Here is a 72,089-nt window from a genome sequence, read left to right on the forward strand (position 1 = left end):
TGAGATGGCACTTGAGGATTATGATGTTGAAAGGATGAAGAACCTAAAACTGCAAGATGAATTGAATTCTGCTAATGAATTCATTCTTGTTCTGCAAGAAAGGTCATCATATTATCAAGCTAAGAGAAAAGAACTTTTGCAAAATCAGGATGATGAAGAGAAAAATGCACTTAAGGAACAATGTCAGAAATTGAGTCAAGCAAACATGCTCATGAAGAATGAAATACAAGACCTGACTATGAGGATGTCAAAAGATATTGAGGACAGAAAGAAGAAGGAAGAAAATATTGCTATATCTCTGAAAAACAAATTTGAAGAATGTGGCAGATTGACTCATGAGAATAATATGTTGAGAACTGATTTGGTACAATCCCAAAATAATGAACAAGGGATAGAGAGACAAATAATGACTCTGAGAGATGATCTAACCACTGCAAGTGAGTATAAAGAAAAATTCAGGATTAGTGCTGCACAGTTGGATGATTTATTGAAAAGACAAAGGCAGAGTGAAGATTCTAGAGGATTTGGATTTTTACAAGGTGAAAGATTTGGTACTGCAAATGAAGATCAGACAACCAGTATGCAAAACTCATCAGACCAAAGGAAACTGATAAGGCAATCTAATGCTTACAAATTCAATGATAGATGTTTTGTTTGTAATAAATTTGGGCATATGGCTAGACAATGTAGAAATAGAGTAAATCAAAACTACAATTTAGTTCCCAGTCAATGCACAAATTTGATAGAAATATGGTCATAAGTCAGAAGAATGCAGAATGAATGTTAAGTGTCATGCATGTGGAAAGTTTGGACATTTGGCTAATCAATATAGGTCAAGAAATGACACTAGATATGTCAAAGCAATTCAAAAGAACAATGTTACATGTTATGCATGTAAAAAAATAGGTCATATTGCTAAGTACTGTAGAAGCAAGACTACACCGGTTAGCAATGAAAAAGAAAATGAGAAAGGAAAGCATAAGGTAGATGAAATTCAACAAGATCACACCAAGAGATGGGTTAGAAAGTCTGAAGAACCAAGTGGAGATGCAACTACATCGGTAACTGCACCATTAACTCCCCTGGTAGAACAAAGGATTCCTGCACCGATAAGAAATTCAATTGGTAACTAAGGAATATGCCTTAGGGGTTGTCAAATTCATTGAAAATCTTGCATATTCACTGGAAGAGATCTGGAAAGAGATCTAGAGAGTGGTATTGATCATTGATGGAGGTTTATTTGGCATAAAACTGTGAAACCGACATCTAGTAGGGCATATCACTAAGCATTTATGACAATGATGAATTAGGGTTTACTCACTGATAAAATGGGGAGAATGGACTCATTTTTCACTCACCCAGCACTCGAGAAAACTAGAGCGAAGCAAAGGCAAATCATAGGTGATCAAGAGCGAGCAAAGGTATTCCAAAGAATTTCCAACAGTTATTTGAGAAGTAATCAAAATCTTTCAACCGACGATTGTTATCCAGGTATTTCTTGGAAATGGCATCCAGATCATCATATGCTCCTACTTTCATTGCAAATCCCACTATTGTTGAGGTTAAGGATAGGCTTAGACCTGTTTTCAAGGAAGTTCCCCAAATTTATATAAAGGAAGACTCTATTGGCACATTTTTTAGGGTTCCCGATGGCGTGGTTTATGTGGAAGATGTTAGGGCCTATATTCACTACACCTTGGAGGATTTAGGCACTGAGGAAATCAAGGGAATGTATCAATCTGAGATACTAGGAAGCTCCGAAACAATCAAGTTGGAATATAAAATCATTGAAGACTTAGGGTTAACCAAAATCCTGTATATGTTGGTATTTTGGTATGGTTTTGTCATTGATGTCAACACCTGCTAACACACCTACTTTGGAGATCCAGCAACATTCACTGGCAATCAGTAAAATGCTCAAACAATCACTGGTATATAGTTAACCGATAGGATATAATGTTCACCGGTACATGCAATGACATGGAAGACACTTGGTAATGTTGAAGACATCATGTGGACACTTTTCCTTGAAGTAATATCATTGGTATATTCTTATTTGCATATTTGCTTTTACCGGCAAATAGGTCCAGGTTATCTAGGGTTACACCGACAGGTTTATCTTTTCCAGATCAGCATGGCACGCTATGGAGATGATTTATTATTGTTGTAAATGCATTAAGCCGACATGTTCAATCGGTTATTGCATTGGATATTGTATTATTTGTAAAATGTTTTATTGTAATATCTTGTAGAGCCGACCTACTAAAATTGGTCTTAGGGTATGGTATAAATGTAAGATCTTATTTGTAAGATCAAATGTGGAATGCGAAAAAGATTTAAGGAAGGGTATATGCGAGATCAAGCAGAGATATACACGAAGACATCATTTGAAAGTGAAGTTAGGCTTTTGGAAAAGCATATCAGCATTACACCGGTACTGAATCTAGCATATGAAGATGCTATTTTGTGCAGTACATTCTCATTGGATTTAACCATCCAACTATAGTCAGTGTGACTCCCATTTGTGTTTGAGCAGTGAGCTCTAGGCTGTTGGCCTTTCTGCATGTGCAGACCCCTCTTTGTACACTTACTATCTGCAGTAGTATCATCTGATTGTGGGTAAGGTTTCCCACCGTGGTTTTTCCCCTTACAGGGTTTCCACATACAAATATTTGTGTCATGTGTTGTGGTTGACTTTGTGCTTATGTTTCATGCATTAATTCTTACCAGTACAACATTTCTTGTTAACATTGTTTACCAGCACAATTAACTATCTTACCGGTATTAAGCAATAAGTTGGTTGATAAGATTTTGGTTTGAATTTATTAGACAATTGATTCAGCCCCCCCCTCTCAGTTGTCCCCGGGACCTACAGTATATACCAAAATTCAAGGATAAAGTGATCAGATATGTTCTGAGTAGGGTCCATAATGAATTTATCTAGCTGGAGCGGCCTAACATGATCACCAAAGAAGCAATTCAGGCGGTCACTGACTTACCCAAAGTTGGACAGGAAATGGGAAAGAAGATCTCTAATACTATGGTTGAGAAGCTCACCGATGCAACCCATGATGGAAGATCAATGAGGGTCAACACCATCAAAGACACATATGTGAAATTTGCCACCATGACCATCGGCTATAAGGTAACTCAATCAAGTCGATTGAACTCTATTGCCAGTTCCTGTGTCCATGTTGCATATCAAATGATAAAGAACAATGAGTATGAATTATGTGAATGGTTAAGGAGTCAATTTATGTTAAATCTTAGAAAGATCAAAGGTGTTAAGAAAGGAAATTTCTGGTTTGGCAATATTATTGTCTACTTAATGTTGTATTTCATGAATGAGCTACCGGGTTTGGGAAAGAAATGTTGGGCTCATGACATACCAATAGGTAGGTAGATCAAAGATGTAATCATCGATCTTGGTATTAACAGGGATGAGAAGCTTTGGGGCTTCTTTAAAACTTTTCAAGAAAATATGAGATTGAGGGAGAGAATCTCCAAACACATTATGGAGAAATACTCCACTGATATTTGCTTCATGGTAAAAACAGATGAGACACTGATGGAAGAAGTGGAATCTATAACTATATGGATCACCAAATTTTTGTATGAAGTAGATGACAACATCTTGGAGCTATATGCTAAAATTCTGATTGATGCTCCTTTGGATGAAAAGGCTGAACACTTTGGCACTGTAGAGGAGAAGGCTCTTGAGGTCAAAATTAGCTTCAACAAGAAAAGGAGGGAAAAGAAGATAGACAAAATGTCTTCATTTGTTCAAAATGTAATTCATAGGATAGATACAGAACTAGGTTCTCGATCTAAACCGGTAGATCAACTAACAACGGTTAGTGCTCCTGAGGTAAAGAGGCCTGAGACTTTCATTTCTTCTATCACTTTTGACTCTGATCCAGAGGATAATCAACCTCTTGCATTAAGAAGGGTACAAAGGAAGAAAGCTGACAAGCCTCCGGTAGAAGAGAAGAAGGTGGAACCAAGGAGGAAGCTAGTAAGAAAGGTAATAACTGCATCCACATCTCTTGCAAGGAAACCTACTCAGAAGAGGCAGCCTGCTCCATCTGTTCCTGCAACCCCCAACAAGAAGAGAAAGAGTGATGAAGAAAATGAATCTAGTGATATGACTTGTGCAAATTTAATTGATGAGGTAACTAAAGATGGAATTTTGAAGAATGTGTCAAATTTCTATGAAGATTTAGATGACAATGAGCAAAATGAAATGGAAGAAGTAATTTTGTTACATTTAGACATATATAAGAAGACTTTGGTAGAGATTTTGAAGGAAATTCCTTTATCATTATATAATAATTTAGATGCAAGGAAATTAGATGCAATCAGGAGGGACAAAGAGATCAAAGAAGTTGAACTTTTGAGTATGTGTGGCTCTATAAATAATGAGGAAATGCAAAGGTGTATAGAAGTTGCAAATAGAACAATCTTTAGCAACAAACCCTAGCAAATAAGATTAATGATGGGTAGAGTCAATGAGATAATAAATGAGACCAGAGATGGTTGGGCTAAATTCTTCCAAAAGAATCCCGATTTTCTCACTTCTCAAGAAGAATTTGCTAAGGCAACAACTCCCACCATTCTGGATAGATCTAAAGGGAAAGGAATTTTGGGAAGTTCAGATCAAATTTTGAATGAATCGGTAGTTAAACCTAAAACTGATGAGAGTGTACATACTAAACCAACATAGACTACATTTGTACAATCTGAGCTAGGTAGAATAGATAATGTATAGGTTATAGATAATATTATGGACAATACTCCACTAACAGTAACAGATACTGCACCATGTGGTGAAGCCACTAGTGCAAAAGAGGATGAGAAAAGGGATACACCGGGAGCAGGATTTCAAGCTTCACCCAGATCTCATGTGCAATTTGAAGTTCTATAACATTTGTCATTTCAAGATCAGTCAGGGAACTAAGCAATTCTTCCTTCACTCTGATGTTATATTCATCTTCCTTAACCTCATTAGGAGTGGATGGTCCATTCTGAGGAACAACATAGGCATTCTTAGTAATCTTCTAATAATCTTCTCCAATACATTTCAAATGCACCTCCATCCATCTCTTCCACACAGTATAGTTGCTTCCATCAAACCTCAGACTATCCTTCTTGAAAAGAATACCTTGAGATGCCATCCCGAATCTCCTCAAGAGATTAAGCTTCTAGCAGAGGATCTATCTCTGATACCAATTGTTAGTAGAAATTAAAGAGGAAGACTGAGAGGGGGGGTGAATCGGTATTCACAACATCACAACAGATTAAACTCCAAAACATAAACTAATAAACCACATCAATAAATAGATAAGCAAATTAACAACACAACACACATCACCAAGATTTTAACATGGAAAACTTGGTTAGGGGAAAAACCACAGTGGGAACCTACCCACAATAAGATGATACTCTGTAGTAGTATGTGAAAATACTACAATGGGGAATGCACATGCATTTACGGACACTGCCTAGAGCTCACTACTCAAAAGATATATTCCCAAAAGGTTACAACTCTCAGGGAAGTCTCACTGACTTACAAAATGATTCAGACTATAATTTGGAAGGAATGAACTACAATAATAACATCTACAAATCCCTGATGATAGTTCTGGTTAAGCACATTTTTCTTCTCTACAACACCAAACACACCTCACCACTTCGCTGAATCATAAATCCTTGTACACACATTCATCTCGCTTTGATAATGCAGGCATAATACTAACACCTAAATTACATAAGTATGTCACCTATATATAAAAATCATCAACTTTGATAACAAGGTCGGCTAAACCCTGAACCCTCAACTCATAATTATAAAAATTATATTACATGATACAAAGATCGACCATCAAACCAATATTATGATTTATATTACATAGCATGGACCTAATTAAAATTCCCAAATGATTACATCCACCAGAAATCCTACCAAGATCAACTACAACACGCTATACCACTAGAAATAACGCATAACACACAAATCATCATCGGTTCATAGAAATCATGAAAAACTCACACAAAAATCAATGTGGATCACCAAAAAAAATAGGAAATGACTACGAAACACTAACAAGTACGTTAGAATCATCCAGAACAGTTGCACCAACACCTCTTTTCAAATCTTCATTGATCAATGTCTCAAAGCTCAAGAACATAACCAATTAGCAACTGTCACGAGGAAAGATAACTTGCAGAGCACCAAATCATGAACCATCTGAAATGAAGATACACAAGATCATCCCAAACAATAATCCAAAGTCTCAGCACAAGATCTGATCACACCCAAATATGCCGGAGGAAATACCTAATTCTGCAAAACAGTGATCAGCAAAACCAAACTACAAAACTAGATCAAAAACTCTTCCCAAACTCACAAGAATATATTGACATCAATGAAAACAACATATCCTAGCAGTAGCAATGAACAACCAAATCTAACAATCTCCCTAATAATCCAACAAGGTTCACTCTTCTTTCAATGGATTGGGTTAATTTGGTTAGTTAGTGGTTTATTATCATAATTGAAATCCTAATTCCTAATTTTAACCAATACAATATGTATGGTGAATATTATTACTAAAGAACATCTTTATACTCAACAATTTTATTAAAATACTTATGAAAAATCTAATGTTATGATTAAGGTGCATGATGGCTTTATTTGTCCCACTATATGTTCTAACACTTTTCCCATTGAGGTTGGCACAAAGTGCTTAGATGTCATCTTTGCTATTATCCCTACCTCTAGCCAATTTTATGTGAAGTTGGGGCATCCTTGGCTTTCTTCCATGAAATTTATCCCTTCTACCATCAATAAATGTTTTAAGTTCCCTCATGATGGATGTATTATCATGATTAATCATAGTCTTTATCAGACCTTAGCAAGAAGTGAAAACTTCACCTTAAATTGATGTTTTGTCATTGATGTCAACACTTGTGTTCTTGGTGTTCTACTTTTTTGATTTGACACTATGGTTATATTGGTTTATTGTTGAACCGACATATTGTGTTCACCGACATGGTTAGTGGCTTATGCACAGTCACTGGTATATGTTCACCAACAGGATATATTGTTCACCGACAGTGATGATAACTTGTTATCATCTAGAGATCATTTGGTTATGTCGAAGACATGGATTGGATGTTTGGATTTTGTGTTTTTCTTATTGGTCTAATTGGGTTGATAGATTTTCCTTTACTGGGAGATAGGTCTAGGTTATGGACTGGTACATGATATCTATTCCAGATCAGCACGACACGTTTTGGAAATGGTTTATTGATTGGATAATGTGGTAAATAAATTGAGCCGACATATTGTATCGCATCAAGACTTATTTGTAATTGATTTTATTGTAATATCTTTAGTGAGCCGACCTCATGTATAGGTCTTAGGTTTTGTATAAATGATTGTAAGATCTTATTGAAGATTGATCATGATGAGTGTGTGCGAATATTAAAGAGCGAAAATAAGCAGATCCTTGTGCGAATCACGTAGACATTATCTAAAGGTTGAAGGAAAGGTTATTAAGGTGTTTGACACTCATGGTCAGAGCTTAAATTGGTACTGAATCTAGCATTACAGATGCTATTCCAAAGCAGTACATTGTTATTGGATTTAACCATCCAACTGTAGTCAGTGTGACTCCTATTTTGTGATTGAGCAGTGAGCTCTAGGCAGTTGGCCTTTCTACATGTGCAGGCCCCATTTGTATACACTTACTATCTACAGTAGTATCATTTGATTGTGGGTAATGTTTCCCACCGTGTTTTTTCCCCTTACAGGGTTTCGACATCAAAATCTCTATGCCATGTGTTGTGGATGTTGTTTCTCTTTCTGTTTCATGCATTAACTTAAATCGGTACTTCTATAACTATTAATCTGTCTCACCGACATTTAAGTTTGGTTTACCGACACTAAGTTTCAAGTTGAATAATTTGCATTTGGATTATAAATTATTGACAACTGGTTCACCCCCCCTCTCAGTTGTCCTTCCCAGTTCCTAACAAGAGAAAGATTCAATTCAAGTGATGAAGCAATCAAGTATCTTCAAAAATTAAAGGAGAAGTTAAGCACTCAGATTCAAGCATTCAATATGGCATCCATGATTAAGACTCTATGAAGGAATCCTACATCCTACATGACAACATCAACCTTGTATGAAGACTTCAAAGCAAGACTTATCAAGGTATACCATTTCAATTATAGCATTTCAATTCATATCTAGGTATGATTTATATTTACATTACATTTCAAATTAAATTTCAATTATAGTGTTAATTCCAAACCTGAGGTTTGACTTAGGAAAACCCTTATTTGTAACATCTTTCTCCTCTTTATGTGTGTAGGTGATAGGTTCAAGAGTTGTAAATTTACATTATAGTGTCCAATGAATTTCCCAAGAAACTTATAGGGTAGATTATGAGTGACATTCTAGTTCCATCAGTAAAATTTGCCTGCCTTTGACATTCAAGGGGCATATTCACTCGGAGCTACTTTGTCCCAATTTTTTAGGTCTAAACTCTAGTCACAAATTCCATTCATCTTCCTCATCTATTCTTTGTGATTACAACTTCATATTTGATCTACAACTGCTTGTTCATATTTATGTACGTCAATTTTCCATCTTTAGCCCTAGATCTAGCATTCAACTTTCATATTTTCGCTATCCAATTTAATCCTAAACAAAGAGGAGTGTAACCCAATCAACATTTAGCCATTTTCATAAAAAGGGGGTTGACTCTTTTGATCTCATCTCATCCTTAATGTAATGTTGTAGAAATAGGTCTAGTTTGTATGCCTAAACATATAAACCCTATTTTCCCTTCATCACAGCTTTGCAAGGTGATTTATAATATTTTTCACGATATTTTTGGGTACTCTAGTTTCATTCTATCATGAATCCTCATAAACCCCATATTTCTCCTATTTTAAATTTAAATATAGGTGTTTCTACATTTAGAATCAAAGAGAGATAAAATATAATGGGTGGAAGCCTTCTTAGGGTCAATGCGGTCTCTACCAAAAAAATACAATAATGCCATAGTTTATTTAGGGAGTTAGATGAGATCATTGTTGTGTCCATGAGCCTAAAAATGGAGGGGCTAAAAATACTAAAGGTAACCAAAATTTGCGACCACTAGTTTACAAATGGGCTCCTCAAGAAAGGGGAGAAGGTTTCCAAATATCAAAATGGGTTTTGCAAAGAGGGCCTTCCTAGTCCATGAAAAATATGTTGTATAATTTCTCATGTGATAGTTCACCATAGAAGGAAAGTAAAATCATTTTTATTCCTATCTAGTTCATATGTTGAATCACCTTAGGCACAATAGAAAATGAGTTTTCCTTTCTTTCTATATAGTTTCTTAGAGCACTCAATGCTTAATGTTCTTTTTGGTAAAATTTTCTTTCTACTCCATCAAATCCTCACCTACTATTTATATATAGGTTTGAATTAGCGAAAACCACAGTGCTGACTTTTATTCCAAGAATCACTTACTCAAATTTTTATTGTCTTAAAGTTCAATTGCATTCCTCCTTCCTTCCCTGCTTCCAAAAAATGTCTACCCAAACAAAATCCCTCCTGGACCCCTAAGAATACTAATCCAAATAAACCCCTCATGGCTTTGATGGTCAAGATATCATCCCCCTTTATTAACCCTACAAAGGTTAAAATTCTTGTTCTTGCTTACCCATGTAAAAGATAAAGAAAAATCTATAGTGACAATTTATGAGTCCCCAAAAATCCATTATATATCCATCTCAAGTCTACTTGACAAGCTATAGGTTTCAAAACATCTTAGGTAAATAACCAAGAAATATTGGATTATTGTGTAAGAGAAATTCCAATCTAATGACACAACTTAACTAGTAAACCCCTCTACTAATCTATACACAATTATTCAAATTTCAAAAATAAATTAAAATAACCTCCACAAAAATGTGATGAAGTGGTTTCTTACACAATTGTGCACATTTAACCTAAGACTACAATGCTTGGAGAAACTAATGTTTATTCAAGTAAAAGATCTAAAAATAAAAAATGTGGAAGAGGAGATATTGGTTGAGGTCAATAAATTTGCAACCTCTTTTAATAATTAGGAAAACCTTGAACGTAAATTTCATAAAATTTAGAAGAATTAAAATAATATCAAAAAGAACATATCAAACCATCTTTTCCATGAGTAAAGAAACAATTAAAATGTTGCCACCAAAATTTACATGCTACAGGATTAACTCCATAAAAGAAAAGGTGATAGTTCTCATGAAAGCCCTACCAAATTAACCAAAACTATAACTATAACCAATGATAGAGACCCAAGAACCCAAAAAGGAGAACTTAAGGAGGTCACTTTTGAGGATGGAGTTAATTTTTTATCTAAGGAGTTTTTGATTAAGAAAAAATAGGTTTTAAGGGACCCGAAACCCGCTTACAATATGAAAGATGAGCATGAAAGAAACAAGACAAAACAACTGCAAAAGACCAACACAAAAACCATCAACTAGGACAAAAAGACAGCAAGGAGCCAACAAGAAATTGGCATCCAAAACCCAGTATTACATATCAATTGAACACTTTTATAGACTCCTCAGCATTCTGGACCAATCACATCATTGCTTTGGCTACTTCCCTCAGATCATTGCTCTCTTGTTTCAGCTGAATGTCTTTCATTTTGGTCTCCATCTCAGTGGTGTTCTGCCTAGTCCTTCGTCTGGAAATTTGATGGGTGGAGCTAGAGGTCGGTGTATCTTCAATGATTACCAAGTTCTTATCCTGATTTTTCCTCTCTAAATGATCCACCAAGGCATTCATATTCTGTGACGAAACTTTTAGGAATTTTGATAACATCCTCTAGATGTTTCAAATCCCCTTTAATCAGATCTTTTTCCAACCAGTCCTCCATCTCGATTTCCTCCTCAGCTTCACTGGTTTCCATCTCCTCATTCTTTTTCCCCGAATTTGTTTCCTTAATCAAATTGTTTATCTTATTTTCCAAATCCCTCTGTTTTCTCTAAATGCTAGTAATGTTGTCAATAACCCATTTCTGGAAGTTGAAGGATTCCAAAGTATAGTTACGGGCAACATTCAAAATAGTATTCGCTAAATCCCTACTATGCTCAGTGCCCACAGGAACTGGCAGTGGAAATGATTATATCTGAACTAGTAGCACCTTTATCGGAACAAAGAGTTGAACCATTTACTTTGACAACATTAGAGAATTCTACAGTGACTTAAGAACATGGAAGAGGAACAGAAAGTCAGAAGACCCCTAGGTATGTGAGATTGAATCATTCTGAAGATCAAATCATTGGGGATAAGAGCAATGGAGTAATGACAAGAAGAAGACTAGCAACTAATGAGGTATGTTTAATTTCACAAGTTGAACTGGTATCAGTAATTGAGGCATGTAAAGATGAACATTGGTTGTCTTCCTCCTTAGAATTCAGGGTGACATTCCTGCTATCTGAGCCCATAGGGTTAGAGTAAGGGTTTTTAGAGTTACACCCTTCATCCTCTTCACCAACCTTCTCATCCTTCTCACTCTCCATTTTTGTCTAGAAATGTTTTGTTTCCAATTCTTATTCTTCTTTTGTTCATTTTCTAGAAATGTTTTGAATAGCTTGTTCTATTTCTTTCTTTTTTTATGTTTCATATCCCATGTGACTAGCTTCTCATTCCTTTTGTCTACTACTAAGTAAAAGTGTCTAGGCCATGGTGAAATCTCATTTTTATCAATATCAAAAAACGAAAAAAGAAGTATAGATATATTAGAATGTTGGCATAAATACAAGGTTTTGTTTATGTAATTTTACAAACAACACATGATGTTGTGGCTAGAAATTAATAGCTTACAAGATCAATTAAAAGATCAAACACCCAATGTCTCAGTAGAGATTTTTTTTTTTGTCAATAGTGATGTTCTTTTTTCAAAAAGTTTAACTCAAAACTTTACTTGAAAGGAATCAAGGTATGTTGAAATGCTTCTTGAATTAATATTAAAGGAGCTTTGTGAAAATTTTAGATCTTTATATTATGTAAAGAAGAAATGCATATAAACAATAAACAACATTATACCACAACACAAGTTTACATGGAGAAAACCTTTTCCTAAGAAAAACCCGCACTCCAAAGTAGCTCAATATATTTTGCAATAATTTAAAAATAGCTACAATACACTTGTAGAGTAAACCTTTATAGGAGTAGCAACAACCAGAGATTTGGAGTAATTCCAACAACATAGCAATGCCTAAAAAACTCACCATCAATAACTTTATATGCACAAAAGAGACAAATAGATAAAATGTACAAACAATATTTTAAGCACACAATAAACTCATCATCATTTTAAATATATGAATAGAGGAGAAAAATAGATCAAATATTTGATGCTACATAAATATATGTCATCACATTCATTTTCAACAAAAAATAAATAGAAGCATTTACCAGGTTTACAAACACTCATGAAGGAAGAAGCTGTTGGCATTTGGCATTATAACAGACAATGGGAGATTGTTGGCATTTCAATAAGGATATTGAGAAGGTTGTTGATGATTATGGATATAACTAATTAAGGATGTTTACTGTCTTGATATTATTATTTTATCATTGATGTCAAGAAATTGATTTTCTAATTCAGTATGATGTTGCCATATCTTAAGAAATGTGATATGAAGATTATAAAGAAGTCGGTAAAGACACAGGAAAGAATATGATGAATAAAGGGATAAGTTATTCAATGGGCAACTCTATCGAGTCAGTCAATGATGAGATCTTGATGTTTTAGATTGTTCTAACATCATACATATGCTGTAAAATGTAAAGGTTAATACTATACTATGTTATCAAGCAAAGAACCTAGTCGGTAAACCCTAAGGAACCTAGTCGGTAAACCCTAAGGTTATCGCTATCGGTTAATGAAGACAGAATGTCTACCGAGTAAAGTTTAGTATTCACCGAGTTGTAACTGAGCTATGACAGAATGCATTAAATGTTTACATGTGATATTCAATGAAAGATGCTGATGAGCTGGAGCGGATCAATGATTGGCAAGCCGTAGAAAAAGTTTTTTAATGAATCTAAGGCAATGGAAAGTCGGCAAGAAGATCTATAGCTCAGATTGAACCACATTACCCTAACACAAGTTCCAAGATGATTGTGCAAGTTCCGAGGCGGGGTAAAACATTTTCAGATCGAAAGATACAATGAACTTGGACAAGATTGAAGATCTGATGGCTATGATTGATCATGGGAAATATGATTAAGCAGTTAGAAGATTGTTTATAAATAAGGAACTATTGATAAACAATATATGCTGGCAAGTGTATGCACAGGGATGCTACATAGTGATTACCGAGCATAGAAGCTTGAAGACCTATTAGAATAACAGAGTATTGATGCCCAGTAGATAGACAAGATTAGTTCTATGTCTAGATTGTATTGAACAAATAAGAATCTGCTTTAGCATTTTAGATGTGAAGTTGCAGATAGATTGCATTACTGTTATTTTGTGAAAGTGATAGGAAATCTCTTAACCGAGTGGACTTAACAGTCTTATATGTAAATCCTCTAACAAGGTGACATTCTAAATGAGTGTTTGAAATCCTTTGACAAGGTCACTTCTAACAAAGTGAAGATCCTAACAGATCTGAGGGAAATCCCTTAACCGGGTCACATCTAGCAATGTGTTTTGTAATCTTTAATAGGATTGGCTTTTAACCGAGCATACTCTAGAAGAGTATATTTCTTAGTGGGTCCAAAATCCCACAGTGGTTTTTCCCTATTTGGGTTTCCACGTTAAATCTGGTGTTATGAGGTTTATATTGTTCATATGCTTTTGAGTTTGCATGTTTGACAGTTTTATTATATGACTGATATATGTTACCGAGGTTGAATCTGATGTTTTTATGGATGAATAAGTTTGTATGATTCACCCCGCCCCCCCCCCCCCCTCTCATCTTGTTGGCTATTGGATCTGTACTTATATTAAGTATCAGAACTATCAGAAGCATACTATTTTAATTCAAGAGTATAATTAACAAGAAGAAAGAGCATATTTATAATAAGATCCAACCTTTTTTTAAGCTCAAGATATCAAAGGGTTGTAATAAGATGATCTCCACACTCTATTAAATCCCAAAAATCCAATAACATTTCTTAGCTTTCAATCCTTCCCAATATGCAATACTCTCTCCACAAAGAGGCAACCCCTCTTCTTAACTATCCCTTTATGTTAGATAACTTGCCTCTATTTTATGAAATTTCATCCAATAGATACTTGACATGTTCATTTCTTCAAAGGGAAGCGAGAATGCATAATTCACTTTTTGAATAATAAGGTAAGTGCAATTTCAAAATAACTTACATAAGATTTCCCACTCCAAAATATCTTATCCAAATTAAATCCAGACTACATGAAACTCAAAATAAATTCATAGGAAACAATGCATAAATGAATATTAACCATTTTTAAATACTTGGAACATCATAATTTAAAGATTAAAAATCATGCATAACATTTACAAGTTATTCATAAGGGGACCTAATGTCTCACAAGACAAGTCTATGGCTATCCTAGTATGCACATAGCTACATCTTAATAATCTTAGAGAGTGGAAACAAATTCATACTACCTTCTTTGAATTAATTCTCATAGCTTAATTCATATTTCTTTTACACTTGTACACTTTAAACATTTTAAAAATAATAGTTGAAGCAATACTAATTAAAGCCAATGGATAGCATATACACCACATCTTTGGTGTACTAGTATGTGTTTGAATCTATCTCAATAGAGTTAATCTCATAAGCAACGTTATTAAACATAAATTCTCAAATCCTTTTAGTAAATAATACATGTAATACACATGGATCCCAATAAGATTATATAATATCTACGACAATAATATGGTATATGAAAATTATGAATCAAGATACATCATATATCCATGTCAAACATCCTCATATAATCATATAAAAATAATGGACCTAAAATGTACAATCATCAAGTAATGTCATGAAAAGTAACATGGCATATAATATAAAACATCATGTAATCTCATATATAACGTGTCATCAAAATGGATCATAATAACATCATAATAAAATATTTTAATAGAATGTATAACAAAAAAGGTGGGTTCTACAATTGCCTCCCCTTTGAATCGGCTTATTACAATAAGCCATAAAAGAGGTGAGGACAAAGAACATGAAAGGGGGATTCACTTAATGAACCTGGGTTATATCACGCGTGTTCGTGGAATACTAAAGAATCACCCTATTTTTTAAAAATATTTCCCTTAACTCCTTTCTTGTTAACCCCTCCCAATGCATAGCCCAAATTAAAAACCCCCTTTATTTTCACTAGATATTGTATGTATCAATTTTTTCTTTAACATTTTCCATGCCCTTTTATATTTCTATCTTATGTTATGATAAAGAGTTGGTTGGGTTTTAAGCATAATCCTAGATTTTGTAGAAGGTACTAATATTAATTGATGGGTTACATAAAATGTTTTGGGTTAAAAATTATAAATAACCTTAGGTAGGCTTTTGTTTTAATTTTCAGTTAATCGACTCAACCAGTAACATCTCCTCTTAAGTTGTCTCAAAGGGTTTTATCTCATTGCGTTAACCGGCCCCATGCTTAAGCTTTTGTTATTTTACTAGTTGGTATATTTTTTCCTTAGTCTTCACACACATTTTTTTATTTGCCTAAATCATGTGTTAGTGCTTGTAAGTTCCCTCATATGTCCTAGTAACTTCATATTTAAATCATGTTCTTTAAGGCACTTTTAAGTGATGGTCCCACCTGGGAGTCATTGGGTTGTCGTTGAAGTCTATATCACATTCAACTGATCCACTGAGTTGATGTGGAAATCCACGATATAGTCTATCTAGCACCCAAATTGTACCATTGATCATGCTTAATAATTAATTGAAAAACAAAAAACTTGTTATATTTGAATTTTTAATTAATTAAAAATCATGGTCAATGGTATAGTCTGGGTGTTGCATAGGCAATTCGTAATAGAAGCAGTTTTTTGGTGATACCCTTCTTTAAGCTTCAACGACTTGATGGTGTCCATGTGTCCATCCACATGTCCACATGTAGGTGAAATTCTATGTCCCAAAAACGTTAAAAATTCATCTTTCCTACTCATCGATGCACATGTGGATGGACACATCAGAATGAATGACCATCGATAGAATTTTTTTCAATCAACCAATAATTGTACACAATTTTTCCATCACTTTAGCATTCCTCTTGTTTCCAATTTTTTAAACATCTAAATAATTTTAATAAAATTAATTGCAAAGTTGAATTGTCGAAGTAAAAAAAAAGTATTCACAATCTCTGTAATTTTTCACTTTTTTTGATTGAAAAGATATATATTACTGATGATTTAAAAGTATTATAAAATTTGTAAGGATTCTGGAAAGTCCTCAGGAATCCAAACTATCATGACAAAAATAACAATTTAGTAGAATCACTGCAAAACCCATATACATTCTTCAGATTATAAAACAAAAGAAAAACCAAAAAAGTCTCTTACAAAATATATCCTGCACGCTTATACATTGTTCAGATTATAAAATAAAGAATTAAATCTTGAAATTGTTGGAGAAATGACATGCAATAAGAAGAAATGAAGGGGCAAATCAATCCTTAGACCTAGAATGGATTGGTCCTGGAATGTCTGCCCCTGCCACACCTAGAGTCCTGACTATGGTTCACCATCAGTACTAGAAGGCCAAACTTCATCTTCAATAACTAGCCCATGTTGCTCTGGTTCATAGTTTGTGCCAAACCCTTCCTCACTAATTTATTCCTTAAACCAATCCCTTCCTTTGTTGAACTTCAGACCTAAAACTCTCTAAACAAATCTCATATGCTTGAGAATTTCTTTTGTTCTTGCTACAAACACATCCACCAATAGCCCAGAAAGAATAGGCATCTTACGAACTTGTCGATTCCCACGATGAGTTGCATTATAGTCCTTTGGGAGTGGAATGGTGAAATAGTCATCAATATTATCAATGACTATTTCAATTTCTCCCAAAAAAGCATTATCAAAGAGCTTCTGACACAAACGCATGGCCATCACCTTTGCTTCTCCCACCCTGATAATGAAAGCTAGGAATATTGCAAGGATACCTATATTCATTTTGTATCTATGAGAAGTCATGATGAAATCCTCCCCTAGGATTTTTTTGATAGCATGAATGATGAGGGGGCTAGAATTATTCAGAATTCCTAAGAGGCACTTATTTAAAATTTCCCCAAGAAAAGCCATTTGTTGTCTGGCAGAAGTTAATCAGATAAGAAAATCCATAGATGCAAAGCTAAAATAAAGTAGCAAGGCAAATGGTGGGCGAATGTGGGCAAATGAAGGAAGTGAAATGGAATGCGAAAAGACACCAAAAAGAGAAGCTGCAAATACCTAAATATATCTAGAAAACTAAATAATTGAGAGAGAGATTATACATGTGGAATAAATGTGATATGAGTAGAGGTCCTAGAAATCTGAAAACATATCCATCTCAAAATCTTCTCAGTCACATCGTACATCATTTTCCCATCGACATGTGTGAGGGGAAGGTAAGAATGTAAGGAGTTCAACCAAATATTAAATCACTATTAAATGAGAAAAAATGAATTTTGAGGAGAGACCAAAGGCATCATCTTTTTGGTTTAAGCCTAAAGACCTCCCTATAAACCCTAAAGCTACCCATGTAATTCTTGTTTGTTTTTGTTATAATCTCGCGGTGACTTCCTATAGCTGGTTTTCGATCTCTTAAGTCATAACTTAAGAAATTTGCATCATTTTTGTGACCGGCCCCTTCTTGCTAGCCACCAAGTTGCATGTGCTTTAAGTCACTCCTAAGGCATGGTCCCACTAGGAGATCATTAATCCTAGTGACTTGACAATACCAACGTGGATAGATTGGTGAGATTGTGCACTTAGGAGAGGCTTTGATTCTATCTTGTCAACTCACCTATGCACATGTGGATGGACACACAAAAGGAGAAATCTTGTTGGTGAGATTCTGTGTCCCAGTGACATTTAAACATCATCTTGTCGACTCGCCTGTTGGGACTAATTAAAACTGAGTCGAGTTTATAGGCCCATTTCAAAAATTTGCCCGACATTTCCGAATGATTAAAATAAGTCAGTTTGAATGCCTAGTTAGCAAGGGGGTAAAATGGAGCCAATTGATTTTCAGAGGGTAAGTCTCGGGATTCATGTCCCACACCTTTCATTTGGCCTATTCAGTGATGTGCAACTTTCAGAATTCAATTTGGATAAGTTTACTAGGTACCCATTTTGAGGGGTGAGCTGAAAGTGCATTCTAGGCACAAGTGCAAATTTTATTAAGTAGCCTACTTTGGGTGTTTATATCTTTTGCCCTGTTGATCGTCATGAAAAAATTCAAAATGGATTCAATTGTATGCATTAATGTGAGTCACCCTCCAAAATTTCAGGTCTTGACGAATCCATTTGCTCAGTTTTCAAAGCTCAATCCGTTTGTAGTTTGTGATGTTTGCACAAGTGTAAAAATGTCCTGGTAAGCGTCATGTCAGAATGTTTGTTCTGGGCTAATGTTGGTATAAATGGTGAGCTACATTTCAAATTTCAAGGCTCTACCAATCCGTTTTATCGGTTTTCAAAAGAGCTCATTTTGCCATCAAATTCAGTTATCCGCACTTCCAGTGTTAGATCAGTTAATGTAACCGTTTTGGTGAGCGCGCCGTTTGCATCCTGTCAGTCGGGTGATCGAACTGAGAATTCAAAGATTTAATATGTACTTAAAGGTACCTATGTTCCGAATTTGAGAGCCTACGAAGGTCGTTTGATATTTTTGAGAAAGGCATCATGTGTTGCCAGAACATTGACTTCATCAGGTCCGCAGTGTCGACAAAGCCAGTTGGCCGTTTTCGGAAATTAATATCTCTTTTCTCGGGACTCTTCTTGAGAAACCATTTGGTAGATGTCATCCTTGTATATCAAAGTACACGCCTGTCAGATGGCGAGCTCCAGAAAGGTGTTTTGATAGGTTTGAAAATTACGTCTTCACGATTAAATGCGAAAATTGTGGCGTAATTGCCTGAAGGTTGTAAAATGCGGATTAATGATCCGAAAACGATGCCAATCGTTTCCAGAGGTGTGTTTGAGGTTCGTGAAGCATTCCAGGGGTCAGTTGCATGAAAACGAAAATTTTTTTAGTCGGACCCACTTTGGGGCCCGACCTGGCTCATGCCTGTGCCGTATTATTTTATTGGCGACTTTGTTCACTGAGAGATTTTTAGAATATTATGAATGATGGATTGTAATCACAAAACATGTCATAAGAGTTGAAAAGACTGTAGACCTCCAGGCAATTTCAGATTGGCGATTTTAATGCCAAATCCTCCTTCAGCACAGAGAAGAGATAAAAAAAATACAAATGTATTTGGGAGATGGTGTGGAATGGAGAGTGGATTGATCATTTAACAAATATAATTGGCATGTGAAATGCCAGCCAACATCTTCTTGTGCATTAATCATGGTTTTGAGAGATTTTAAAAACCTCAAGCAAATTTCAATTGGCATGAAGCCAAAGTCTCCCTACACAAATGAGAAAGGGGCAATTTAGAAATTCTTAATAGCAAATGCAATGGTGTGGTTTAAAAACAAATTGAAACTTCCAGCAAGTGCATAATGCCCAATTCTCCCTCCTCCTTGTCATGAGTTAGAATTGATTGCTGAAAGTTAAAATTAAACAAATGAAATGTAATGGCTGGAGAGTGAAATTAAAAAAAAATTGAAACTTCCAAGTAATGCTCCAGCAAATACACTATGTTGTGTGCGTGGTGTTTGGGAGACAAATAAATAAACTTCAGCCAAATTCAATTGGCATAAAGGAGGCCTTGGAAAATATTTCAAAACAAGATGAAATCAGCCCTCCCAGCAGTGCACGTGAGGATTGGTAAAGGAGTTCCAGAAGAATTTTAAGATCATGTGACACAGGTCATAGAAACCATTCAACAAAATGGTAATTGCAGCTGTAGTTCCCTCCCTCACGTGGCATAAAGGAGATCTAGAAAGTGTTTCAACATTTTATGAAATCAATCCTCCAGGCTCACATGGTGGCTAAAGTAGTTTGTAGAAGATTTTGCTGTTCACGTGGTGAAGAAAGGGAGGGGGTGCAGATCGAAAACTATAAAGCAAACATCAAATGCATTGCCAGCAGCTTCCCAATGTTGAAGATGTTTCAGAGGTTCTCAGCAAATGCAATGTGTCTCTACCAAAAGCATTAAATTTCAAATGCAAACAGAAATTTGTAGTCCTCCTCCCCCACATGAAACCTCTGGCATGGCGTTGAGTGGGAAGTAGAAGCTAAGTTGCATTATAAATTCCAACAAATCCATTGACAGCCATTAAAACCCAGGAGAAAAGCTTCAAAAACGCAGTCCCAGGCAAATAGCTATATCCCACATTGGCTGGGAAGTGCATTATTTTGATATTTATAAGCAAGAATGCACAGTAATATAATGTCTAAGCCATAAAGGCTTTTGACACAAGGTGCCTATGGGCGCCCAAGGCAGGCCCATGCGTGAGCACACTTCCCGAGGCAACAGAGGAGTTGATTGGACAAAGACCAAGTGGACCCCACGTAGGCACGCTTCCTAAGGTAAACAGGCAAAATTTTGCTAAACCCCACGAAATAGCGAAAGTGAACGAGAGCCGTCCACGTGTCGTGATAGGTGGCAGTCCAGCAGGCGGGTCCCGGTGAGGTGGCACACAGTTGGCGCACAGGTGGCAGTCCAGTGGCGATGACGTGGCGGCCAAGTGGCAGTGACGAAGCAGATGATGTGGCGATGATGAGGTGTCATCCCAGGTGGCATCCGATCAACCCCATCGACCAATCAGAGGCCGCCACGTGGCAAGGCGTTAGAGCACAAATGGAGGCAAAAAATAAAATTTAAAATGATTAAATAATATAGTTCAAACTATATTGAAATTCGAAATATTTAAATGATGGATCCATGATGAGAATTAATTCGCTTAGGGTCCAATTTTTGGCCAAAGTATAAAGTGTTATATGTTTTCAGAAAGCTCTCGAAGTGAGGAATCTGATTATGAAGTTAATTTTGACAAATGTGAGATATTTTAGAAGCAGTTTCCACGGGAACAAAATTCAGTTAGAGAAGAGACACTTGGCAATTCAGTTGTAGATTTGATTTTCTTCTCTCCTCTTTTTATTCCGAATTCTTCTCAGTTGTAAGGGTTCCAGAATTCTGTGAGAATGGCTCCAGTTTTCATGGCTTCCAATTTTGAGCATTCTTGAAGATTGTACAGGGCAGGGCTTTTTCTTCAGTAATGGAGTTCAATTCTTGTTATAGGTGTTTTTAGTTGCAGGGTCTTGTGTATGTAAGGCATACATAAATTCACACAGGATTGTCTCTAGATTTGTATTTCCATTTTATCAAATCAGATCCTCAAGGAGGATGAAATTTGTTATCTCAAGGAGATAGTTATGATTGTTTGCAGGGATTCTTCAAGGAAGGATTTAAATTCTACAATAAATCATAAAAAATGGAATATAGTTTCAAGATCTGATGATTTTGTGAATGATCTTAGTAATGCATTTATGCAAGGCATTAATGCATGAATATTTAATAATGAAGATGGATTTGCAATCGAAGCTTCCATTTATAGTTTGATGTATGACTCTGTTTCCCTTGGATAAGGCACTGATCTTGCAATTAAAGGGGTTCTCAAACCAATTTAAAATCCAATCAGAATACCTTTAGTTTGTGTTATGTTTTGAAATGTTTCATCTATTTCATGCTCAAGTATAGTTGAGTTTTATGTGTAGATCCAGCCCATCTGCAATAAACTACTTGTTTTGGAGCCTTAGTGAGATCTATCTGTTTATGTTGATGCTGTCATAGATGTGTAATAGGTTTAATTCTAAGCATCAAAGGTATACCCGCCTAGGTTTTGTAGAGCCTGAAGAGTAGAAGGATTCATATCCTTGTCATGTTGTCCAAGCCCTGAAGTTCTTCATAGATTGAATTGGCTACTTCATAGATCAATTGCAGGTGTTCTTGCTAGCCACCAAGTTGCATGTGCTTTAAGTCACTCCTAAGGCATGGTCCCACTAGGAGATCATTAATCCTAGTGACTTGACAATACCAACGTGGATAGATTGGTGAGATTGTGCACTTAGGAGAGGCTTTGATTCTATCTTGTCAACTCACCTATGCACATGTGGATGGACACACAAAAGGAGAAATCTTGTTGGTGAGATTCTGTGTCCCAGTGACATTTAAACATCATCTTGTCGACTCGCCGATTGTCATGCCCAAAATTTAGGGCAAAAACGGAATGATTTTTTTTTAAAAATGACTAGTTAAATAACCAAGTTTGCTATCACGACATGTGTTAACATGTTGGCCAATCAAAGATTGTACTAACTATGATACTAACTAAGTATCGAAACTTAATTAAAATTCATTTGCGGAAACTAAATGTTTTAATTTATTTTCTCATCAAATAAAGTTGTTAGTTTAATTTATTAAACTCATTTAAATGGGTAGACGAAGATAAAAATTGATCTCCCATAAAGCCATATTGTCTAAATTTCATTTTAAAACATTAATTAAATTAATGGATTAAAGTGTCAAATTAATTTTCTAAATGACATTATTCGACGAGGAAAATTATCTTTCCAAAAATCAATTTAGCTTTCAAGGAATTAATTTCCTTTTTCTATTTAATCAAGGCTTCACAAATAGTTAATTTAATAAAATAATTAATTGGGATTAAAATTCCCACGTCTATCTAAATTGAAAACCCTATCTAATCTTAAATATAGATTTTCCACAACTTTAAAAAAATCAATTTCCATGTAATCCCTAATTAGGGATTTTTTTCTTTTTTCTTTATAAACAAGAGTTAAACAATCTATTTTATTTTATTACCCTAGCCCTACCCGGGCTAGGGTTTGATATATATATATATATATATATATATTTTTGGTTTTGTTCAAACCCCGCGTTGCAGGGCCGAACTGAGAGAGAGGATACGATGAAGGGCGAACTCAAAGAAAGGCGTGGGTTTCACTGGTGGCGGCTCGGCCATGGCCGCCCACTGTGCACTGCACAGTGTTCCGCCTTGCCGCCCACTATGCACTGCACAGTGTTCCGCCTTGCCGCCCACTATGCACTGCACAGTGTTCCGCCTTGCCGCCCACTGTGCAGCGCATAGTGTGCGGCCCCGCCGTTCACTGTGCACTGCACAGTGTGCGGCGCCGCTGTCCACTGTGCTTTGCACAGTGCGCGGCTCCGCCGTTCACTGTGCGATGCACAGTGCTTCGGCCCCTTTTTTTTGTGTTAAAATTTTTGTTTAAATTTATATATATATATATATATATATATAAATATATACATTTATATATATTTCTCAATGCTAATTTTACATGCAAATTTTTTTTAAAAGAAACACAAATAACAAAGTAATCTCATTATGCTAAATTAATATATATATATATATATATATATATATATATATATATATATATATATATATATATATATATATATATATATATATATATATATATATATATATATATATATATATATATATATATGGTAAATAAATTTAGGCTCTCTTTTTCATTTGTTTTGCAGGGTATTTATATGGCATGTTTTATATAAAAATATATATAAATATACCCATGATTTCTACATGCATATAGATATATATAAATATTTATTTATGACTAATAGTTTTAATTTTTTTTCTTAAACTAATATCGTAATCATGAAAGATTTTGATATACCATTGTAGGAAAGGAAATATGGGTTACGTCTGTTTTAATGGATAAATATATATTTCCAGAACTATATCGAAATCTATATATTGTAATCTATGGGTATGCAGGAAACAAAATTCTAAGATTTTTTTTTTTTTTTTTTAAAACTTAAGAAATACTATTTTAAGAAAGCATTATACTTTTCTGAAACAAATACATTTATTGATTTCTCAACTAATAAAACAACTAATTTTATTTACATGTTAACAGCAAGTACAATTCATGATTTTTTGCAATTAAAATGGAGATAGATTTTTAGCTAAAAAGAAGAACTCAAATTTAAATAAACTGATTTTTATATTGCAAAAAAAACAACTATTGCATGCAAATCAAAAATCAATTCTTTTTTTTTATAGAAAATAGAAGCATATCTAGCTTTTTACAACTCTAACGATATTCTGCAAATTTAGAAGATGTTTCTTTATTTAACTACAACAACAAATCTCATGTCTATTTTCAAAATTACAACTTGCCTCTCTTTTCAACAAATGAGGGCGTATTTCTTTTAACAAAACTAATAACTGCAAATAAATCTAAATTTCTTCAACAATAATCTTCTGCAACCTTTCTCTTGTCCTATTCCTTTCTCTTGACTTTCCTGCATAATAAATCATAAATATGACCACGGAGTGCTCACCTCCCAGCCTAGGCTAACTGGTAGCCACCCCCGAGCTCGGAGAACCAAGCCCTAGACGGGTAACAAACATGCAAACACATAGAAGACAAAAATACACACACAGAGATTCAGACACACTCCCAACTTGGCTTCACAGCACCACACTTTGGTGATGACCTTTTTAAGGGTGGTAGTGGACCAATACCCTGAGGAGAACTGCAAGTATGGAAAAACAAGTAGCCACCTCATGGCACAATAAATACATCAAGAATCTCAACCCCTTATTCCTTATGCCCCCCAAAGGCATTCTAGCCTTATATCCCTCCTTATGACCCCCATTGCACAAACAGGCCATGCAGCAAGGGTCACACAAAGATCCCTTGTGATCGCTCTCAAACGAGAGTCTCTCACTTGAGGGTTGTCACTGCTACCACCCACAAGATCCTCCTCTCTCCCAAGAGTAAGAGGTCTTGAGAAACTCCCAAAACACAACAAAGCATAATGCAAAGATTTCAAATGAAATTCTAAAACATGACATTCAAAAAACACAGATTTCTTACACCAATCATACTCTCAAACACATACAAGAAAATAGACATTTTAAAGAATAATCAAACCAACCTTAATTTGCCCAATGGTGGTATGATATTTGAGGAAGAGCTGCCCAATCCACGGATCTTCTTCTTCTACCCTTAGTCAAATTTTCTATTCCAAACTATTATTTTCTTTTCAAAAATTCTCGTCTCCAAAAATGGAGAGTGGGTAATTACCCTCAAATTCCCCAAATTCTTGCTTAAGGAGCTCATTCTCTGAGTCCTCACAAGTTTCTAAAAACCAAAAAGGAAAGTAAAGCAGAATGCAAAAAAAAAAAGACTCTCATTCGAATAGGAAAAAATCTCAATTAGATTTAAACTTCTAATTTTCAATTTTCGCACAACTCAAAAAAGCCAATTTTTAAAGCGTCAAAAAGGTCACTTAAAAGTAGAAACTTGCCTAAAATTACCCCTAACCCCTAGGTATACCTTATGGGCTTTAGGAAACCCTATTAAACTACCCCTAGGTGTTCATTTAACCCATTTTAAACCCCTCTGAAGTTTATTTTCGGGTCAAACATATGTTGACCACTCCAAAGATTCTTTTCCAAGTTATTAATGACAACACGTTATATTATTTAAAAAGAAACTATAGTTAAACACTTTCCCACCAAGAGACAAAAATAAAACATTTAAATTTAAATCCACACATGTGTCAAGTGACACAAATAAAACACTTTTACAAATTAAAACATGAAATCGTCTCTTGTGGGTTTTACACATTAAATTTAAATAACACTTAACACTCATGCAGCATATACTGTTACGAATAAAATACAACACAAACGGGGTGTTGTCTCTCCAAATAGACAACCCCTGGCTTACGAACACACATAAGTCTAGGTTTGGTTCTCCGTAATTTTCCATGGTCACATGGTAAATTTCCTGCACATCTCAATTTACACATTAGTACTTTCAAATATCCACATATAATATAATTCAAAGGAATAACAATACACATCATCACATGCATACAATTTTCATCTGCACATATTAAATACCTCTTATATCTAGCAATTTCACATAAGCAATTTCATTCCAATTCACATAAACTTAACCATACATCATAGTTCTATTATCATAGTAAAGTCCTGCAAATTTAATAACGACATCTATCATTGCAATATCATCCTATCTAACAATCATGTAGTGTTCTATCTCATAAAGCATATAAGTAAATCATCAAATCATAGCAATGTTATCCAAATCCTGAAATCATATAAGTTCTAAGTCTCACACTGCATCAAAATAAAGTATCCATAATAGTCTAAATATAAAATCTACTGAATGTCAGACTGAGTCGAGGTGAGGCCTCACATCCTCCCCCTCTAGGCATGAACTTCCTCCTGGAGTTCATCAAAGAGGTGGGGGTACTCTGATCTCATACGTGCTGCGTCCTCCCATGAAGCCGTAACCTCATCATAACAATCCCACTAGACCCTAACCTGGTCCAGCTCTTGACCTCGAAGGGCCAACATCCGACATGCCAAAATGCGAATGGGCTCCAAAGCTAGCTGCCCGTCCGACTCCACCTGCAAAGCATCCCAGTCTAAAATGTGAGACTCATCATAGATATATTTTCTCAAAACTGATACATGAAACACATCGTGGATGCATGACAAGCTAGTTGGCAATGCTAAACGGTAGGCAACTGGGCCTATCCTTTCAAGAATCTCAAAAGGTCCTACAAAGCGAGGTGCGAGCTTAGAACCCTTTCCGTAACGGATTGGACTCTTATGCGGTCGTACTCTCAAGAAAACTCTGTCTCCAACCAAGTAGCTACGATCTATCCTCTTTGCATCAGCATATTTCTTTTGTCTATCCTGAGCCTCTTTGAGACACTGCCTAATCAAATCCACCTTCTGTTCCATATCCCGAACTATCTCAGGACCAATAGCAACTCTATCCTCTATGCGATCCCAACTCAAGGGCGTCCTGCAAGGCCTGCCGTACAATGCCTGATAGGGTGGCATCCCCAAAGAAGTGTGATGCCCATTGTTATAGGCAAACTCCACTAAGGGAAGATACTCCTCCCACTGGGTCTGATGATCCATGACGTACATGCGAAGCATATCCTCTAACACCTGATTGACCCTCTCTGTCTGACCATCTGTCTCCGGGTGATAGGTTGTACTGAAATTGAGCTTAGTGCCCATAGCTGCCTGTAATGACTTCCAAAAGGAAGAAGTGAAAAGAGAATCCCTGTCAGAAATAATCTTGCGGGGCACGCCATGAAGTCTAACAATGTCTTGCAAGAACACCTGTGCTACTGCTGGAGCTGTGAATGTAGTACGGACTGGTGAAAAGTGAGCTACTTTGGTCAACTTGTCAACTCTCACCAAGATAGCATCATGGCGACGAGAAGACATAGGAAGACCAATGATGAAATCTATGGATATAGTATCCCACTTCCACTCTGGTATAGCATGAGACTGGAGCAACCCACCTAGATGGCGGTGCTCCGCCTTTACTCTCTGACACTCGAGGCATCGAGCTACTATCTTAGCAATGAGCTGCCGCATTCCCGGCCAATGATACAACTGCCTCAAGTCAGCATGCAACTTTTTAACCCTGGGATGCGCTGCATAAGGAGCTCTATGAGCCTCCATGACAATGAACTCTCACAACCCTCTGGAGGAAGGTACATAAATGCACCCTCTGTGGCGTAACAGTCCATCGGACTCCAAAGAATAGTCCACATATTTCCCTTCTAGAGTAACCTGAGATCGTATTACCTGACCAACCTTTGCATACCATCCAGCCTCTGGCAAGTGCTGTAGTATACGGTCTCTCAAGTCCGTGCCCATGGATATGGTGTAAACCTCATGACGTCTCCTACTCAAGGCATCTGCAACTACATTTTCCTTTCCTTTGATGTAGTGAACGTCAAAATCATATTCGCACAAGAACTCCATCCATCTCCTCTGACGTGCATTAAGGTTTGGCTGAGTGAAGATGTACTGAAGACTTTGATGATCTGAATGCAACTCGAAGTGATGACCTAAAAGGAAGTGTCTCCACCTCACAAGTGCATGCACTACTACTGCGAGCTCAAGGTCGTGAGTGGGATAATTAAGTTCATGAGTCTTAAGTTTCCTAGACTCGAAAGCTATTGCCCTACCATCCTGTATAAGAACTGCCCCTAAACCCTCTAGAGAAGCATCTGTACAAACCATGAAGTCAGCTGTAGGATCTGGTACAACAAGGATAGGAGTGCTAGTAAGTGCCTTCTTGAGTTCCTGAAAGGCCTTCTCGCACTTCTCTGTCCACTCAAATTTCTTCCCTTTACGCTGAAGAGAAGTAATAGGGTGTGCGACTCTGGAGAAACCCTCGACAAAACGTCGGTAATACCCGGCTAAGCCCATGAAACTCCTAACCTCTATCACATTGGTAGGCGCTGGCCAATCCATAATAGCCCTAATCTTTGATGGGTCAATTGAGATCCCATCACCAGAAATAACGTGCCCAAGGTACTTGACCTCAGACCGAAAGAAAGCACACTTCGATAGGCTGCCAAACAACTGGTTATCCTGCAAACACTGCAAAACCTACTTTAGGTGCTCCTCATGCTCCTCATTCTGAGAATATATCAGTATATCATTGAGAAACACAATAACAAAACGGTCCAGAAATGTACGGAACACCCCATTCATGAGGCTCATAAAAACTGCTGGGGCATTTGTAAGTCCGAATGGGACTATGGTAAACTCATAGTGACTGTATCTAGTGCGAAATGCGGTCTTGTGGATATCACTTTCCACTATTCTCAACTGATGGTATCCTGACTTCAGATCTATTTTGGAAAAGACTTTGGCACCCTGAAGTTGGTCGAATAAATGATCAATTCTGGGCAAAGGATATCGGTTCTTGATGGTTACTTTATTTAGCTGCCAATAATCCATACATAATCAGAGAGATCCATCCTTCTTCTTAACGAAGATGACTGGTGCACCCCAAGGGGATACGCTAGGATGAATGTGACCCTTCTCAAGGAGTTCCTCAAGCTGTATTTTAAGTTCATTTAGCTCATTTGTGGTCATCTTATAAGGTGCTCTGGAAACGGGCTCAGCTCCTGATACTAGGTCTATATGAAAATCAATCTCTCTACGGGGAGGCATTCCCGGTAATTCTGAAGGAAATACATCTGAATATCCCTTAAGGATAGAATGGTCATCAAGCGATGTTTCTTTTTCTTCCTCTTCTCCTCTATCACTAATAGTGATAGCAAAAAGATGACATCCCTTCCGCATGCTCCGCTTAAGCTGCATTGCGGAGATCATGCGAAGAGACACGGGCCTCTGAATCCCAATGATAACTATGGGCAAACCATGATCATCCTCACACTCGATCTTTTTCAGGCGGCAATCCATCTTGGCTCTGTGGGCATATAGCCAATCCATGCCAAGTACGATTCCGTAAGATCCAAGTGGAGTCACTCTAAGGTCTACTAAAGTGGTGGTCTTACCAATCTGTAGCTGACATGCCCTAACCTCTGATTCCACTGACACTCTATCTCCTGAAGCTAATTCCACTTCCCAACTGACACCCTGTCTAGTTGCCACTAGCCCGCAATGCTCCACAACCAATGGAGATATAAAGGAGTCAGTAGCTCCTGAATCAAACAAAATAGATACATTGTTACCTTTAATTATACCTGTAGATTTGATAATCATGGCTTGATGCTCAGCCTGGCGGTTGTCAACCGCTGCGAATACTCTATGGGACCTGCCCATATCACCAACTGTCGGCTCTGAAGTAGCCATCCGTTGACTCCCTGCCACCTGTCCTTGAGGGCAATCCCTCGCCATATGCCCCATGGCTCCACATGTAAAGCAAGCACCCCGTGCCTGGAACTGGGCACCCTGAGGCCTAGAGAATGCCTGACCTCATGTCCTACTGGATCCGCTGTACCCACCCCTGGAGGACTGTTGAGTCCCCGCCAGCTGTGTGTACTGCCCCTGTGCTCTCTGATCATGTTTCTATCCCCGAGTCTGCCACTGTTTGGGCTTGGAGCCCTGCTGATACTGTGGAGGCTTCTGCCTCTAGTTCTATGGTGTCTATTTTGGAGGAGGGAGTTTGGAGAACCCCTGAGAATTTTGGTTGTTTCCTTTCCAATGTGGTTTCTGGAATCCATAAGTCTGAGGTGCAGGATTTTGGTTCTGAAACCGATCCCTATTGTCTTGTGGTCTGACCTGAATTTCCTCGGCAATCAGTGCCTTCTCCACAGCAACTCAAAGGCTCTCTGGAGTGGACATCCTAACAGGCCCGGCTATACCGGCATTTAATCCCCTGATGAAGTGGTTTACAAGAAGTTTCTCATCCTTTAGATAATCTACATAAGGCAACAACTCAAAGAATTTACTCTCATACTGGGTTACTGACAAGCCTTTTTGTTGGAGATCGTGAAATTCGTCTATACGACGCTGCCTGAAGTGTTCTGATAGGTACCTCTCACGAAACCTCTCTATGAAAATCTCCCAAGTGAGAGTATCAGGAACTAATCCACATTTGTACTCTTCCTGTCTCCACCAAGTGGAGGTTGTCCCTCTCAGTAGATGAATTGCGACATGTGCTTTCAAGTTGCTCTCGTAAGAACACAATGCAAAGCACCTCTCAAGACTCAGAAGCCATGCCTCGGCCTCTACTCCATCTGTAGAACCTCCGAAGGATGGTGGTTGGAGGCGCATGACCTCCCTGATGAGATCCCCTGGATCTCGACGAGCTCTCTCAAAATAAACTGGTTCCACCGCTGGAGGTGGTCCTGGCATATGCACAGACTCTAGCTCATTTCCACCCTGACTCTCTACAAGAATAGGAGCTGGATTCCTGCTTCGTTCTCTATCAACAGATCTATGACTCCCAGAGTCATGACTTCTAACCTGAGGGTTCTCTGCTGGGATCCTTTCTTGAACTATGCCAATAAGATCCTGTATGGCTGCTAAGAGGTCTCGGTTAGGTTCATTTGGCTGTTCGGGAGGTGCTCCTGGGTTCTCCTCTGGAATCGATGCCTCCCTCACTACCTCTTCGTGTGCTATGCGCACACGTCTAGGACCCCGTCCGCGCTTGCAAGCTTGTCGCATCGTCGGAGGCATCCTAAGAGGAAAATAAGGAAAAGTAATTAAATAATTTCCTTTTAGAATAATATTAATTCAATTAAATTCAAAAGTCTGATAAAATCAATTTAACAAAATAATTTAAATAATCTAAGGCGAAACGTAAGTGGAGTAAGGTTCCTAGTGTGGAAACCTTGCTCTGATACCAAAATGTCATGCCCAAAATTTAGGGCAAAAACGAAACGATTTTTTTTTTTAAAACGACTAGTTAAATAACCAAGTTTGCTATCACGACATGTGTTAACATGTTGGCTAATCAAAGATTGTACTAACTATGATACTAACTAAGTATCGAAACTTAATTAAAATTCATTTGCGGAAACTAAATGTTTTAATTTATTTTCTCATCAAATAAAGTCGTTAGTTTAATTTATTAAACTCATTTATACATGGCTGTACACATCAGAATAAATGACCATCTGTAAAATATTTGTACACATCCCAATGACTCCATGATGGAGGAGATTGCTAAACCATGATAGATATGTGGTGTCCACGTCATCAGATAGTGCAATCAATAGAATGATACCGGGAGGGAGATGATGAGACATATGGGAAAGTTCAGTGTGCAACGAATTGGTTTTTAGTAAAATCAAAACTCATTGGTGATGGTTTTAAAATATTTCAACTACCCAACAATGCCAAGTTATGCACACGTGTTGCAAAACCGACAATCGGTTAAAAAATTTGTGAAATTTTTTCAAAATTTGCCGGTGACCATCGATCAAATCAAATCAACAATGAAGTTTTAAAGTTTCTCAACTGCTCGTTACAAGGAATGAAAGCACCAATTCGAGATAATTTTTTGAATTTTGAGAAAAAAATAGATTGAAGGTGAAAGAAAAAACAATCTCAAGTTCTATAGATTGTGTTGTAGAGAAGCTAAAGAAGAATTGTAGACAAGGGAATTTGGGCAATGAGTTGCCTTCTTTCTCAATTTCTTGTATTACTTTGTAATTTGCAAAAGTTTAGAGGCTAAAAAAATTAGAAACCATATCCATAGAAAGCAGAAAACCAGAAAACAATCTTTAGGGTTCCTCCGTAAAATTAAGAAACTAGATTACATGTCAACCTCATCTAAAGCCTATAGAGAAGAGGGCCCTAAACCCAAAAGACAAATGAAGGAGACAAACCTCTATGATGACCTAATTGTTCAATTATCGAGGTCTTCTCAAAGACTAAGAACTACGGAGCATGCAAATAGATTTCATTTCTCACGGAGGAATTGTAAAGAAGCTTATATGTCATTTAGAGGCCATAACTTTTTTAAATATTTTTTACATGAAATCAAATAGAGAAGTGCCTAAGTGTAATCCTTGGAGGCTAGGGTTGGCTCAATTGGTAGTCCCAAATGTATTTGTAAATATGGACTTGATTAGAGTAATTGCAAATCAATACAATCCAAATACAAGGTGCATTCAATCAATTTACGGGAACTTGATTGAAATTAGTAAAGACACTATTTGTAAAGTGTTTGGCATGGAGGATGTAGTAGGTAATGGCATGGTTATAAACTTGGGTATCTTGAAAGAAAAATACCAGAGTATCGAGGGGATTTATAGGAGAAAGTGGCTACCACTTCACAGATGCAAGTTGGGTAAACAAAATTTAAAATTTTCACAAAAAAGACCTACCGCCTTATAATGTTGAGTTGTTTCACAAGTATTTTCAGATGACTTATTATGTTGTGTGTCAAGTGCTTGGTTTTGAGGGACAGTTACACATGCCTGAGGTACTTACAATTTTGATTTGTGATGTCCAAAGTAGTGTTGAAAATAGACCTTTTGACTATCCTTGCTTTGTAGCAGAAGGGATTCATAATACCCTAATTTGTACCCAAAGGGATAGTTCAACTATCACATTACAATGGTATTCCTTATTGATGCATATGCTACTATTTTTTGGAAAGAGAAATAGATTCTGGAGTAATGATTTGTGCATGAAGCAATTTGATGATGATGGAACAAGGTGTCTCGTGCAGTTATGGACATCTATTTGGGATTGTGGTTTTATGTCTTCCCAGTATTTATGTTTTGAGGAGAATTTTGTTTAAAAATTGTATGGTTTATGATGGACTTGAAAATCACTGAGAGGAGGGGGGGGTGAATCAGTGACACCAAAAACAAAACTACTTCAAACACTAACCAGTAGATGAATTTAACAAAACTTATAAACACAATGCATGCAATCCAAAATGATATAACAACATTCACAATAAGTAAAACATCCATCATAACACAAGTGTTTGTACATGGAAAACCCAAATAGGTAAAAAACCATGGTGAGATGGAACTCACAAGTTAACTATCTACAGTAATAGATAAGTGACCGGTTAGGGTCTACAAAGTGCTCTGCTAGGAGAGAATCTTGTTAGAGATCCCAAATATTGATTAGAAGCTTATACCCTATAAAAGGTAGTACCCTGTTAGGACTAACCTCGGTGGAGGATTTCTGAATCCAAACTAATGGATCACTTTGTTAGAGGATTTGTACAAAGAATCTTGTTAGAGCTTACCTGGTTAGGGGATTTGAATTTTGTTGTGATTGTTAGAAAACAATAGGATTGGTTTGATCTGTCTGAGTAGCACAATACTTGCTTGATCAGATCCTTCTAGGCATATTCAACACTGCTCTTCTACATACTCTGCAACTTAACTCTTTTGACTTTCACACACAACATATCACTTTCACTCATATGAAATAATTCATTATGATGTCAATATATAGACATTAAGATTTCATGTCGGCCCAAAGAAATCATAACAATTTCCTAGGCACAGTGTATCTGGTCAAGTGATCATAACTTATCACAAAAAAACCACCAAAATTTGTCGGTGGGATAACTCGTCATGATTTGTGGTAACTCATTACAAAATCAATGAATACTGGTTAGAGTTAAATATATGAACCATTATTCTTGAATATCCTGATATAATCTCCGCTTGATCTTCATGTTGATGTCGATTAATGTGTATCCACTAGTTGTCTTCTATGCATATACCGGTTGTCACAAAGTATCGGTTAGAGATAAACCTCATCGTATAACCTCTAGCATACCGGTTGTAGTATAAACAACTTGAAGTTATACCAGTAGACAATATAAACATATATGTGTATGTGTTTCATCAATGACAACATATGATGAATATATTACAATCATCATCAAGCCAACAATCTCCCCCTTTGGCATTGATGGCAACACTTAAAAAAATTTACAGGAATACCGCTAAGTGTGCATACAAAACAAAATTTACACATATACACATGCTCCCCCTTAATGCATACATTATACAAAATTTTCAAAAACACACATACATATTTCTACTCCCCCTTTGACAACAATGCCAAATTGAAAAAGCAAAATATATATATATAGAGAAAATTTGTATCAAAGTGTTCAACATATACAACAACAACTTTAAAAAAAATTATGCATTCGCCAGTCTCATGAACATAACATTAAAGTTCTGCTTCAACTGTGATATGGCATTTGTCCATGTCGCTAGCACATTTTTAGTGTACTCTTTTGCAGACATAAGTTGTGTATGGAATTCTTCCATCGAATCCAGTGTACAGGTTTTTGGAGTTTCTAAGATAGCTTCTACATTTGAGTAGGCTCTCTGTAGTATGTCGACTTGTGATGTGAGTAGACTCTTGAGTTCCTTGAGAGACCGAAGTCTCTTTGCCTTCTCATGATCAGAGGTATCCAACATGTTGTGCAAATTATCTACATATTTTCTAAAAGCAAATATAGAGTCCTAAAGTGGGATATATGCATTGCATATCCTTTCTAGCTCTTGCTCTGTTTCCGTTTGTCTTTTTGTGATATCAGAATAAAAAAATGAACATTAGAGGTAGAAGCAAGATACTTTCCTCTTGTTTCAATAACTTTGCTCAACAAATCTTTATTATGTGACAGAGCCATTTTGCCAGTATCAATGTCCTTTGCAAGTTTCTCCCCATACTTATTCTTGTGACTTTTCTCAGCATAGGTTAGTGCTGCTTCTTCAAGTGACTTGATTTGATCAGATGCGTCAGTAACCAACTGGCCAAGTTTGCTAATAGGGGATGTCAGATGTGCTATAGAAGTTTTTGGTAGTAGACTAGATAGAATATCTACTGCATTCTGAATTGTTTCAGCTTCAACCCTTTTCTCTTTAAGTCTCTGATAGTTCTGATACTTAATATAAGTATAGATTCAATAGCCAACAAGATGAGAGGGGGGGGTGAATCATACAAACTTAATCATCCATAAAAACATCAGATTCAACCTTGGTAACACATATATCAGTCATATAACCAAAAACTGTCAAACATGCAAACTCAAAAGCATATGAATAATATAAACCTCATAACACCATATTTAATGTGGAAACCCAAATAGGGAAAAACCACTGTGGGATTTCAAACCCACTAAGAAATACACTCTTCTAGAGTATGCTCAGTTAAAAGCCAATCCTGTTAAAGATTACAAACCCATTGCTAGATGTGACCCGGTTAAGGGATTTCCCTCAGATCTGTTAGGATATTCACTTTGTTAGAAGTGACCTTGTTAAAGGATTTCAAACACTCATTCAGAATGTCACCTTGCTAGAGGATTTACATATAAGATTGTTAAGTCCACTCGGTTAAGATATTTTCTGTCACTTTCACAAAATAACAGTAATAAAAATCTATCTGCAAATTCACATCTAAAATGCTAAAGCAGATTCCTATTTGTTCAATACAATCTAGACATAGAACTAATCTTGTCTATCTGCTGGGCATCAATACTCTGTTATTCTAACAGGTCTTCAAGCTTCTGTGCTCGGTAATCACTATGTAGCATCCCTGTGCATACACTTGCCCGCATACATTGTTTATCAATAGTTTCCTATTTATAAACAATCTTCTAACCGCTTAATCTCCTTGATCACATTTCCCATGATCAATCATAGCCATCAGATCTTCAGTCTTGTCCAGGTTCAATGTATCTTTCGATCTAAAAATGTTTTACCCCACCTTGGAACTTGCATTATCACCTTGGAACTTGTGTTAGGGTATTGCAGTTCAATCTGACCTGTAGATCTTCCTGCCAACTTTTCATTGCCTTAGATTCGTTAACAAACTTCTTCCACGGCTTACCAATCATTGATCCGCTCTAGCTCATCAGCTTCTTTCATTAAATATCACATGTAAACATTTAATGCATTCTGTTATTGCTCGGTTGTAACTCAGTAAATACTAAACTTCACTCGGTAGACATTCTGCCTTCATTAACCGATAGCGATAACCTTAGGGTTTACCGACTAGGTTCTTTGCCTGATTACATAGTATAGTATTAACCTTTACATTTTACAACACATGTATGATGTTAAAACAATCTAAAACATCAAGATCTCATCATTGTCTGACTCGGTAGTGGTTGCCCATTGAATAACTTATCCCCTTATTCATCATATTCTTTCCTGTGTCTTTTACCGACTTCTTTATAATCTTCATATCATACTTTCTCAAGATATGGCAACATCATACTAAATTAGAAAATCAATTTCTTGACATCAATGACAAAATAATAATATCAAGATAGTAAAACATCTTTAATTAGTTATGTCCATAATCATCAACAACCTTCTCAATATCCTTATTGAAATGTCAACAATCTTTCATTGTCTGTTATAATGTAATATTGCCAACAATCTCCCCCTTTGGCATTGATGGCAAAACCAATTGATTTGACCTTTAAAAGATTCGGATTGCTGTGATTCTGAAATGCTTGAAATGCTCTCCCCCATACATTAGACTTCTCTTCTATTTTCAGTCTTTATTTCAATCTGTAGTCTTCTCTTAGTCTTCTCCCATATATTAGTCTTCTCCCCCTTTGGTAGGTCTTCTCCCCCTTTGACAACAATGCCAAAAAAGAAAAAGAACTAAAACATAATTTCTTTCTGTAAGAAGTTATTTCCTGCTGTAGTGTATCAACCGAGTCTCAGTCAGAGCATTTGTCTTCAATTCCTGTTCCCTGTATCATTCTCTGTATTATTCCAATATTAATTCTAGTACACTTTTAGAAAACATTCTAAAGTGTATAACTCCAGCATCAATGCCCCAAAAGATATTCAATACATCGGATTGATGCTTTCACCGAACTCAGTCAGTGAGTAGAAGATAGGGGTAGGACCCCTAGCTTACTTCTGAGATATTCAAAAGTGTCCTTTGGTAGTGGCTTGGTGAAGATATCTACAATTTTCTCCTTTGTGCTAACATACTCCAACACCACTTTCTTCTCTTGAGCTTCTTCTCTAAGATAATGATACTTGATAGATATGTACTTTGTCTTGGAGTGCATAATAGGATTCTTTGAAATATTAATGGCACTAGTATTGTCACAGAATATAGTTACTGGCTCGATTACTTTCTCATTTATACCTTCCAACAGTTGTTTGATCCATGCAATGTTGGTACAATTCCGTGCTGCAACAACGTATTCAGCTTCTGCTGTTGACTGAGAAACACATCCTTGTTTCTTGCTAAGCCAACTCACTAGTCTTTCTCCTAAAAAGAAAGCTCCTCCACTTGTGCTTTTCCTATCATCAATGTTGCCTGCCCAATCAGCATCAGTATAAACTTTTAAATCAAAATCATTTCCTTTCTAACATACTAAGCCATAATCTTCAGTGCCTTTTAAGTATTTGAAAATTCTTTTGATTGCCATCATGTGTGTTTCCTTAGGATCTGCAGAGAATCTTGCAATAATACCTATTGCATGTGCTATATCTGGCCTACTGTGAACAACATATTGCAACTTTCCACTCATAGATCGGTAAAGTGTCTCATCAATAGATGCAGATTCATCATTCTTTGATAGTTTACAGTTGGTAGTCATAGGAGTACTTACTGGTTTTGAGTCCTCCATTCCAAATTTCTTCAAGATCTCCTTTATGTACTTGGATTGAGTAATGAAAATCTCATTTTTCATTTGCAGTATCTATAAACCTATAAAATAATTTATCTCACCGATTAATGACATCTCAAATTCTTTACTCATTTCATTTCCAAAGTTCTTGCATAAAGAGTCATTTCCACAAAATATAATATCATCAACAAATATGGCTGAGATCAGTATTCCATTTTCATCATTCTTCATGTACATGTTGCTATTCTCACTTGTCCTTATAAAACCAATATTAATCAAATAAGAGTGAAATCTCTCATACCATGCTCTAGGTGCTTGTTTCAGACCATATAAAGCTTTGTTCAATTTACATACCTGATCTTTATCATTGTCTTCAACAAATCCTTCAGGTTGTTCAATGAAAACTTCTTCTTCTAATATTCCATTCAGAAATGCAGATTTGACATCCATTTGATATACCTTGAAGTTCTTGAAAGCAGCATATGCCAACAATGTTCTTACTCCTTCAAGTCTAGTAACAGGTGCAAAAGTCTCACCATAATCAATTCCTTCTTCTTGTGCATAACCTTTGCAAACTTAGTCTTGCTTTGTTCTGAATGACCTCCCCTTTTTCATTTAGCTTGTTTCTAAAGATCCACTTTGTACCGATTACATTTTTGTCCTTCAATCTTGGGATCAGTGTCCATGTGTCATTCTTTTTGATTTGATCAATCTCTTCAGTCATAGCATTTATCCAATCTTCACTATTAAATGCCTCTTTCACTATTCTTTGATCAATCTCTTCAGTCTCAGTTTGTTCCTTGTCATCACTGCATCGTCCTTATCTCCTATAATCTGACTTGGTGCATGATGTCTTCTGACATTCTTGGCTAATATAGGCTCAGTAGGCTCTGTATGATCTTCTTCATCACTCGGTAACTGGATATTTTCTTCATTTTCTTCAACAGTTTTCTTGGTAGGACTTCGCGGTTGCACATAGACAAATCCATCATAGTCTTTTGGTTCTTTGGAATTTCCTTCATCATTTCTTTCTACAAATTCATCAATTTTCACATTTGCACTTTCTACTATTTTGTTAGATGATTTGATCAGACATTTAAATGCTTTGCTTCTAGAAGAATATCCTAGAAATGTTCCTTCTTCACTTTTCTGATCAAACTTGCCATTTCTATCATCTTTATGAACATAGCATTTACTTCCAAAGATTTTAAAATAACTTACATTAGGTTTCTTGCCATACCAGATTTCATAAGGTGTCTTCAAAGTACCTTTCTTCAATTGAACTCGGTTCAAGGTGTAAACAGCTGTGCTTATTGCTTCTCTCCAAAATGTTTGTGGAACCTTCTTTTCAATCATCAGTGTTCTAGCACAATCCACAATAGATCTGTTTCTTCTTTCAGCTATTCCATTCTGCCGTGGAGTTCTCGGTGCAAAGACTTGTCTTTTAATACCATGATCATTGCAAAATATGTTGAACTCATCAGATGTGAACTCTCCTCCTCTATCTGATCTAAGACATTTCAGTTGTCTTCCTATTTCATTTTCAACTCTAGCCTTGTACCATTTAAACATTTGAAAGCTCCTGATTTCTCTTTTAAAAACATTACTGACATCATCCTTGAATAGTCATCCACAAATAATATGTGATGCTCTGCAAAAAAGGATTAGAAAATCTGTTTGATGGCAACACACACAAGAGCACAGGAAACAAACGTTAGTGTTAGCAACAAAAGATTATCCTAAACAGGCATATCAAGAGAGATATTAAGCATGAAATAGAAAGCATATAAACATAGAATGAAATAGCTAATCAAGATGCTCATAGTTGCTCCTCCCTTGTTCCTCTCCTCTCCAAGTCCCAAATGAGTGTAGCTCTCAGCTTTTAGCACTAGCCATGGATGCCATATGGAGATTCAAGATGGTTGAATATGATAAGTAAATACTATGCAAGAGTAGATAGTGATGCTATGAAAAAGCTCTATGCTAATGCTAGTATAACAACAATACTCTAAAAATGCTTCCCCTTTTTGCTTGAGGAGAAGGGTTCTATTTATAGAAGAAATAGGGAAATGAAGGGTTAAGATTGAGTGGTTTAATCAAGGGCCAAGCTTGAAAGTTGGGGATCCATGTGCACAATTGGCACCAATAAAATGGTGACAAGTGTCAACATAGGATTGGGTTGAGAGAGGAGGTTGGAGGCATTAAAGGCCTGAAAAGACTTAATGGTTATCTAGAAGGTAAGGGTCAAGCCTAAATTAGGATTACCCACTGGATTAGGAGTTAATGCAAGGATAAACCTTTGTGCAAATGATTAAGAGATAATCATGGTCAAAGCATTAAAGGCTTGATGAGACCCTTGGGTTGGGTAGAGGTTGAGTCAAAACAAATGTTTTAACCATGTAGGAGGGTTTGGGTTAACCATTAATGGTTTTTGAAGACTTTGTGGATTAAGTGGTTGAAGGTTGAAAGCCTTCAATGGTTATCAAAGACTTTGAGCCATTTAGTGGTTGAAGGTTGGAAGCTTTCAAAGGTTATCCAAGACTTTGAGGGTTAATTTGTTGAACACACAAAGCATTAATTGCTTTTCAAAGACTTTGGAGTCTTTGAGAAGTGACTCCAATTTGCTTAGGAATGTGACAATATTTAAGGGATGGATTTAGGCTAATTAGGAAGGGTTTAGAAGAATCTAGAAGGGGTTTAGGCATGCAAGTGGATTTTGTAGGAAAATGCAAGTGGGAGAAATTTTGGTATTTTCAATTAAAATAAAATCATTTATTTCAATTAAATGGTGTAATTTGCATTTGGATAAATATTCAAATAAATATTAATTTATTTAAATGAGAAAAATGAAGATAAAGCATTTAAAATGCTTGAAGACTTTGAGGGAAACCATTAAAGGCTTGAAGACTTTAAGGAAAACCATTAAAGTCTTAAGAAGACTATAGAAGGAAGCCATCAAGTTTGAAGACTTTAAAGCCATCAAGTTTGACTACTTTAAGGGAAACCATTAAAGGTTTCAAGTGGGTGAGGATAAATAGGATTTTAAATAAATTATTTATTTAAAATAATTGTGCAACTTGCATTTGTAGGAAAATGCAAGTGGGTGGAGGATAAAGGTGATTTAAATAAATGATTTATTTATTTAAATGTGAGAGGTGGGATTTTGGGGGTTTTAAATAAATATTAATTTATTTAAATGTGAGAGAAGATTTAATTAAATAAATATGATTTATTTATTTAATTAATGGTCTGAATTTGGTTAAGTGAATTAAATCAAATAAATTGAATAATTTATTTAATTAATAGGAGAATAGGGTTAAGATGAATTAATTAAATATTAATTTAATTAATTATTAATTGATGGTTAAATAATCAAATAAATACTAAGTATTCCTTTAATTAAGTGGACAGATTTATGTGACTACAATATGAAATACTTATCACCATAATAACTTTGAACTTTCATAAGACCACAAAGATCAGTGTGCACAAGATCTAAAATTCCCTTAGAAGTGTAAGACTTACTTGTAAAGCTTGATCTTGTCATCTTACCCTTCTGGCATCCTCGACACATAGCATTCTTAGGTTTTTCAAGACTCGGTAGACCTCTTACTCTGTCCTTCTTACTTATTTTGATCAAATTATCAAAATTAATATGACAAAACCTTTTATGCCATAACCAAGTATCATCAATCTTTGCATACAAACACTTATTGTGAGTTGAGTCAAGGTGAAATGTATTACCTTTTGTTTGTGTCCCGGTAGCAGCTAACTTTCCGTTCTTGTCATGAACTTTGACAATTCCTTTCTGAAATTCTATTTGGTAACCTGTGTTGTTTAGCTGTGCTACACTCAACAAATTGTATTTCAAGCCTTCAACCCAATAGACATCATTGCATCTTGCATTATCAAGAAGTGTTATGGATCCTTTACCTCTTACCGGACATGGTGTATCATTACCAAATCTAACATAACCTCCATCATAATCTTCTAACATAACAAACTTGTGTTTATCTCCTATCATATGATGTGAGCATCCACTATCTATAATCCAAGAATCATTAGTGTTTATGTGAGATATAAGGGTTTTTTCTTCATACCTTTCTCCATCTGATCCATCCTTGATAGCCACATAAACAACTTCCTCTATATCAGTCTCATCTGATTTATCATCGTTAGATTCCTCATAAGCTATTAAGAATGTCTTTCTATCTCTTCTTCTGAAGTCTCGATGTCCTCTGTAATGGTTATCTTTCTGTCTGTCATCTCGGTAATCTCTCTTTTCAGTGAAATCTTTGTCAAGACAGTTAGAAGCCATATGTCCAATCTTATCACAATTGAAACATTTCAAAGGTAGTTTTCCTTTATACTTACCTTTGCCTCTCGGTAACCTTTTGGCCAATAGTGCTTCAAACTCTTCTTGCTTTCTGATTTCTTCATACAGTTTGTGTACTTCTTCCATGTTCTTTCAAAATCTTTCATTTTCTCCACTGTGATCTCCTTCGGAGTACTTATACTTTCTTTCATTGTAATCATTAGATTCATTCAGATGAAAAGAACTAAATGCAGGTTCAACTTTATTTACCGATGACCCACTGTTATTAAAATTACTTAACTCAAATGCATGTAGCTTACTAATAGTAGCATCCAAGGAAACTGACATATTAGGTACAGACCTCAATTCATTGATTGCAGGGACTTGGATTGCATAGGCAGGTAGAAGGGTTCTTAACAACTTACTTATTACATCCTTTTCTTCAATAGTTCCTCCTGCTCCTTTGATTTGATTTACAATCTCCTTTAGTCTTGTACTGTACTAGGTTATGTTCTCACCTTCATTCATCCTCATAGATTCAAGTTGTCCTCTTAAACTATCTACTTTTGCTCTTTGAACATGTTCATCTCCTCCATATACAGATATGAGCTTAGTCCACATTGCCTTTGCATCATTGCAGCCTTCTAGATCATTAAACTCTGAGTCGGTCAATGCAGATGTTATTTCAATCATTGCTTGAATATGTTCTTGCTTCACCTTTATCTCTTCCATAGTCAATGGATAGGTGCTCGGTGCAACAAAATCATTCTCCAGATATTATATAGCATATTCTCCAACTCCTGATAGATGTAACTTCATCCTTTTCTTCCATGTAGAGAAACTTGACTTGTTCAGCTTCGGTGCATCCCTCTTATACATCTTTGGATCTTTAACTCAAGTTCCTTTAAACTTTCCTTTCAGAGTCCAAAGCTCTGATTCCAATTGATAGTTCTGATACTTAATATAAGTATAGATCCAATAGACAACAAGATGAGAGGGGGGGGGGGGTGAATCATACAAACTTAATCATCCATAAAAACATCAGATTCAACCTCGGTAACACATATATCAGTCATATAACCAAAAACTGTCAAACATGAAAACTCAAAAGCATATGAACAATATAAACCTCATAACACCAGATTTAACATGGAAACCCAAATAGGGAAAAACCACTGTGGGATTTCGGAACCACTAAGAAATACACTCTTCTAGAGTATGCTCGGTTAAAAGCAAATCCTGTTAAAGATTACAAACACATTGCTAGATGTGACCCGATTAAGGGATTTCCCTCAGATCTATTAGGATCTTCACTTTGTTAGAAGTGACCTTGTCAAAGGATTTCAAACACTCTTTCAAAATGTCACCTTGCTAGAGGATTTACATATAAGATTGTTAAGTCCACTCAGTTGAGAGATTTTCTGTCACTTTCACAAAATAACAGTTATAAAAATCTATCTGCAACTTCACATCTAAAATGCTAAAGTAGATTCCTATTTGTTCAATACAATCTAGACATAGAACTAATCTTGTCTATCTACTGGGCATCAATACTCTGTTATTCTAACAGGTCTTCAAGATTCTGTGCTCGGTAATCACTATGTAGCATCCCTGTGCATACACTTTCCCGCATACATTGTTTATCAACAGTTTCCTATTTATAAACAATCTTCTAACCTCTTAATCTCCTTGATCACATTTCCCATGATCAATCATAGCCATCAGATCTTCAATCTTATCTAGGTTCAATGTATCTTTCGATCTAAAAATGTTTTACCCCGCCTTTGAACTTGCAATGTCACCTTGAAACTTGTGTTAGGGTATTGCGGTTCAATCTGAGCTATAGATCTTCCTGCCGACTTTCCATTGCCTTGGATTCATTAACAAACTTCTTCCACGGCTTACCAATCATTGAACCGCTCCAGCTCATCAGCTTCTTTCATTAATTATCACATGTAAACATTTAATGCATTCTATTATAGCTCGGTTGTAACTCGGTAAATACTAAACTTCACTCGGTAGACATTCTGTCTTCATTAACCGATAGCGATAACCTTAGGGTTTACCGACTAGGTTCCTTAGGGTTTACCGACTAGGTTCTTTGCCTGATAACATAGTATAGTATTAACCTTTACATTTTACAACATATGTATGATGTTAAAACAATCTAAAACATCAAGATCTCATCATTGTCTGACTCGGTAGTAGTTGCCCATTGAATAACTTATCCCCTTATTCATCATATTCTTTCCTGTGTCTTTTACTGACTTCTTTATAATCTTCATATCATACTTTCTCAAGATATGGCAACATCATACTGAATTAGAGAATCAATTTCTTGACATCAATGACAAAATAATAATATCAAGATAGTAAAACATCTTTAATCAGTTATGTCCATAATCATCAACAACCTTCTCAATATCCTTATTGAAATGTCAACAATCTTTCATTGTCTGTTATAATGTAATATTGCCAACAGTCTCTTCTTATGTGCTCTAGATTTCATAACACTTGCAATCTTCATCATTTTAGATGCGCTCATGTTGTCAACATTGGTAGGCCTTGAAATACCTAATGAATCATCATCATCCTCATTAGTCTGCAGAGTGACTAATGGCTTTGCCAGTTCAGAGGATGTAACCTTAATGATTGCTTTCTCTAGATTTTTCTCTGGTTCATATTCAGAAGTTTGTGTGACAACATTTTCCATAGACTCCTTCTGAGTATCTTGTGAGACCAGTGGAGATTGGGGTTTCTATATTTGTCCAGTTTCTGGTGGATTGTCTACTTTCAGTTGAGTTGTCGGGTGCTCAACTAAAGTAATCTATGTATCAGTGATTTCAAGAGGTTCCATAGCTGGTGCAGTGCTGTCTCCAGATAGATGAAGTGTATCCTGAACATCATCAAACAACATGAATAATGGTGTCATCCTTCTTCTTGATAGGATATACCTCATCAGCTTGTACAATCTCTTCTTCATCCATTTCCAGTCGATTAACAACATCTTCCTCATTCTTAGAGAAATGGATGAGCTCTTCCATCTGTTTGATTTCACATGCTATCCAATGCATCTTAGTCTCAATAATTTCCCTCTTTCCACTAATTAGCTTCAGTCTCCTTGCTTTGAAAGCAAATTGGATTTTGTACTGATCAACTCAAACACTTATTTCATCTGTAGATAAATTGGGAAAATATTGTACAAATATCTTATCAAAAATTTCTTTTTCCAATTTTATATCTTCCTCCCATTTATTTAACAAAATAGTGTACAAACAATTTGAGATATCCTTTTTAAGATCATGTGGATATCTACTATAAAGACACAAATGAGTGATTACCTGTTCAATGGCTTGCTTCTTCTCATCTTCAGTTAAGGAATCAAAATATTCTTTGACATTGTCAAATCTGTTCCTCCCTAATGTCTTCATTGTTATTTGAAAATGGGCATCGGGCTTGAAAGTTGAGATATCAATAGTCACAGTTGTTTTTGGCACTTCCTTTACTGACTTTTCTACTCTACTAGTAGCTTTCATCTTCTTAGGTTCTTCTTCAATATCAGTACCCTCAGATTCTGCTTGGAGAATAAGTTTTCAGTTTCTCTTCTTTGGTACATTATCCTTCTTTGTATAGACTTTAGGTACGGGTTCCTTTTTGGTTTGGATACTCTGAGTCACCCTTGTATTCTTCATCATTGGAGGTGCTTCATCAGTTTTCTTTTTCTTTCCTTTCCCACTTGTGGCAGGAGCAATACTGGTTTTGGCTTGTGCATCCTGGAATACCACATTATCCATTTTTGCTTTACTTTTATCTTTAGGAGATGCTAATAGGTTATTAGCATAACCAAGCAGCAAGTCATGGTTCACCTCATAACTCATATCTTCCATTTCTTCTTTTCTTGGCTCAATTGCTTGCATCAAACAAAAATCAGTGGTAACTATAAAAACACCGTCTTTTGCAAAATGACTTACCACATCTTTAGGAATTCTCATTCTCATGCTCATCTTCTTCTGAGACTCATTGAAATACTTATTCATAGCAGTAGGAAAAGTATTCTTTATAGCCTTGATGTTGTTCTTGATTTGTACGGATACCAATAGGTCCTTTGACCATTCAATATCACTATTCCCAGTAGAAAATTTTGAAAATAAAAGAATAACCCGACCAATAGTTGTCCATACTTGAACTTTAGATTGTTGTCCTTCTTGATATATTGTAGATTTAGAAACAAATGTCTTCCAATTGCCTCACAAAGATCATAATCTATATTTTCAACTATCATCCTATGAGCTGTATGAATTGTTGTAGATGGAACACTATTTAGTCTTCTGGAGTAAAATACCTAGTAGCCTATAACCATAGCTGCCAATTTCATTGTCGGGTCTCTGATATTGTTAACGAAAAAAGCACGTTTGTTAGATGTTGAACTGGCTAGAGAGTATACCATCTCTTTTGAGATTCATCTTAGCTCAGGTACTTCAACGGTTGAGAAATAACCAGTTATGGCCTAAATGGATTCCTTGGTAATTGTGTGATTTCTCTCGAAGTACTTGTTCTCACCATGAACCCGACTCAATTATTCTAATATGCTCTTCCTCAAAATCTTCTAGAAAATAAGCAGTGTTGTGAAAACCTTTCTTGAAAACCCTAGAATACCGTGTTTGAATCTTTCCATCCTCATCACAGAGGGATTTTAGCTGAGTGTAAATATATAGTGATCCTAGATCCTCTATCTTACAATCAGTATAACTCGACAAATATCCTTTTACTAAAACTCCACTAGGAATGTGATAATGCATTATACAACACAATTTGTTCCACCTCTACAACTTCCATTGGCTCAGATGTAATCATTAACTTTTCTATCATCTTTGAAGATGATGACATTTCAAATAAACAAGATTCGAAGCAGGATTTTCAAGGAAATACCTTATTTCACGCACGCTGCCTCATATACCAGTTGAATGCGCAAGTGCACACCATTTTGATCTTCTACAAACTTCAAATCAACTTGATTGCAAATCATAATGTAACTTCGACAATTATCAGCGAACAAACTCTATTGGCTCAGTAAGCACTCCAAATTTCTTTCTCGAATGCGTTAGGGTAAAAATGACAAAGTAAAAACTCTCTTTTATCTTTTTTACCTACTGCATTAAATTCTCACCTATTAGGGTTACAAACCCTAATTTCACTGCTCAAGGAGAAAACCGGTTGATAACATATTGACAAAAAGTTATCAAAATTTCATGCCTCAAAATTCTCTTACCCCTCATTCATCTCAAGGGGTCCAGAGGTGGATTTACCATTGAGCTCCCCTTAGCCATATTTAAAAGGCTTAATTCACCGGTGCAGTGTTCTCTTCACTGGGTGAAGGAACAGTTTCTTCTCCAGGTGAGTCATCACTTTTATTCTTCCATATCTAATTCATTTCCTCTCTGGTTTCTTCAACATTAACTTTCTACTTTCCTTTCTGATCCTTAGAAGAATTGACCAGTTTGATATTTATAAATCTATAAAATTTTGCTAGGTGCCCCGATTTGTTATAGTGATAGCAGGCCATACCAGATGATTTTCAAGGTCTTGCATTTCCTCTCCCAGTTCTTCTTCTCCAGTTCATAGCCACATGACCAAAGTTATTATAGATGGTGCAAATGATATTTGTTACCTTTTCCATCTCAAATGGACTAAACCGGTTGTCGTAGGGTCTTTGCCAGATCATGTTGACCCAGTTGTCAAAATTCCTCATCCTGTTGCCATTCAGTCTTAGATGCATATGTGGTACATGATTGTTTTCTCCATATCTGCAGTCAATAGATTTATGTCCATACATTCTACATGTGAAGCAATGACCTTCAAATTTATTGGACACATACCTAGCATTAGTATTCTAGCTTGTATTTTAGTTAGGTTTGTCTTTACAAAAATTTGTAGTGTGACTAGGTTTATGGCAAAAAAAACAAACAGGTTTAAAGACCTTCTTACCGATAGGCTTCTTGATCTTAGGAGAAAATTTGTTCTTAAGAGTGTTTCTCTTAGTACCGGAGGATTCACCTTTCTCAGATGTGTGAAAACCAAGTCCAGAGGTATCACCTTTCATTCTTTGTGATCGAATTTGTTCTTCAAGCAAGGTAGAACTCTTGTTGAACTTTTCCAGTTTCCCATTAGCTTCGGTAAGCTGTTTGGTGAGATCTTCATTATGCTTTGACATGTTTTCTCTTAGAGATGATGCTAGTTCAAGATCTAGTTGTAAGTGTTTATGGTGAAAATGGATAATAACAATATTGAAAGACTAAATGAATTCAAGCACAAAACCCTAGCCTAACAACAACAAAGATCCACCATAACATATGAAGATTACCTAAGACAATGCAAATCAAATGAAATCACAAATATTATACCATCACATGTCCAATAGGGTTTGAATCTCCATTGATCTTGCTTGATATATTTGCTCTCAAATTTTATGTGTGCACAAGAGCTCAACAAAGAATGAAAATGTGGTTGCAAGTAGACTTGATCGCATATGAAAGTTTGAATGCTAGAAGGCTTGATTAGGGTTGATAATGAAGGACACATCTCCTTATATAGAAGACACTATAAGAAATGGAGGGATAAGATTAAGAGGTGTCAAATATAAATGGTCGGCTAGGATTAGAGGGTATGTAGATGAAATAAGAAAATAATGAGAGGGTAGGTAGTGTAGGAATTAAGAGATGAACGACATGTGTCATGGGTAGAAAAGGTTAATGAATTAATTAAATAAATAAAGATTTATTTAATTAATAGAAGAAGTGGGATCAATTAAATAAATAAGATATTTATTTAATTTAGGAAAATGGGAATTTAAATAAATAAAAGTATTTATTTAAATGAGAAATAAGGCTAGAAGAGGATACATGAATTAATTAAATAAATAAAGATTCATTTAATTAATAGAAGAATTAGGCTTAAATAATTAAATAAATAAAGATATTTATTTAATTAGACATGACAATTTTAGGTGTCTACATTTTGCCCCTCTTTGAGACAATGCAGTTTGTTGCATTGTTTCAAAGAAGATAAGATGAACTGATACAAAGTTGCCCCAAGATGGGAATGATATGACCCCTTGAGAGATTGTATGAAAATGTCTGAAAAGACTGCAGACAATCTCTCGATAAGAAAGAAAGGCTAGAAAGGACTGACAAGATAGGATAGAGTGACAGAGTCATGAGATAAAGAAGACTGACGTGGGAGACTAGGGATAGGGTAGTCTATAAGATAGATTACAAGGGAAAACATCATCATTGTCATCCACACATCTAAGAGATTAGAGTACAGAGAAAGCAAAGAACAGTCAACAACGATGGCATTGGTACATAGATTCGATCATGTTCGCTGATTTCAGAGGCCAGTAGATGCAGGAGAGCCGATAAGTACCACAAAACCTCCTTGTACTTTGTTGCATTAATTGTTGTCATAAATGCTTGTTAGGTGGGTCAATAAATGTGCATTATGTATGTCAAGCGGGTGGAAAAATGCTAAGGCACGTCTATGTTGGTGCCAGGCACGTCTGGGTAAGCTAGGCATGTCTGCATTTGTGCCAGATGCATCTATGATTATAATAGCATCTATGTTCAATGCGAGTGCGTCTGTGTCTTGTAGGCATAATTATGCAAGACAGACGCATTTGTGTAGAGCAGAGGCACATCTATGTGTGTCAGGCGCATCTGTGCAGAGTAGGTGCATATGTGCACTATGTAAGTGCGTTTATGTATTCAAGGACAAATCGCCAGTTCTGTGATGAACATACACTATCGATTGGATAAGCTGCTGAGAGGATTCACTCAAGAAGGTCCTCTAGGGAAGACTAGAATAGTAGATAGGGATAGGATTGACAATTCTATGATAGAACATACGTTGCAAATCAGGAAACTACTCAAGAGGATACACTCAAGCAGAGGCCCTAGGATAGGATAGATCAAGGCACTTTGTGATGAACAGGGAGTACCAGGATAAAAAAGAAGCACTTTGTGATGAACAGGGAGTACTAAAAAAGAGTAGCACTTTGTGATGAATAAGGAATGCCACTAGGATAGAAATTAGTACTTTGTGATGAACATGGAATGCCACTAGGATAGAAAGTAGTTTTTTTTTATGAACAGGGAGTACCACTAGGATAAGAAGCAACACTTTGTGATGAACAGGGAGTACCACTAGGATAGAATTCCATATGATAGATATAAGCACTAGGATAAAAAGCAACACTTTGTGATGAACCGGGAATGCCACTAGGATTGACATAGTTGATTTGCTTAACTACAGGAGGACCTACCGATGTTGGAGTCATGGGAGAGATTCCCTTCAACTCAGAGTTTACGACCAGAGCTGACATTTGAGGATAGAGCTGCAGTTGAGGCCATGGGATTACAATACATTATGTATGTGCCTGAGTTTTGGGTGAGCATGGGATTGCTGATTGCTTTAACTAAGAGATGGCACTCAGAGACTTGCACGTTTCATTTGCCGATGGGTGAGATGACAGTCACCTTAGAGGATGTATACAGGATACTCAGGATACCGATCGATGGGGAGTTGGTTCCTTATGATCAAGAGGGAGTTAGGGATGCACTGAGACAAGTGTTTCAGGATCCAGGACTAGAGATGAGGGCTAGACATGTAGCTTGGGATACCATGACACAAACAGGATTGGCACTACCGACAGTGCTGGTAGGAGTGATCAGTGGGTTTCTCTGTCCGGATAGGGAAACAAGAGGGTTGGTTGTGGGATGGGGGAGGACTCTAGAGACATTGGTGACAGAGCACACCAGGTTTGCATGGAGATCGTGTCTGCTGGCACACTTGTATTATGAGCTGCATCATTTTGTGTATCATAGATCAACAGGATTGGGATGTGGAGTGACACTGTTGCAGGTATGGGCATATGAGCATCTGCTAGTTACACGACCGATACATTTCAGAGGTAGATGACATGGGTGTATCTATGTTCATTTGTATGCTATGATTACTTCTTAGCCACAAATTGGGAGGCTAGAGTATTGGCACCAAGTTGTTGATGAGGTAGACTGTGGTATGGGGGCCTTACCAAGATTTGAGGAGTGGGAGGATGATGTAGTGGAGCTGCCATATGTATTCAGGATTAGGTATCTGATTGGGCGGACACCATATGTTATTGTGCAATAGTTGATAGATAGAGTATGTAGGTAGTTTGGCAGGATACAATGGATGCCATGTGGCTCGGGGATGTATGCATGCACAGTGAGGGATCAGGTGCATTTGGGGCCATTGCTTTCATATGATCAACCTGTGACATAGATGGTAGAGATGGTTTCCCTGCCTTGGGATATGTGGGCAGATATAGAGGATGTAGGCATGGATGTAGAGTACACTGCATATTGGGGAGATCATCCATTTCCATGACTGAGGGATCTAGGGGAGCCGATAGATGGAGATGGTGGAGGTGATAAAGATGATAGTGGAGATGGTGGAGGTAGAGGCTGATGACAGAGGTGGGGCATAGTGATAGAGAGGAGAGTGGCTCCAAGGAGAGAGGGAAGAGAGGAGAGATAGGCTCATGTAGTGAGGGGTAGAAGTGGATTGCCATTATAGGTGCCAACAGCACAAGTTCCTAGACAGGTACAGGGATGGGGATAGGGACAAGAGCAACCACAAGGACAGGGTGAGGGGAGAGAGGAGGATGATGAGCTACTATCCTTGCGGGAGATATGCCAAGGAAAGGCAGATGAGATCTAGGATCTGGAGAGGGAGACAACAAGGCTCAGAAGACAACTAAGGGACACTGAGTGGGAGAGGGATCAGGCTATTCAACACTACACAGAGGCTGACACAACACTGAGGGCAGGGAGGCAGGCAACAGAGGACATAGGGGCTAGATACGCCTATGTTCTATGGGCAGGGGAGGAGATAGGCTACTAGAGAGACCTATACTATGGAGTGGTACCACCAGATCAGCAGGATAGGAGCTTCCTTAGACCATCGCGGACTGCAATGACCACTAGAGGGAGAGACAGGAGACAAGTGTCTAGCAGTGAGGTCATGGGTCCTCCACCACCACCGGATAGAGGGGGTAGGAGAGATGATCTTAGGGTAGGTCCTTCTAGGGCTCAGACTCTGTCGAGGCCGATTAGCTCTGAGGGAGGGAGTTCATCATAGCCTTAGAGGGCTCCCTATGTATTAGTTTTGTACCATTATGTATGATGACACTTTCAGGTGATTGTAGCCATATGTATTTGACATCATTATATCATGACACTTATGATTTTGATATATATATATATATATATGAGATGATTCATCTTTGCGGCAACTATATGCATGTGTACCTATGCGATTCTTCTATATGTTTTACGATGTATGTTTCTATGTGGTGCTTATGATATGGGTGCAAATATGTACATGAGGAAAATGCAATATTTTTGTTCTTTTATGTTTTTAAATGTTATGCATGATGTGGATGTATGTAATGCAGATGAATATGATAATGCAAATAACTATTTACATGATGAGAATGTAAAATGTGCTAACATGTGTTGTGTGCAGGATGTGATGTAATTGTGATATTTATATGTATGTATGAAATGTTTATATGTGGTAATGTAGGTGCAAACTACATGAGATGCAAATGTTTTTGGTCTGCCATTCTACTCAATCGTGTGATAGTAGGCTACATAGACTCAAGAAGGATGATGGAGGTCAATCAAGAAAGGGGGATGGAAGATAGAAGATATGGAAGTGAAAGAGCTTCTTGTGTGTTATCATCATTGAGCTTTATTATGGCAAATAGGTTATGACAATCGAGGTATAAGTTCGACGTAGAAAGTCATTGTACCCATTTGCATGGAGATAAGACAGTCGCAAACAAGGAATGCCCCAATTCACACTAGACTCTTAGTGTCCTCATATCCTTGGACAAATCATAGCATTACTAAGAGACAATCCATAGACAACAAAGAAAAATAGGTGATGATACCCCATCCTCGCCTTTCTAGTCAAAGACATCCTGGAGATAAAATCTCTAGTCAGAGACATCCCAGAAAAGCTAAAAGACATGTCACCAAAAGATAAAATCAAAAGAAAACCAAGACTCAACACCAACATCCACTGTAGTCGTTAAGTTTAGTGTCTCTTGTCACTTGTATAAGTCTGTTTGATTGTGGTCACAATGTTTACTTTCACAAAAAGGATAGATAGCACTGAACCATAATGTTGGCTGCGTCTATCAAAAGATTTGATTTGTTGAAGCCCATTGTTGCTGTTGTATCTCATCTGAAACTGACTGAATCCATGCAACTGAAACTTTATTGTAGAGAAGATGGAACTTTATTGTGGATTGGCGATGAAAATGTTGTTTTATTGTGGATTGTGCACGGATAGACTGAATAAAATTGGAAGAAACTATACTCCTCGAAACATGTGATGCACTTAGTTCCACACCCATCACTAGACTTAGGATTTGCCTTAGCCACAGATAGGAGTTGATTTATTATGGATGGAAAGGTTGTGAGTGTGTGCAAAGTGAAATGATGAAATGGAATCTTGAAGGAGGCAGGAGCAATGTCTCTACACATGGCGTCGGTGACCCGGTTTTCACCATGATACTTGCCCAGGGTGCCACCGAAGTGGTTTTCACCGTTGGACGAAATGTTTTTCTAGTTTCCAATTTTTTTTGTGTTACACGGTGCTTGTTTGCTAGGTTTTCACCAAGTCAAGGTTTTTTTTGTATTTTTGAATTTTTTGAATTTTTTTTGTATTTTTGAATTAGGATACTCCGAAGAGCTATGTGTAAAACCTGCGAAGGTGCATGTTGTTGATAGGATCCTCCAAAGGTTTGCCCTCTAAGGTTGAGAGCTGATATGCATCGGATCCATAGGCTACTATAATGATGTAAGGACCAAGCCAATTTGATTCGAACTTGCCCTTCTTCTCTCTGTCTTGCTGATTTTTAGGATTTTTTCTGAGAACTAAGTCACCCACCTCAAATGTGTGAGGTTTCACCTTATGATTGCAGCTGCATTGTTCCTTGACTAAATAATGTGTAGCTCGAGTGACTGTCTTCTTTGATAAAGGAACTAAGATAGAATTACTAGCATGTGGACTACACAAGCCCGTATGTGTGTTACCTAAAGAAGTTTGGGCATCCCTAATAACAAAGTCCTTCAAGGAAGTTCTATTAAAGGTCCATGATGTATCGCTAGAAGGGAAAGGATGTGCGGAACCAGTGGATGAGTGATGAAGGCTTATGATTGCAAAAAGAAGTGAAAGTAGGATGGCATGATGGAGACTTAGGATCAACAAGTATGCTTTTTGACTTGAAATATTAGAACTTTTGCCCCTAGTTATTTTGATATTAGGGGAGATAAACTCTTCTTTTTGCTTCATAGGATTTTTATCCTTGACTTTGATTTTTGCAGAGTCCAATAGCTTTTGATTTTAATTTGAAATAAAGGACTTTTCTTTATTTTTGACTTTTGGATTTTTCTTTTCAAAGCTTGATTTTTGATCTCCAATAATTAAGGGTTTTTGTAATTCTTGCTCATCCAAGTCTAGGAGAGGAGTGGAAATGGAATGAACAGATGAAATGGTAAAGCTATGTGATTTCTTAAGAGGGCTGACGATATGCTTAATAGATTCTTCGTTGGAACCACTCTTAGGACTATTGACATCAAGAGCTGCTTGCATCACTAGAGGAGATTTGCATTCAGACTTATTAGCCACAACACTAGGTGGTTCACACCCAATTCCTTGACATTAAAAATTATTTGTAGGTTGTTCCCGTCGACTAAATATCTTAGGAGATAGTAGGAGTTGATCAACATGAAAGATATACTCACCACATCCCATGTCTTTAACCTTGAATTTTTCTTTGAGCTCTGCTTGTTTTGATGTAGAATATTTGAAGGATTTTGGATCCACATATGTTGATGAAGGAACAACCTCTCGATTGACTGGGATTTTTATTTCTGATCTAGGTTGCATATGTTTGCAATATATGAATGGGTTTGGGTCGCCTTTGATGGTCACTTCAACTCCATTGTGTGGGAACTTGATACATCGATGATATGTAGATGTGATTGCGCTCATCTCATGAATCAATGGATGTCCTAGCAATATGTTGTATGTGAGATCAAGGTATAGGAAATGAAAAACCACATCCTTCGTAACTAGCCCAACTCTGAGAGGTAAGGTGATTGTGCCCTTGGATGAACGCTCTTCATCATCATATGCCTTGATGGTAATTTTTTTTGTAGCATTCACAACTTTGCCTAAATATCCCAATTGTATTATTGTGTTCAAAGTACATATATTGAGACCAGCTCCTCCATCTATTAGGACTCATTTTATTTGACGTTTATGTAGGAAGGCTTCAATGTGTAAAGGTGCATTATGCGGTTGCCTTATGAAGGCATCATCAGCTTCTATGAATGTAAGGGAGTGTGGAATGGAAAGGTATCCCACCATAGCTTGAAATTGGTCCATGTTCAGATCAGTAGGGACAGAAGTGTATCTCAAATTTTTGTCAAGAATGGCTTTATGTACGGGGGATATGCATAAAAGTTCAAGGATGGAGATAAGCACGGGTGTTTTCCCTAACTGTTCTACAAGATCACTCTCAGGTTTGGTTGTTGAGGAAGCAGTGTTTTTAGCTAGAGCACCTTGCAAAGTCAATTTACCTCGACGAGTTGTAACATTACATTTAGAGGTAGGTTCGAAAGAAGATCCAATGCCTTTTAGGACAACCTTGGGTCTTTGGGTAGAATTTTTAGGTGTTTTGTCCTTGATGATAATGGTAGAGACATAATTGTCCATCGAAATGTGATTGACAATGCTCTGGTATAGTTGGTCTTGTCATCAGTGGCTTTAGATTTTCCCTTGTCATGTTTAGGGAATAGTTCTTTAAACATCTCATGCTCTTGGTTGGATGAATGTCCTTCAATCTTGACAATTGTAGCTTACTATTTATGCATTTTTACATCAATTCAAACACATTTACACTAATTTCAGAAAATTTAATAAATCAATTCAACTCAAGGGAAAGAAGAGGGCACATTTAACACCCCTGGAATTAGATCACTATTCAAACCTCTTAGGTTTAGATCTATCTAATTCCTTCCTTTCCCCAATGTGTTGGTCCCTAAGTAAAAATTAGTTTTTTTCATACATCTAATGGTGGAGACCCTAATTTTTTACCCATACAACTTAATTTGGAAGATTCTCCACTCTTTTGAGAAACTCTACTAGGTCAACATGACCTATCTCTATATCCCTAATATGTTCAATATTAGAGGTCACTAAAGATTGTGAAAAAGTAGGATGCAGGTATTAATTTTTAAACTTCATCTTCTTCTAGCTTGGAGAAAGTGAAGTTATCTGATATTTTTGACTGAAAGTTGAAGAGAAGTCTCTTGAATTAATTGAAAATATCTTCATGAAAAACACCTTCCGAAATGCTGAAAAGATTGTTCAAAATCTTCCTTGGATAAAAATATTTCTTCATACTCAGAAAAATTTCTAAGTAATCCATTTGACACACATCTCTACACTTAATTTTTTTTTTACTTGTGTTGGTGTCAATCAGGTCTATAGACCTGATTAACACCAAGGATAAAACATAGGATTTTGGTGCAAGTCCGGTCTACAAACACGATTAACACCAGAATTGGTAAATTAATCTAGTGTAAGTTGGGTCCATGGACCTAACATAAACTGAAAATGGGGAAGGACATGTGTATGTCGAGTTCATGGTCCCGACATACACCAAAATAATATTGCAAATGATGCATGTGTGTGTGTCGGGTCTATAGACTTGACATTCGCTAGAGTATGGCAAAGAGGTATCATCAAGTTCACCAACCCCAACAACACCTAAGTATTAGGTGTTAGGTGTTGTTTATATCAATGGACCCGCACAACACTAGGATATTAACACTGCAAGGGACATGGGTGTTACCCAGGTTCATAGGAATGAGTAACAACAATCATTTGGTGTTGTTCAGGTCTATGGATTTGAGAAACACCAAAGGTAGTGACTAAGGGTTTACAGTGCCCTCCATAAAACATAAAGGTCGCTAACTAGGGTTGTGATGTCATTCAGACCCTTGGAGCCGAATGGCACGATGGCCCTGATACAATAGTATAAAAGAAGAACCCTAAGCATAAAATGAAAGAGACATACCTGAAGCAAGTCAAATGGTATGGCCGCTGAGAGACTGGAACACACCAAAGATGAGGGCTCAAACAATAAAAAGGAAAATGATGAATGAAATAAAATAAAATAAAAAGAGTTCTTAGCTGATATGAATAAAAATGCATTAAACTAAAAAACAAGCACAATAACTGATGTAAATCGGGTCTATAGACCCCATTTGCATCCTTAGGTGCACTTCGAGTCTAAGGACCTGATTTACACCAAAAATATAAAGGGAAAGACAAAATCGGACCTAGAACCCGATTTGACACCAAAAGAGGGCAAAAATAAAACTAAGGAAAAAATACATAAAGGAATAAAAGAAAAATAAAAAGGCTAAAGCTTAATAGGGAAACTTTGGACAAGAGTTTATTCTATTAGGAAACTCAGAAAAGAAACCATAATTGGCTAAAAATTGTGGAGGTTATCATAATTTTTAAGATTTTGATAACAAATCTTAAAAGCATGATAATATACCTATTGATCAAATAACATGTAGTAGCTATAGCTTTAGCCCAAAATTTTTGTTCAAGGCTAGCACCACTCATCATGTTCCTAGTTCTTTCCATCAATACTTGTTCATCCTCTCTGGATTTTTGTGGGGTTTATGGAGTTGTCCTATGTCTCTCAATCCCATGGTCCTTAAAAAACTTGTTGAGTTACATTGAACAAAACTCATCACCATTGTCATTCCTCAAATACTTAATCTTTCTACAAGTTTGTTTTTCAACAAGTTCTTTAATCTCCTTAAATCAACTAAATACTTGATATTTACTTATGAAAAAATACAAAAATGTCCTTCTACTATAATTATTTATGAATGAGACAAAGTACACATATTTAGATAAAGAAGGAATATTCATTGGACCAAAAATAATTGCATGCATATGATCTAATAACTCAGAAGACTTATTAGAACTAGAATAAGAAGAAACATAATGTTGTCTTCCATATACATAATGTTCACAAAAGTCAAACTCAAGATTACAATCATCAAGGCATTTAAAAAGGCTCTAATTTTTTAGGGCTTTAAGACTATTCTCACCAATGTGACCAAGTACTTGGTTCCATAACATGGTTTTCTTCGATTGGTGTTCCATCTCCAAGGTATGAGCATACTTAGGTACTCAAAAAGCACGATCATCAAATGTGGCTACTACAATACTCTTCTTTGGCATGCCAAAAGAACTATTGGATTAAACTATGCATGCATCGATTTTGTACAAGATTCCAACCTGAACACCTTTAATGAACACCATAGATCCTCTAGTCATCTTGCATCTTTGATTTTAGAAACCAACATGCAGACCCAAATCATTCAATTTACTCACTATAAGTAGGTCTCATGCCAAACCTGGGATATGCAATACACCATCAATCCTCTTCACTCTTCCATTAGGTAATATAATATTAACTCTTCCAGGACCTACAATTTTAGATGAGAATAATCACCCTAAAACACCTTCCCACCACCATACTCTTCATATTTTGAGAATCAATCCCTATGGGGGGTCATGTGTAGTGATTTTTTTAGTGGCTAATATTCGTTAATTGGCTATTTTTTGAAATTTGGAAATCAAAATTTGGGTAATAGTTCAAGTTTTATGGTGACCTAAATTGCCACATTTTTACAAAATTTTATTTTAGTCTTATTTAAATCGCCAAAGAATTTATTTTGTTAAATTTTTCAACTAAAAGATTCACCAAAATATTCTATACATGATCGGATCAGATTCGCCAAAAAATTATAATTTATTATAAAAATTAAATTAATTCGCCAATACTACATCATAATTATTAGTTACATTAGGGTTTCATTAGCAATCTTTAGTTGCCACCATTGATTCAAAATATAGTCTAATGACCAGCATTGCATTCCATGAGGTAAATTGTACCTATAAGTTGTAATGCTGATGGGAGTTGAGTTGTTTTTCAATTGTTGACCTTAATGTAGATCAATCGTATAAAAATAATTCTGGGCCCCATGAATATTACAGGTTTTAAGTACATTTTATCTAACAAAATACAAAGAGGGAGAGCTATTAGATTAATTTAAATTAATGGTAGTAACTAAGAAAAGTAGTGTCTACCCTTTAAACTCATTAATGATTTCCACCTTAGGCCTATACTTTTTTATAAGAATTTGTTTTTTTAAATAAAATTATTTGCAATAGTAGTTAATGAATACTCGTATTATTTTATAAGATTCGCCAAGATTTTTGATCAAAAATTTTCGATGTAAAAAAATTCGCTAGTAAAATTAATATTTTTCTTTTAAAAAAATGAAAGATTCGCCAATAAAATTTATTATTTTTATCCAAAATAAATAAAAATTCGCCTAAATTTTATATGTTTTTTTAGGGGGGTTTCTTAGAGTTATCACTGGTCATGTCGAAAGAAGCTCCTAAGTCTACCAACCACACATCTTCTGATGCATGTGTTTCCAAGGTTGTGATAAAAGAATCTATATCATCATGAGAGGATTTTTTAGAGTCAAAATCAAAGAAATCAATTTTACCTTTCTTTCTCTTCTCTTCCTTACACTCTTTGCGGATATGACTAGATTTACCAAAATTCCAACATTTTACCTTGGACTTTCTAGAAGTTTTAGATCTCCTTTGAGTTTCAGATCTTGCCTTTTTATTTATATTTGTCAAAAACAACAAGGGCTTCCTTGGCCATTTTAGAATTTTTATTTGCATCTCTTTAGACAATAGTGATGCAACCACCTAATCCATTTTTAGCTTGGTAGGGGTACTTATAATAGAAATCACCAAGTGATCTCATGAAATTGGAAAAGAACGTAACATAATTATGCATTGATCTTCATCTGCAATCTTATCACCAACATAACCTAATTGTGTAGAAATCATATTAAAAGCATTGAAGTGATCTGCAATGGATCCTCCTTCCATATTCAAAGAATAGAGTTTCTTTCTCAAGAACAACTTGTTTACCAAATATTTTGTTTGATAAACATCTTCAAACTTTTTCCAAAGATCATTTGCACTCTTCTCTTCATGGATATTCAGGAGAACTGAATCATCTAAAAATAATATGATCAAACCCTTAGCTTTCTAATCCTTTAAATCTCAATCTTTGTGGAATATTGATGTTGGTTTTGTAATGGATATTACAGCCCATAAATCTCTAACGACAAGCATATATTCCATCTTGATTTTCCACAACTCAAAATTGACACCATTAAAATTTTTCCTTTCAATAATGGATGTGTTTGCCATCTTTTCCTACAATATGGTTATAGAAACTTTCTTTGCAAAGCTCCCACTGAAACTTTGATTAATACAAAAAACCCTTCAACCCAACAAATAAAAAAAAGTTGGTCAATATTTGATACAAATTGAAAGTACTTGAGTAAGCATAAACAACCTCCTCTTCAAATCCTTGTTCAATTACATAATCAATTACATGCACAATTAAAATTAATTTTAAATAATTTAAATTAGAAAATCATAACACAATAATTTATGTGGGAAAACCCTTTCAAACAAAACCTAATGAATAATGATGAACAGTAAATACTCAACAAATACTAAGAGGGGGGGGGTGAATCGGTATAGACAAAAACTTCCTTAAACCACTTTGACTGCAAAGACTGCACTAACTGGTAAACAACATCACCGATCTAAATCAGGGAACTATCGGTAAAACACAGTGAGACTGTGAAAGACATAAACCGGTAACACTTAGATCTTCACAAAACCTAATAATTCATTTTCATTTCACCCATATGCATAAGCAAGTAATACATCAGAAATATAAAGACCACTGGATCAACATGCTTTACGACTTATCAGAAAACACTAAGACATCACATGAAAAAGCATCACACATAACACACTAATTTTTCACGTGGAAACCCAACTGGGAAAAACCACGGTGGGGATGAATACCCACAAGTTGTTCTTTGAACTCTTCTGAAGTCTGCTCTGTTAGGAGCCTAGTCTAGTTAAGGACTTTACAACAGGTTCTGCTAGGAACTGATCCTGCTAGGGATCACCCAGTTAAGGGATGGCTATATACCCGGTTAAAGGTTAGAACCCTGTTAAAGGTTACCTCACTAGAGGATTTGAAGAACTCAATGATTTTGAGTCACCCTATTAAAGGATTTACAAAAAGCCTGTTAAAGCTACCCGGTTAAGGGATTTTCCAACTGCTGAAATGGTTAGAAGTCAATAGGTAAAACACTAATTTCATAACAGCACTCAATGCCAAGGCAAATCCACTTTAGTTCCTTTACTTCTACAATCATACTTTGCAGATCTCTACTCACTGCACTGGTCTGGCAAGAATCAAGTATCTCTTCACTTGGATACATAGACAACCATTTGCCAAAACCTTTACAATGTAAATCATCATCGACCTTATAGACAACAATTAGGTTGGTAGCTAAAACTTAAAACCCCAAGGATCTAGGTTAACAATATAGTCAGTCCAATCCTAACAATTTAATCACATTGCATAGAGAAAAACAATCTTGAACAAATCTCAAGACGTTCTCCATCATTCATTCTTTTCTACTTCTAGAAGCTAATAACCCATCACGCAGTCTCCACCGTTTACTAAGACTTTGCACATTCCCAAGGTAGATAGAATCAATCTTCTTCATGCAAGATCCTCAAGGAAATCCTTCACGTGCACAAGGCTGATGTGGCAACATGATCTAATCTTCATTTCAATGCTAACTCATCACAGGATGTCGTCGGTCAAATCACACAGACTTGAAATGCATCAACCGGAAACCCTGAAGCTGAGACTACCAACCGATAATCATATCAAATGAAACCCCGATACCAGTTCACATTCCAACATACCAGTTCACATCATCATACTGGATCACTTCATACCATCATAGCAGTTCTCTTGCCAGTTTGCTTTCTTCAATATACAGCTTCATATTTCAGCATATTCACATCAATGACAGCATACAATATCATCATGTCAACCAACTCTGCACATATGCCAACAAAACCCACACTCTAAAGCACCCACAATTCAATCTTCACAAGTCTTCCAAAGCTTAAAATAATTTCAACAACATGATGCTAGCTCTTAGATCAGAAAGAACTCTTACAATATTGAATTTCAAAGGATACACATCAAGCTTTACAAGTTGGGCACAAAAGAAAGTAGTCACCATCTTCAACAAAGTAATAAAGCTAAAGAAAGCACTTCATCAATGGCTCCAACTTCCTCTTGCTAATATCAATAAAAGTATCTTCTCTTTTATGCATAAATCTCCAAGGAAAGCAAATCCTTCCTTAACTTAGCCTCCAAAAAAAGATAAATTAAAAAAACTGTTTTTTTTTCTTTTTTCTTGTTTTGAAAATCAAAACACAAAACTTGACTCCTAAGTCTTCATAGAAAGTTGCCACATCATTTTTTTAATCAACAAGGAAACTTTTGATTTCAACCTCCTAGAAGTAAGAATTAAACAATATAAACCAAACAATTAATCTCTTCGCTTCACATCTTCTCCCTAATCTCTTCCATATTATGTCTTCAAAACTGCAGATATCTTCTCTGCTTCACATCTTCTCCCCTTTGACAACAATGCCAAAGTGGAGGCACAAACATCCATGATCTACTATGCTGCTCCCCCGAAGGAGTAGCATCCTTCAACACACCAATCCTGAAAAGATTTGACAATGCAATACCTGACTGATGTGGAGCACATACCTTTAGTTCACCTCTTGAAGGGGCAACAACCCTAATTCACCTCTTAAATAGGTAAATGTAGCCTTTGGTAGAGGCTTGGTAAAAATATCTGCTAACTGCTCTTTACTAGAAACATGTTCCAATACAACCCCTTTGTTTTGAACTTTCTCCCTCAAGAAATGATACTTGAGCTCAAAGTGTTTGGTTCTAGCATGCAATACCAGATTTTTGGAAATATTAATTGCACTTGTGTTGTCACAAAATATACTCGCCGGTTTAGATACAGGGACTTTGAAACCACTTAATACATGCTTCATCCAAATTGTTTGAGTACAGTTCATAAATGCTGCTACATATTTTGCTTTTGCTGTAGACTGAGAGATACAACTCTGCTTCTTAGTCATCCATGAGACTAGTCTACCACCAAGAAAGAATCCACCACCGGTTGTGCTCTTCCAGTCGTCCACATTACTAGCCCAATTGGCATCTATAAACACTTTGAGGTTGAAATCATTACTATATGGATACCACAATCCATAATCTATAGTTCCCTTCAGATATCTAAGAATCCACTTGACTGCTACCAAGTGGGATTCTCTTGAACTTTTCCGGAAATGTGTAGCAATGCCCACTGCATGTGCAATGTCCATTTTGTTGTGTACTACATAGTGCAACTTACCAATCATTGACTGATAATCTTTCTCATTTACCAATGCCAAGTCATCTTCTTTTGACAATTTACAATTGGTCATCATCGGTGTACCAACCGGTTTGCTGTCTTCCATGCCAAAGGTCTTCAACACCTCTTTTACATACTTGGACTGAGTGATAAAGATACCATCTTTCATTTGTTGAATCTATAGTCCAATGAAGAACTTAATCTCTCTGATTAATGACATCTCAAATTCCTACTTCATCTCATCTGCAAATGCATGGCTCATCTTGTCATCTCCACCAAAAATTATGTCATCAACAAACACCTCATAGATCAGAATCTGATCTCCTTCTGACTTCAGATAGATATTGCTATCTTCACTTGTTCTTTCAAATCCAATATTCACAAGATGTGAGTGTAAGCATTCATACCATGCTCTAGGTGCTTGCTTCAATCCATACAAGGGTTTATGTAGCCTACACACCATATCACTATATTCTGATAGGGAAAACCCTTCTGGTTGCTCTATATATACTTCCTCTTCAAGTATTCCATTCAGGAATGCAGATTTTACTTTCATCTGATACACTTTGAATCCCTTGAAGGCTGCATATGCAAGAAGCATTCGAACTCCTTCCAATCTAGCTATTGGAGCAAAGGTTTCTCCATAGTCTTCTCCATCTTCTTGAGCATATCCCTTACATACCAGTTTGGCTTTGTTTCTTACCAGTGTGCCATCTTCATTCAGTTTGTTTCTAAAAAACCCATTTGGTGCGAATAACATTTTTATGCTCAGGTTTGGGTACCAAAGACCATGTACCATTCTTTTCAATCTGATCAAGTTCCTCTTCCATAACCTTAATCCAGTCTTCATCTTTGTGTGCCTCTTTAAATGTTTTAGGCTCAAATTCAGAAATCATGCAAGAATTTTCTCTGACCTTTCTTCTTGTAATAATTCCTACATCCTTATCTCCTATGATATGCTTTGGATCATGATGTAGCTTTACATACCTAGGAATGATCTTAATAGATTCCTTGTTCTTTTCTTCTTCATCCTCATCTTCATCAGCAACTACTGGTGTGGGAGCACTATTACTAGTACTTGGTTGTTTTGCAACCAGTTCATCTACCGCTTGCTCACTATCAGTTTTGTCAGGTTTCTCAGAGGTTTCATCAACTCTAACATTGATACTTTCAACAATTCTCTGAGTCCTATTGTTAGAACACTTAAGAGCTTTGCTCTTGTTGGAATACCCTAGGAATATTCCCTCATCACATTTTGCATCAAACTTGCTCTGGTGTTCACTCCTCTTGATATAATATTTGCTACCAAACACTCTAAAGTAGCTTACTACAGGAGTCTTACCGGTCCAATACTCATAAGGAGTTTTATCCTTACCTTTCTTTATGAGTACCCGGTTCATAGTGTAGACTACAGTGCTCACTGCTTCTCTCCAAAAAGTGTGAGCAACCTTCCCTTGAATCAACATTGTTCTGGCTGCTTTAACTATAGTCTGGTTGTTCCTTTCTGCTTGGCCATTCTGCCTTGGAGTCCAGGGGGTAGACAGTTGCCTCTTGATGCCATTCTCTTCACAGTACTTATTGAATTATCCAGAGGTGAACTCACCTCCTTGATCGATTCTAAGGCATTTGATCCTCTTACCGCTTTCCTTTTCAACTAGTGCTCTGAAGGCTTTGAACTTTCCAAAAGCTTTAGACTTGTCTTTCAAGAATGTGACCCACATCATTCTTGAGGAATCATCAGTAAGAATCATAAAGTACCTATCTCCCTGAACACTCCTAGTTTTCATAGGACCACACAAATCAGTATGCACAAGATCAAGTAAATTATCTGCTGTGAAAGATTTACCTTTGAAGGTTGAGGAAGACATTTTCCCCAGTTGACATTCTCTGCATAAAGGATTCTCTAGTTTATTCAGCATAGGCAATCCTCTAACTGCCTTGATCTTACTAGCCTTCATAATATTATCAAAATTTACATGGCAGAGTCTCCTATGCCATATCCAACTATCATCAAACTTAGCCATTAGACATTGAATGATATTTGTATTTACTTGAAATAGGTTACCTTTGGTCTACATACTGGTGGCCATCAGTTCACCACTCTTTCCCTTTATTTTCCATACTCCATCTTTGAATTCCAGAGTGAGTACTTTATCATTCAGCTGAGCAACACTCAAAAGGTTATGCCTGAGACCTTCTACCCAATACACATTATTAGCATTGCTTTTTGCATTTAAAGAGATGGACCCTTTACCTTTTACCATACAAGATGCATCATTACCAAATCAGACTACACCTCCATCATACTCTTCCAGAGACAAAAACTTTCTCCGGTCACCAGTCGTGTGGTGAGAACAACCATTGTCAATAATCCACTCATTGGAATTATCAAAGCGGGAGACAAGAGCCTTCTTGTCTGACACATCTTCCTTAATAGCTACAAATACCATGTCTTCGCTTTCTTCATCTTCTAATTCATTATCAGTGACACCTTCATCAACTGCAACAAGACAGTTTCTCCTATTTCCTCCTTTGAACTTTTTGAACCTCTTTGGTTTGTCCTTATTATCACTATTAGGACAATTGATGATAGTGTGTCCTATCCTATTGCAAGAAAAGCATTTCAAAGGGAGCTTACCTCTGTATTTTCTAGTTCCCTTAGGAAGTCTCTTGGCTAGAAGATCTTAAAATTCCATCAAGATCTCCTCATCGTCCATATCTCTCCTTTGTCTAGGTTCACAGCTAGTACTAGCTTCTTTACCCTTTCTAGATAGTGCAACAGATGCTTTAAAGGTTGAATCAGTCTTCTGAAGACTACCATCATAATTGTTTAGCTCATATGCGGTCAACTTAGAAATGATGGAATCTAGGGACACCTTTGTCTTGTCAATAGATCTCAACTCCTAAATAGCGGCAACCCTTATTGCATAGACTAGTAATAAGGTTTTCAAAACTTTGCTCACAATAGTGGAATCATCCATTGTACCTCTTGCACTCTTGATGTCTCCAACAATAGTTTTAATCCTTATCCCATATTGTTGAATGGTCTCTCCTTCAACCATCCACATGTCTTCAAACTTCCCTCTAAGGCTTTTTTCCTTAGCTTGCTTCACATGCTCATCACCGCCATAGATAGACTCCAAATCATCCCATACATCTTTGGGATTGTCTTTTTCCTGACCATCTATAAACTCAACATCGGATAGACTGCTGATAAGAGCTTCCATGACTTGCCCATTCTCCTGAATTTCTCTTCTTTGATCATCGGTGAGAGTACCGGTAGGGAAAACATAAGTATTCTCAACATAGATCCAATGTTGAGAACCCATGCTTTTAATGTATATCTTCATTCTTTCCTTCCATATCTTATAGTTATCTCTGTTGAACTTAGGACCTTCCCTCTTCATCATTAGAATAGGATCTTTTCCTCAAGCGGTTCAGCTTACAACATAGAGGACCTGGAGGACACTCTGATACCAATTGATGAATAATGATGAACAATAAATACTCAATAGATACTGAGAGGGGGGTGAATCAGTATAGACAAAAACTTCTTTAAACCACTTTGACTGCAAAAACTACACTAACTGGTAAACAACATCACCGATCTAAATCAGGGCACTACCGGTAAAACATAGTGAGACTGTGAAAGACATAAACCAGTAACACTTAGATGTTCACAAAACCTAATAAATCATTTCCACTTCACCCATATGCATAAGCAAGTAATACATCAGAAATATAAAGACCATTGGATCAACATGCTTTACTATTTATCATAAAACACTAAGACATCACATGAAAAAGCATCACACATAACACATTGATTTTTCGCATGGAAATCCAACTCGGAAAAACCACGATGGGGATGAATACCTTGTTAGGGATCCCACAAATATTGAGAGGGGGGGGTGAATCAGTATCTAACCGGTAATAAGAATTTCTTAAGTTAAAACATGGAGAACATAATATAACAGTGTACCGGTATGCAAGAAATAATGCTATAAACAGAATAAAGAATATCCACATGAAAAGTACACCATAACACAAGATGTTTAACGAGGAAACCCGGTGTGGGAAAAACCTTGGTGGGATTTGTGACCCACAATATTCACTCATTGGCCAATAAGAGAATATTACTTACAATAGGGGCCTGCACATGCAGAAAGGCCAACTGCCTAGAGCTCACTGCTCAATGGGAAGTCACACTGACTTACAATAAGGATTATACTAATCCAATTACTTGTACTACTTTACAATAGCATCTCCAATGCTAGATTCAGTACTGGTTCTTGCTCTGTTCTTTACATATACCCTTGACCTATAATTTGCACATTAGGTCTGCCTAATAATTTTCTTTATTCCCTTTTTTATCACCTATTTCCCTTCTCAAATGTCTATAATGATCTCCTTTATATACAAGAGTCATTTTACAATTTGCCAAGTCGGCTTACAATAATAAACAAAATATTACATAACAAAAATCCTATCGACCTCTGTGCTGGTATACATATTTTCTTCTGTGCCGGTGCCAGTGTAGAGTGATCTGTTGATGCCGGTGCACTGTCTTGCCTGTGTAATGCTTTGCCGGTATGATGTCTTGTCGGTGCCATAGGATTGCAAGGTTGCCATCAATGACAAAACCTTCGATCACATACAATGTCTCATTGGAGTGTCCATATGCCAACATACCCACAAGTTGTTCTTTGAACTCTTCTGAAGTCCACTCTGTTAGGAGCCTATTCTGGTTAAGGACTTTACAACAAGTTTTGCTAGGAACCAATCCTGCTAGGGATCACCCGGTTAAGGGATGGCTAAATACTTGGTTAAAGGTTAGAACCCTGTTAAAGGTTACCTTGCAAGAGGATTTGAAGAACTCAATGATTTTGAGTCACCCTATTAAAGGATTTACAAAAAGCCTATTAAAGCTACCCGGTTAAGGGATTTTCCAACTGTTGAAATGGTTAGAAGTCAATAGGTAAAACACTGATCTGATAACAACACTCAATGCCAAGGCAGATCCACTTTAGTTCCTTTACTTCTACAATCACACTTTGCAGATCTCTACTCACTGCATCGGTTTGGCAAGAATCAAGTATCTCTTCACTTGGATACACAGACAACCATTTGCCAACAACTTCACAATGCAAATCATCATTGACCTTATAGACAACAATTAGGTCGGTAGCTAAAACCTAAAATCCTAAGCATCTAGGTTAACAATACAATCGGTCCAATCCTGACCGTTTAATAACATTGCATAGAGTAAAACAATCTTGAACAAATCTCAAGACATTATCCATCGTTTGTTCTTTGCCGCTTCTGGAAGCTGATAACCCATCACACACTCTCCAACATTTACTGAGACTTCACACATTCCCGAGGTAGATAGAATCAATCTTCTTCATGCAAGATCCTCAAGGAAATCCTTCACGTGCACAAGGCTGATGTGGTGACATGATCTGATCCTCATTTCAATGCTAACTCATCACAGGATGTCGTCGGTCGAATCACACAGACTTGAAATGCATCAACCAAAAACCCTGAAGCTGAGACTACCAACCGGTAGTCATATCAAATGAAACCTCGATACCGGTTCACATTCCAACATACCGGTACACCATTTCACATATACCGGTTCACATCATCATACCGGTTCACTTCATACCATTATACCGGTTCTCTTGCCAGTTTGCTTTCTTCAATATACCGGTTCATACTTCAGCAGATTGACATCAATGACAACATACAATATCATCATGTCAACCAACTTTGCACATATGCCAACAAAACCCACACTCTAAAGCACCCACAATTCAATCTTCACAAGTCTTCCAAAGCTTAAAATAATTTCAACAACATGATGCTAGCTCTTAGATCAGAAATAACTCTTACAATATTGAATTTCAAAGGATACACATCAAGCTTTACAAGTTGGGCACAAAAGAAAGTAGTCACCATCTTCAACAAAGTAATAAAGCTAAAGAAAGCACTTCATCAATGGCTCCAACTTCATCTTGCTAATATTAATAAAAGTATCTTCTCTTTTATGCATAAATCTCCAAGGAAAGCAAATCCTTCCTTAACTTAGCCTCCAAAAAAAGATAAATTAAAAAAACTGTTTTTTTTTCTTTTTTCTTGTTTTGAAAATCAAAACACAAAACTTGACTCCTAAGTCTTCATAGAAAGTTGCCACATCATTTTTTTAATCAACAAGGAAACTTTTGATTTCAACCTCCTAGAAGTAAGAATTAAACAATATAAACCAAACAATTAATCAAATTAATTATTAAAGTGAGGACTTAAAGGTGGAGACACCTTAATCTCATCACAAATCACCCATTTTGTTGCAAGCAGGGAGCATTGTAATATTATAAGTGATCTTAAGTTTTGAATCTGTCAAATTCATTTGTAATGGGAGTTCCTAAAGTCTTTTAGGAACAAATCTATTTTAAGTATATCACACTACCATTTGTAACCAATGAAACCACATTGTGCCATTCTACCAAATAATTACTTACTTTGTCTATGCCTCCTTATTTTTCATAAAAGGCTACCAAAGTAATTCAAACTATAATATCTATCTAAAAAATATTTTTCCATTTCACTTTGGTGGATTTCTATACCTCATTTTTAGCATAGATGGTGGAGAGATTTTTGGGATGCATTTCAATGGAGGTAGCTAAGAATAGTTGATGTAGTGGGTGCAATGGTAAAACAAAATTTGTTCTTTTATGCCGAGACGCATCTATAGTGATAGAAAGCTTTGTGTGTACATACAAATTTCTTGATATTTAAATTGACATGCAAAAAATGGCGAGGGTGTAATGGATGGTAATAGAAGACAGTACAACATAATTAACTTCCAGGAATGAAAGAATCACCTCCATTGTTTTTATTTTTTCTCATATTCTTTAGAGTTATTTCCATTATTTTGCATATTTCTATTCTACATGTTTGCATTTCAAGGAATCATTTAGATGTGTATTGCATTTCAACCAACACTAGTTACACTAAGAGGTGTCAATAGTGACAAGAAGCTATGCATGTATATAAAAACTCCTTGAGATTTCAATTGACGTGCAACAAATGGTGAGGAAGTAATAAATGGTATTAAAAGATTGTAAAGTGTGAGTAACAATTGAGAGTGGAAGAGTTAACTCCATTATTTTTATCCTACTTGTATTCTTTTGGGTTGTATCTATTCTTTTGTCTATTTTTCACTAGGCAATACAACAAACGTTAATATTACACCAACTTAATAACACATAATACATATGCACATAATAAAAATTGCAAATTAAATAGCAATATCTTTATATATATCAAAAACTATATCCCGATCTTCAAATTACGTACATATTTATATCAAAATGATATAACAGTCTACCTTTAGTTTGTAATGGTTGATGACCAACAAACCACATATAATTTGATAAAAACAACAATGGTTGTTGGCCCAAAACCCATTCTAAATTGCATATATTTTAATAATAACAAATAGTGGTTGCTAGCCATTAATATAATAACAAATGTCTTTCTTGAGCAAGAACAAACTTAAAGACTATTTTGTTTTTATCCTCGCCCCTCATCAACCATGTGCTCAACTCCTCCAACATCCCTTTCAATCATTTCCTTCTATTCAACAACAAAAACTAGAATATATTTTTATTTCTTTTATGGTTTTAATTTCCTTTCACATTTAATCAAATATCTAGAGTTCTTGAGACAAATGGTGATAGGAAGACAAGGTAAAGGATATTAAAAAGGAAAAATAAATAATTAAAATAAAGGCTCTTTTAACCCTCATAATTTCTCCCTAGCTGAAGGATTTGAATGTCCTCATGCAAAGGAAAAAGATTGACAAACCGGATAATAATATTACAAGAGGGGAATGCACATGCATTTAGGCACTGCCTAGAGCTCACTGCTCAATTACAAAAGAGGGCTACAACCCCCGGAGGACTCATTGTCTTGCAAATGATTTAAAATGACAAGAAAAATGTTTGAACTGATGAGTAGCATCTACAAATGCCAAAATGTGGTTCCAGTTAAGCACAAAGCGATTGTGTTCCACTGTTCTGACAAACT

This window comes from Cryptomeria japonica, chromosome 8 (genome assembly GCF_030272615.1).
Source record: "Cryptomeria japonica chromosome 8, Sugi_1.0, whole genome shotgun sequence".
NCBI classification, from domain to species: Eukaryota; Viridiplantae; Streptophyta; class Pinopsida; order Cupressales; family Cupressaceae; genus Cryptomeria; species Cryptomeria japonica.